Genomic DNA, 72,089 nt, shown 5'->3' with positions numbered 1-72,089 from the left:
TCCCACTCAGCAAATATCATATTTTAATATCATTTCTTCATGTTTGTTTCACTTCTCAAACCCACTGTGAGAAGCCACAAGAAAGGTCTTTATTCTCTGTAACCCAAATGCCAATCTATCATAGTAGACCAACAGAGAGGCTTAATGCGTGTTTGTTAAACACTCTTTTACAATGGCAGCAGCATCTCAACAATTCTTCTCTATACTCTTCCAAACTGGGGATACTGTGAAATAAATTTTAGCATCTCTCCTTTTAGGCCTGCTGGTCTTCTTCCTTAAAAACGTTTCATGAATTGGAAACAAAATCAAAAGTAAACAAATGGTACCACATCAAACTAACAAGCTTTTGCACAGTCAACAAAGCGAAAAGGCAGCCTACTGAAAGGGAGAAGATATTTGCAAATGATATATCCAATAAGGGGTTAATATCCAAAATACACACAAAAAACTCATACACTCAACATCAAAAAAAACCCAAAAAAAAGGGCAGAGTACCTGAACAGACATTTTTCCAAAGGAGACATACGGATGCCCAAAAGGCACATGAAAAGATGCTCAACATCACTCAGCGTCAAGGAAATGCAAATCAAAATCACAGTGAGATATCACCTCACATCTGTCAGAATGACGCTCGTCAAAAAGACCACAGATAACAAGTGCTGGCGAGGGTGCGGAGAAAAGGGAATACTGTGCACTGTTGGTGCGAATGGAAATCGGTGCAGCCTCTATGGAAAACGTATGGAGATTCCTCTAGAAATTGAAAACAGAACTACCATACAATTCAGCAATTTCACCCCTGAGTATTTATCTGAAGAAAATGAAAACACTAGTTACAAGAGATATATGCACCCCAAAGTTCACTTCGGCATTATTTACAACTGCCACGATATGGATGCAATCAAAGTGCTCATCAGTAGATGAATGGGTAAAGAAGATGTGCTATATATGCACAAGGGATTACCACTCGTCCATAAAGAAGACAAAAATCTTGTTATTTGTGACAACACGGATGGACCTAGAGGGTATTATGGTAAGTGAAATAAATCAGACAGAGAAAGACAAATACTGTATGATTTCACTTAGATGTGGAATCTAAATAAAAAGAAAACAAATGAACAAACAAAACAGAGATAGGTATTGATGCAGAAAACAACAGGTGGTTACCAGAGAGGGGTGGGAGAGGAGAGAAATAGGGGAGGGAGATTAAGAGGTAGGAACTTCCAGTTGCAAAGAGTCATGCGCATGAAATGTACATTGTGGGGAATATAGTAAGTAGCTATGAAATGTTTTGTATGGTGACATATTGTACCTGGACTTATCGTTGGTGATCATTTTGAAATGTACAGAAATATCGAATCACTATGTTGGGTAACAGGAACTAACAACAACAAATAGAGTTTCATGATTTCTCTCAAAAAGGCAGTATGAATGTTAATAGATGTCCCTGATGGCATTTGAAAGCCTCCACAGTATTCCAAAAAAGAAAAAGGTATTTTCACTCCAAAATATCTCTTGACAGGTGACTTCTGTTACACAACCATGGCCATCCTTACTACACCTAGTTCCTGCTCAAAGAGCATTGCAGGGTCAAGACAGGGGTAACGCAGACGTCCAATGTGCCTGTGTCCTTTGTGGCCAGTTCACTGATACTGGGCAAGGATTACATACTCCAATTGTCTTATTACTGTCACATTGAAAGTTATTTTTTAAAACACATTCACACTTTGTGTAACTGTGCCCTTGCAGACCATCTGGAAAATAAGGGGGAAAAATTTCAGCTGTGTATAACCTCTGAACATAGGGGAAACCCTTGTTAACAGCTTGTTTTTTTCCCCTCTAGGTTTTTTAATATACATATGAAGGCAAAGTTGTCTGTTTGTTTTAACTTGGGCTTATTTTTAATTCTTTTTAAGACTTCATTTGCCTTATGTGTATCAGGTAAGGTTTCGTTTTTGCTTTTTTCTTTTTCATGTCTAGGAATAAGATGATGATTTTCAGCCTCTGGGCTGGGAAGTCATGAAACCCACAGTCTCCCAAGGTTCCAATCCAGAGAACAGTCTTGGGGATTACTAGTCGAGGCAAACTCACTGCTCTTGGGGGAAGACCATTTCCCTGGATGGCTTTCATTGCTACTGATATCTCCAATGGGGAGCAGGATAAATTAGATACACTCCCGATATACATTTACTTCCGTTAATGGTAAAGTCTACCAAGTCAAGATTCGGGACAAAGCTGGGGCTGTGAATTCTTTAAAATCAAGAGAGAGTGAGAGAGGGCAGACAGCAGAAGCAAGAACAACTACAATCCTGCAGCCTGTGGAACAAAAACCACATTCACAGAAAGATGGACAAAATGAAAAGGCAGAGGGCTATGTACCAGATGAAGGAATAAGAGAAAACCCCAGAAAAACAACTAAATGAAGTGGAGATAGGCAACCTTCCAGAAAAAGAATTCAGAATAATGATAGTGAAGATGATCCAGGACCTCAGAAAAAGAACGGAGGCAAAGATGGAGAAGATGCAAGAAATGCTTAACAAAGACCAAGAAGAATTAAAGAACAAACACCTAGAAGGATTAAAGAACAAACAAACAGACAGATGAACAATACAATAACTGAAATGAAAAACACACTAGAAGGAATCAATAGCAGAATAACTGAGGCAGAAGAATGGATAAGTGACCTGGAAGACAGAATGGTGGAATTCACTGTCACAGAACAGAATAAAGAAAAAAGAATGAAAAGAAATGAAGACAGCCTAAGAGACCTCTGGGACAACATTAAATGCAACAACATTCACATTATAGGGGTCCCAGAAGGAGAGGAAAGAGAGATAGGACCCGAGAAAATATTTGAAGAGATTATAGTCGAAAACTTCCCTAACAAGGGAACGAAAATAGCCACCAAAGTCCATGAAGAGCAGAGAGTCCCAGGCAGGAGAAACCTAAGGAGAAACACACTGAGACACATAATAACCAAACTGACAAAACCTAAAGACAAAGAAAACTTACCGAAAGCAACAAGGGAAAAACAACAGATAACATACATGGGAACTCCCATAAGGTTAACAGCTGATTTCTCAGCAGAAACTCTACAAGCCAGGAGGGAGAGGCACGATATATTTAAAGTGATGAAAGGGAAGAACCTGCAACCAAGATTACTCTACCCAGTGAGGATCTCATTCAGATTCGATGGAGACATCAAAAACTTTACAGACAAGTAAAAGCAAAGAGAATTCAGCACCACCAAACCAGCTCTACAACAAATGTTAAAGGAACTTCTCTAAGTGGGAAACACAAGAGAAGAAAAGGACCTATAAAAACAAACCCAAAACAATTAAGAAAATGGTAATAGGAACATACATATCTATAATTACCTTAAATGAGAATGGATTAAATGCTCCAACCAAAAGACACAGACTGGCTGAATGGATACAAAAACAAGACCCATATATATGCTGTCTACAAGAGACCCACTTCAGACCTAGGGACACATACAGACTGAAAGTGAGGGGATGGAAAAAGATATTCCATGCAAATGGAAATCCAAAGAAAGCTGGAGTAGCAATACTCATATCAGACAAAATAGACTTTAAAATAAAGAATGTTACAAGAGACAAGGAAGGACACTACATAATGATCAAGGGATCAATCCAAGAAGATATAACAATTATAAATATATATGCACCCAACATAGGAGCACCTCAATACATAAGGCAACTGTTAACAGCTATAAAAGAGGAAGTCGACAGTAACACAATCATAGTAGGGGACTTTAACACCTCACTTACACCAATGGACAGATCATCCAAACAGAAAATTAATAAGGAAACACAAGTTTTAAATGACACAACAGACCAGATAAACTTAGTTGATATTTATAGGACATACGATCCAAAAACAGCAGATTACACTTTCTTCCCAAGTGCGCACAGAACATTCTCCAGGACAGATCACATCTTGGGTCACAAATCAAGCCTCAGTAAATTAAAAAAAACTGAAATCATATCAAGCATCTTTTCTGACCACAACGCTATGAGATTAGAAATCAATTACAGGGGGAAAAAACCATGAAAAACAAAAACACATGGAGGCTAAACAATATGTTACTAAATAACCAAGAGATCACTGAAGAAACCAAAAAATACCTAGAGACAAATTACAATGAAAACACGATGATCCAAAACCTATGCAGCAAAAGCAGTTCTAAGAGGGAAGTTTATAGCAATATAAGCCCACCTCAAGAAACAAGAAAAATCTCAAGTAAACAATCTAACCTTACACCTAAAGGAACTAGAGAAAGAAGAACAAACAAAACCCAAAGTTAGTAGAAAGAAAGAAAGCATAAAGATCAGAGCAGAAATAAATGAAATAGAAACAAAGAAAACAATAGCAAAGATCAGTAAAACTAAAAGTTGGTTCTTTGAGAATAAAAACTAAATTGATAAACCTTTAGCCAGACTCATCAAGAAAAAGAGGGAGAGGAATCAAATCAATAAAATTAGAAATGAAAAAGAAGTTACAAGAGATACCGCAGAAATACAAAGCATCCTAAGAGACTACTACAAGCAACTCTATGCCAATAAAATGGACAACCTGGAAGAAATGGACAAAATATTAGAAAGGTATAACCTTCCAAGACTGAACGAGGAAGAAATAGAAAATATGAACAGACCAATCACAAGCACTGAAATAGAAACTGTGATTAAAAAGCTTCCAACAAACAAAAGCCCAGGACCAGATGGCTTCACAGGCGAATTCTATCAAACATTTAGAGAAGAGCTAACACCTATCCTTCTCAAACTCTTCCAAAAAATTGCAGAGGAACACTCCCAAACTCATTCTATGAGGCCACCATCACCCTGATACCAAAACCAGACAAAGGTACTACAAAAAAAGAAAATTATAGACCAATATCAGTGATGAATATAGATGCAAAAATCCTCAACAAAATACTAGCAAACAGAATCCAACAGCACATTAAAAGGATCATATACCATGATCAAGTGGAGTTTATTCCAGGAATGCAAGGATTCTTCAATATATGCAAATCAATCAGTGTGATACACCGTATTAACAAATTGAAGGAGAAAAACCATATGGTCATCTAAACAGATGCAGAGAAAGCTTTTGACAAAATTCAAGACCCATTTATGATAAAAACCCTCCAGAAAATAGGCATAGAGGGAACTTTCCTCAACATAATAAAGGCCACATATGACAAACCCACAGCCAACATCGTCCTCAATGGTGAAAAACTGAAAGCATTTCCACTAAGATCAGGAACAAGACAAGGTTGCCCACTCTCACCACTCTTATTCAACATAGTTTTGGAAGTTTTAGCCACAGCAATCAGAGAAGAAAAGGAAATAAAAGGAATCCAAATCAGAAAAGAAGAAGTAAAGCTGTCACTGTTTGCAGATGACATGATACTATACATAGAGAATCCTAAATATGCTACCAGAAAACTACTAGAGCTAATCAATGAATTTGGTAAAGTTGCAGGATACAAAATTAATGCACAGAAATCTCTGGCATTCCTATACACTAATGATGAAAAATCTGAAAGTGAAATCAAGAAAACACTCCCATTTACCACTGTAACAAAAAGAATAAAATATATAGGAATAAACCTACCTAAGGAGACAAAAGACCTGTATGCAGAAAATTGTAAGACACTGATGAAAGAAATTAAAGATGATACAAATAGGTGGAGAGATACACCATATTCTTGGATTGGAATAATCAATATTGTGAAAATGACTATACTACCCACAGCAATCTACAGATTCAGGGCAATCCCTACCAAATTACCAATGGCATTTTTTACAGAACTAGAACAAAAAATCTTAAAATTTGTATGGAGACACCAAAGACCTCAAGTAGCCAAGCAATCTTGAGAAAGAAAAATAGGAAGTAATCAGGCTCCCAGACTTCAGACTATACTACAAAGCTACAGTAATCAAGACAATATGTTACTGGCACAAAAACAGAAATATAGGTCAATGGAACAGGATAGAAAGCCCAGAGATAAACCCACACACCTATGGTCAACTAATCTATGACAAAAGAGGCAGGGATATACACTGGAGAAAAGACAGTCTCTTCAGTAAGTGGTGCTTGGAAAACTGGACAGCTACATGCAAAAGAAAGAAATTAGAACACTCCCTAACACCATACACAAAAATAAACTCAAAATGGAGAACACTCTTTGACATAAATCACAGGAAGATCTTTTTCGATCCACCTCCTAGAGTAATGGAAATAAAAATAAACAAATGGGACCTAATGAAACTTCAAAGCTTTTGCACAGCAAAGGAAATGCTGAACAAGATGAAAAGACAACCCTCAGAATGGGAGAAAATATCTGCAAATGAAGCAACTGCCAAAGGATTAATCTCCAAGATATACAAGCAGCTCATGCAGCTCAGTATCAAAAAACCAAACAACGCAACCCAAAAATGGGCAGAAGACCTAAACAGACATTTCTCCAAAGAAGATATACAGATTGACAACAAACACATGAAAGGATGCTCAGCATCACTGATCATTAGAGAATGCAAATTAAAACTACAATGACGTATCACCTCCCACCGGTCAGAATGGCCATCATCAAAAAATCTACAAACAACAAATGCTGGAGAGGGTGTGGAGAAAAGGGAACCCTCTTGTACTGTTGGTGGGAATGTAAATTGATACAGCCACTATGGAGAACAGTATGGAGCGTCCTTAAAAAAGTAAAAATAGAATTACCATATAACACAGCAGTGCCACTACTGGGCATATACCCAGAGAAAACCATAACTCAAAAAGACACATGCACCCCAATGTTCATTGCAGCACTATTTACAACAGCCAGGTCATGGAAGCAACCTAAAGGCCCATCGACAGACGAATGGATAAAGAAGATGTGGTACGTATATACAGTGGAATATTAGCCATAAAAAGGAACAAAATTGGGTCATTTGTAGAGACGTGGATGGATCTAGAGACTGTCAGACAGAGTGAAGTAAGTCAGAAAGAGAAAAACAAATATCGTATATTAACGCGTATATGTGGAACCTAGAAAAATGGTACAGATGAACTGGTTTGCAGGGCAGAAATAGACACAGATATAGAAAACAAACGTATGGACACCGAGGGGGAAAAGTGGCGGTGGGGGCGGTGGGTGATGAACTGGGAGATTGGGATTGACATGTATACACTTATGTGTATAAAATGGATGATTAAGGGCTTCCCTGGTGGCGCAGTGGTTGAGAGTCCGCCTGCCGATGCAGGGGATGAGGGTTCGTGCCCCGGTCCGGGAAGATCCCACATGCCGCGGAGCGGCTGGGCCCGTGAACCACGGCCGCTGAGCCTGCGCGTCCGGAGCCTGTGCTCCGCAACGGGAGAGGCCACAATAGTAAGAGGCCCGCGTACTGCAAAAAAAAAAAAAAAAAAAAGGATGATTAATAAGAACCTGCTGTATAAAAAAATAAATAAAATTCTAAAGTTCAAAAAAAAAAGAGTGAGTGGAGCGTGAGAATTTGTCCCCTTGGGAGTAAAAAACACCTGATAATCAAAATTTGGGCACCATACTCTGGACAAAACTAGCCTTGTCAGTTCTCTCATGTAAGCAGTGAGACGATTTCTTCAAAGGACAGATGACCCTCAGACGTAAGTGAGTCTCGTCCTCAAGGACATCAGTGCTCCCAATGGATCAACCTGGCTCTCTCCTATGTTATTAAAACATGAATTATTTTTTCTCAGGTTGTTCACTTGGCTATGCGCAGAGAGGTTTTCACTTTCTCCAAGGAATGTTCTCACTGACACAAATTCAAGCCCTTCAAGATCTTCTTGTCAACTCCTGAGTACAGACATGGCTGAGGTGAGCATTGGTGCTGATGTCGAATAATTAGCTGGTTTCCAATAGGGCTGGGTGTAAACAGTTTATATTGCACTAGGAAGGAGAATTAAGCCAAGTAGAAAAAAATCAGGAAAAGATGGTTCCCGTGTGTGAGAAAGGTCTTGAAGCCTCCTAACAATGCCTAGAAGTACATGCTGGGTTGAAACTCAGCCATTATAGCGGAAGATGGAAAGACAGACAGATGAGCAAAATGGGAGGAAATTAGCATTGACTCTGTGTCTGCAACCAAGGCACTGTGCTAGGGTTCGTATGGCCGCAATTAGCCTTCTGCCCTTCTACATTATGGAGGGAAGAAATAGAAAATATCACTTTACAGCTTGAGGTGTGAAGCCATAAAGGGCTGGGTTTGACTCTACCTTTGGCTGCACGTGTGGCCTTGGGCAATGATCTATATGATCTGTGTTTCTTTTATCTATAAAGCAGACATTCTATCAGTACTTACGGCTCACAGAGCTTTTATGAAGATTACTGACATCTGCCAAGCAAAGCACTTAGTATAATGATTAGGATTCACAGGCGATGTGTGTAAATTGTAATCATTACGATTTTCCCCACTGTAGAGAAGAAGACTTCAGTCTCAGATTAACTGATTTTTTTTTTCTTTTCCATTATGGTTTATTACAGGATATTGAATACAGTTCCCTGCGCTATACAGTAGGAGTTTGTTGTTTATCCATCCTATATATAATAGTTTGCATCTGCTAATCCCAAACTCCCAGTCCATCCCTCCGCCAACCCCCTCTCCTACCTTGGCAGCCACAAGTCTGTTCTCTATGTCTGTGAGTCTGTTTCTGTTTCACAGATAGGTTCATCTGTGTCATATTTTAGATTTCACGTATAAGTGATATCATATGGTATTTGCCTTTCTCTTTATGACTTACTTCACTTAGTAGGGGAATCCCTAGGTTCACGTATGTTGTTGCAAATGGCATTATTTCATTCATTTTTTATGTGTAATATTCTGTTGTATATATATACCACCTCTTCTTTATCCATTCACCTGTCAATGGGCATTTAGGTTGCTTCCATGTCTTGGCTATTGAAATTAGTGCTGCTATGAACACAGGGGTGCATGTATCTTCTCAAATTATAGTTTTATCCAGAGAGATTAACTGATCTGATCTGGACACACCTCATGTCCTTGATCTTATGTGCTCACAAAATTTAAGCTTCATTATTGAAGCCATACCACGCAGTAACTCTGTAGCCTATGTCTCCTAAGTCTTACTTACAGATGCTGTTCTGAAGCAGTAGCCTTCCTGTCTTACTCTCACTGTTTTATACCATTAGAGAAGCTTTACATTCAGGGGAAGCATTTACCTATGGAAGGCACTCCACTGTCCCAAGCTGCTGCGATCTTTCTGTTCTGCTTTAGTCATTCAGACGTTCACGGTACCTTCCAGCTCCGTATCTTCTGCAAAGCTGATTAGCATGCCTTCTGCAGCCTCATGGCTCATGAAGTGTTGGAGCTCCACGGGGCATCCCTAGAGACCAACTTTCCTCTGGTGCAGCACCAAGTCTTACCACCTTATTTTACAAGTGAGTAAACAGGTCTAGAGACATTAGACGTCTATTTTGTGCTGCATGGCTAGTGAGTGGGTGAACCAGCACTTTCCTTTAGAAGGAAAAGAGAAAGAGATTTTATTTTTAATAAAGGAGTAAAAGCACCAAGTCAGCATTCCTTTCTTGGGAATAACATCTAATAGAAGAAAGCATCAAGTACTCAGGGTGTGAGTAGGCACCATGGCAGGACAGATACAAAGATGCACAGGTAATGAGCTCCTTGCCCTCAGAGAGGTTATCACACAGTCTGGAGAAAGGGTAAATGTTTGGTTTTGATGCTTCTTAACAAGCCAAGATTATTATCTTTAATAATTAAAGTGCAAAGAGTTGCAAGAGGGAGAGAATGTCCCTTCCAATGCCTGCTGTCTACTGGCCTCTTCCCAGAAGCCCAGCCCTCCCCTGGCTCTTTACAGACAGGGCATGTCAGATGATCTTTGCGAGAAAGACATTTCAGGTGTAGAATGAATGGGCACAGTCCATTGTAGACATGTGAATTTTATTTACTGGGGTTACACAGCCACGTGTTCATGAGCTCTAATCCTAACCCTCAGCCTGCAGAAAGGCAACTTGGGGGCAAAAGTGCTAAAATCTCTACTGAGCGACGAAGTGGTGCCTTTTAGGAGGGGCTCTGTGACTCGATAATCAAATGTGTGTGGTGGGCACACATGGGAGGCATGCCATTCCCCAGGACCTCACAGGACCCACAACTCTGCTAATTCAAAAGTAACTTTTGTTCTTAAATAATAACTTTATAATAATATTGATAATAATAAATAATCCATAGGAAAGGAATCTATCTATTTTTCTCAGAGCATAAATCTGCAACCATGACATCACTGTTTTTTTCCCTAATTCTGTTTTGTTTTGTTTTAAAATTATCTCTTATATTAGGCAATATGTTTGCACCTCTAGTAATACCATGGCACATCATTAATGGCTTATCAAATTCCAATTCCAAGCCAGGCTTACTAATTTTATGGACGTATTTTCTAGTTCTAAAATAAATACTACTGCAGAAATGACACAGTTATTTCATATAATAAAGACCATTTTACTTTAACAGTCGCTGCTGTTATAACTTAAGTATCATATCACTTGCAGAATATTTGATGCACAGAAGCCAAAGGAGGATACACAGAATTCCAACAAAGGAGAATAAGTTCTTTCTATTTCAATGGCTCAAGGGGTGCACCCAGGGGATAAGAACATTTAACATGGTTTAAACTTTCTGTAGGTTGACAGCTTTGAAGTTTGGGGATTACGTTAAAAAAATTAGGGATATATCTTATTTCAAATTTGGGGCATAGAGTTTTTATAAATATTTTGGGTTAAGCTCATTTTGAAAATGTACTGGGTTGGCCCAAAAGTTCATTTGTGTTTTTCCATAGGATGTTGTGGGAAAACCCGAACGAACTTCTGGGCCAACCCATTATCATTCAAATCTTCATTGACAGCAATCCCACTGTCATGAAAATTTCGGTTGAAAGCGATTTTACAAATGCAAGCACCCAGAGTGATTTACAGAAAAACAGAAAATGCCAGGTGGCCCCTGGTTGCCACCTTGCGTGTGTGTGTCCTGGGGGGATGGGGGTAGTGGTCACTATGTCCTTCAAAGTCCAAACCAGGGAGGCTGAAGACCTCGGCCACCCACTCATTTAAGCCCCTAAATGGCATGCCCCTCTTTGTAGTGGGCTCCTTCTAGACTCTTCTTCCCAAGCTACTTTCTGTTGTGGGTGGGTCAGTCTGACCTCACTGCCCCCAAACATTCCCTATTTGATTACGACTCTGTGCCTAGGGTGCCCTTTTGACCTCCCTAATGTCTCCCATTGTTTAAGACCCCAGGATTAAGCCCCACTTTTACTCTGAGACTTACTACCCCAGTTTACAAACAATAATATCCACTCCAACCTCTTGACACTGGAGGATATTCCTTCTCACCAGTATTCCAGCCTTCCTGGCATACTTAATAGATAAGCAAATTAATAAATTTCCCTAATACATCAAGGTACCTATATTTGGTTCTGGGCAAAGCTGGCCAATACAGGATCACAGAGCCCACTGTTAAATCTTCAAGTATACGGGGAGGCACTGATGTCACCTTGACAGCATAAGATCAGTGAGGTTGGGAATATTTTTATACCACAGAAATCGGTAAGAGCTACAAATCATCCCACCCTCAAAAAAAAAAAATAGTGCTGGTTGATAAATATATAGCAACATGCTATCATTTACAGATGACATGTTAAAGAACTCTGCAGTCTGACTGCCCAAGTTTGAACCCTACTTGACCACTTACCAGCTAAGAGACTATATACAAGTTATTAAATATCTCTAAGTTCCAGTGTCATTATTTATCAAATGGACATATCAAAAGAATCAGCATTGCAGTGGAGTAGTGAAACAAAAATCAAACATACATGCCACGTGGTTGACAGGGTGCCTAGTACAGTGTATCTCCTTCAGTAAGTGTCAACTGTTATCACTGTTGTCATTATTATTATTATTTTTCAGCACGTAGCAAGAGAGGAACAGACTTAAAACTAGAGTCAGCATTAATTAAATATATTTTAGTCAGTTTTGATTAATGTATATTTAAAAAGAAAATTCATGGAGCTGTCCAGTTTTCCCAGCACCACTAATGGAAGAGGCTCTCTTTGCACCACTGTATATTCTGGCCTCCTCTGTCATACAGTAGGTGACCATAGGTGCATGGGTTTATCTCTGGGCTTTCTATCCTGTTCTATTGATCTATGTTTCTGTTTTTGTGCCAGTACAATACTGTCTTGATTACTGTAGCTTTGTAGTATAGTCTGAAGTCAAGGACCCTGATTCTTCCAGCTCTGTTTTTTTTCTTTTGTTTGTCTGTTTGTTTTCTCAAGATTGTTTTTGCTATTTGAGGTCTTTTGTGTTTCCATACAAATTGTACAATTTTTTGTTTTAGTTCTGTGAAAAATGCCATTGGTAATTTGATAGGGATCATATTGAATCTGTGGATTACTCTGGGTAGTATAGTCATTTTCACAAGATTGATTCTTCCAATCCAAGAACATGGTATATCTCTCCATCTGTGTCATCTTTGATTTCTTTCATCAGTATCTTACAGTTTCCTGCATACAGGTCTTTTGCCCTCTTTAGGTAGGTTTATTCCTAGGTATTTTATTCTTTTTGTTGCAGTGGTAAGTGGGATTGTTTCCTTAATTTCTCTTTCTGATCTATCGTTGTTAGTGTACAGGAATGCAAGAGATTTCTGTGTATTAATTTTGTATCCTGCAACTTCACTAAATTCACTGACTAGCTCTAGTAGTTTTCTGGTGGCATCTTTAAGATTTTCTATGTGTAGTATCATGTCATCTACAGTGACAGTGACAGTATTACTTCTTTGCCAATTTGCAATGAAATTAGAACACTCCCTAACACCATACACAAGAATAAACTCAAAATGGATTAAAGACCTAAACGTAAGGCCAGACACTACAAGACTCTTAGAGGAAAACATAGGCAGAACACTCTTGGACATAAATTGCAGCAAGATCTTTTTTGACCCACTTCCTAGAATGAGAATAAAAACACAAATAAACAAACAGGACCTAATTAAATTTAAAAGCTTTTGCACAGCAAAGGAAACCATAAACAAGACGAAAAGACAACCCTAAGAATGGGAGAAAATATTTGCAAACGAACCAACTGATGAAGGATTAATCTGTGAAATATACAAACAGCTTATGCAACTCTATATCAAAAAAACAAACAACCCGGGACTTCCCTGGTGGTCCAGTGGTTAAGACTTCACCTTTCAATGCAGGGGACGTGTTTTCCATCCCTGGCCGGGGAACTAAGATTCCACATGCTACGGGACAACTAAGCCCACACGCTGCAACTGCAGAGCCTGTGCACTCTAGAGCCTGTGTGCCCCAACTACAGAGCCCCTGCACTGCAACTACTGAGCCCATGTGCTCTGGAGCCCATGTGCCACAACTAGAGGGCCCGTGCACTGCAACGAAAGAACCCGCATGCTACAACAAAGATCTTGTGTGCCACAATTAAGACCTGATGCAGGGGCTTCCCTGGTGGCGCAGTGGTTGAGAATCTACCTGCTAATGCAGGACACATGGGTTCGAGCCCTGGTCTGGGAAGATCCCACATGCCGTGGAGCAACTAGGCCCGTGAGCCACAACTACTGAGCCTGCGCGTCAGGAGCCTGTGCTCTGCAACAAGAGAGGCTGCGACAGTGAGCGGCCCGCGCACTGCGATGAAGAGTGGCCCCTGCTTGCCGCAAGTGGAGAAAGCCCTCGCACAGAAACAAAGACCCAACACAGCCAAAAATAAATAAATAAATAAATAGCCAAGCATTTGAAGCCCTTTAAAAAAAATAGAAAAAAAAAAAAAAAAAGACCTGATGCTGCCAAATAAATAAATTAAAATAAATAAATATTTAAAGAAAAAACAATTAAAAAATGGGTGGAAGACCTAAATAGACACTTCTTCAACGAAGGCATACAGATGGCCAACAAACACATGAAAAGATGCTCAACATCACTAATTATTAAAGAAATGCAAATCAAAACTACAATGAGGTATCACTTCACACTGGTCAGAATGGCCATCATCACAAAATCTACAAACAAGAAATGCTGGAGAGAGTGTGGAGAAGAGGGAATCCTCTTGTACCATTGGTGGGAATGTAAACTGATACAGCCACTATGGAGAACAGTATGGAGGTTCCTTAAAAAACTAAAAATAGAACTACCATGTGACCCAGCAATCCCACTACTGGTCATATGCCCAAAGAAAACCGTATTTCAAAAAAACACGTGCACCCCAATGCTCACTGCAGCACTATTTACAATAGCCAGGACATAGAAGCAACCTAAATGCCCATCGACAGATGAATGGATAAAGAAGATGTAGTGCATATATACAATGGAATATTACTCAGCCATAAAAAAGAACGAAATTGGGTCGTTTGTAGAGACGTGGATGGACCTAGAGTCTGTCATACAGAGTGAAGTTAAGTCAGAAAGAGGGAAACAAATATCATATATTAACGCATATATGTGGAATCTGAAAAAATTGGTACAGACGATCTTATTTACAAAGCAGAAATACAGACACAGACATAGAGAACAAACGTATGGATACCAAGGGGGAAGTGGGGGTGTGCGATGAACTGGGAGATTGGTATTGACATATATACACTACTGATACTATGTATAAAATAGATAACTAATGAGAATCTACTGTATAGCACCAGCAACTCTACTCAGTGCTCTGTGGTGACCTAAACGGGAAGGAAATCCAAAAAAGAGGGGATATATGTATATGTATAGCCGATTCACTGTGCTGTACAGTAGAAACTAACACAACATTGTAAAGCAACTATACGCCAATAAAAATTAAAAATACATAAATAAATAAAAAGAAAATTCAGCAACTATATCAAATCAATAAAATCCCAAAATACTTTTCATGAGTAGAAGCTGGGCTTGCTATACCACAAAAGGATGGGAAATAATATTTGAAACTTAGATCTGGCTCTCAGTGCCATAATCCACTAGCTGTATGACACTTGGCAAGGTTAGTGAGTTAATCTGTGTGACTCAGCTTCCTCATCTGTAAAAATGAGGATCAAAGTACTTACTCATAGCATTATTGGGAGCATTATGTAGAAAAAGTAGCCTACACAGTTCCTGGCTGGCTGTGGGTACCTGGCCATGGTTAATTTCCTTCTCTCCTCATTTCTCTGGTAGGAAAATGAAGAAAGTCTACACATCAGGTGAGCTTTGTGAACTGTTAACGAAGCTCTGCCCTTCATTATTTGTCCGTAGGTCCTGATTTCAACTAGAGTTGTTTTTCAGGATCAAGAGGTAAAATCTGCAATGAATATGATCATTATTATTAATGACTAAGATCTCAGGGAGGGAGATTGACGTTACCAATAAAAGAAAATTGGAAAGTCCAGAAAGTGAGTTGGCTTGGGGGAAATGATGATGAATTTGGTTCCAGACATAAATTTGAGCAAAGAGGGCCCTCTAGTCCAGGCAACTGCAAACATAGGGAGGGAATCTAGGAGAAGAATGAGGGTTGAAAATGTAGATTTCCCAGGGCATCGTCAAAAAATGGTTAATACCAGGCGGGTGGAAGAAGTCGGGAGATGAAATGCCCAAGGAGAATTACAGAGGACAGGAAACTGGCTGCAGGAGCACACTCCCCCTTGGAAAGGAGCGGGTCGGAGAGGAGAAACTGCTCAGAAAAGCAAAATCAAAGGCAGATAAGGAAAACCGAGAGAGCCCCTTCATGGGAAAAGCGGGCCCAGCCGAGTTCTGTGCATATAAGGCTGTCTGCATGCCCACAGGTCTACTGATGTAAAATATCTCGGGATGGGGCTCCAGTGCCTAAAATTTTAAAGCAGGAGTTGCCAAGCTTTTCCTATAAAGGGTCAAATATTCAGTAAACATTTCTGCCACAACTCAACTCTGCAGTTGTAATGCAAAAGTAGCCATTAAAACATATGTAAACGAATGGTTGTGGTCACGTTCCAATAAAACTTTACTTACAAAAATAGGCAGCCCTCTGGATTTGACCAGGGGCTCTAGTTTTGTCAATCCCTGTTTAAAAGGATTGTGAGAGCCACTGAAATAGAGAAATGCTATCGGGTTGACCAGAAAGTTCGTTTGGGTTTTTCCAATTATAGAAAAACCCGAACGAACTTTTTTGGCCAACCCAGTAAGAGGTCAGGGACCACCTATGTTTGATTCTTTCCATCTCCCCAAGCACCTAACAAGGCACCTGGCACAACTCAACGTGTACTTTTAAGTCGAGGGTTTACTGATGTGGAGAAGTGTTCTGAAGCACATTTATACTCCAGTATTTATAAAGGACCAGTAAATAGCTTTCTAACAAAACCCAAGACACACATGCATTTTCACTGGCTCCAAAGCCTCCAGCTAAAATACTGTAGATGAGAGGGTACAATTATAGATCCAGCCAGCAGAGATTTCTGTAGGGACAAGGCAAATATTCTGGAAACCCAACAAAAACACCAAGCAGGCAAAAGTCCATTTCAAGATGCTTTATGGGGTCCTGGAGACCAAAACACATTAAAATCCCAGAGATATCACAGGCACAGGGCTGTCTACAAGCCCCAAATTTTGAAGTCAGAGATTTCTTCTGATTTAGAAACCTTTGCAGCTGCCCTCTCCCCAGCCACTCATAGCTCCTCAGAAGACACCACTTCCACCATATTTCAGCAAGACCCACAGTGCTATTAACCACTCGGCAAGAACCAAACTCTTCCAAGAGATCTAATTTGGTTAATATGCGCAGCTCATGTTGTAGTAACCTAATAAAAATTTTTAATAAAACACGCAATGGACTCCAGAGGTAACGTGTTGTTTTCATAGGAGATGATCTTGGTCTGTGGTGGATCTCACTCTTCTCCCTCCTGAGGCAGAGAATATCTTTGGGTAACCTGACTCATGTTGAACATGGGGGAGTTTTGCTTTAGCCCTTAGGCTGGACAACTGATATTCCTGTCTTTATATAGATTCTGACAGTTGGAAAGACCTCTAGCTACTGATTTCTTTAAGCTCATAACAATGAAGTTGCACGTGTTTTGTAATTTGCAAGCCCCTGGTCCTCACTTTCAGTTTTCTTGCTAGTAAACTCTCAGCTTGAAAAGACTCCATTTCAAGAGTCAATGTGCACGTCCTTTGCCAGGATTTGCTGGCTGGAGGCTGAGTTTTCTGCTGGATCTGAGAATTCACTGCTATATCATCCTTATGTGCAATTCTTGCTCATCTGGACAAGGCAAGGGGTCCCCAATCTTTGTGCCCCCATCTGACAAGCTCAGACAACAATAGATGTTGAGAATTTGTACCCTGAGTCTCTCTCTGGCTCACTTTCACTTCCCTGTTAAGCTCAGCTGGCTGGGCAACAGGCAGCCTCTGGGCTCTATAAGTTATCCAAGGACTGTATCTCACTCACCCCCATACCCCAGGATTTGGCACTCAAAATGCGGATTGAACCACCACTGAGACTGGAGTGTCAGCCCAAGTCTCCTCTCCTCCAGGCCCACTCAGCTGCCTCTAAGTTCTACTCTAGTTAGTACTTCCAAGAGGAAGGCATCTCCAATTCAAATAGGAAAGAAAAACAGCTCTTAATATTGTCGGGAAACTAAAGTGTCACATAAGCAGACAAACCCTCCAAATTAGAAGTCCTGAAAAATCTCCAAGATTAGGCCAAGTTTCTTTCACTTAGAACCTTAAGATTCTCTTCTCTATCCCAACAATAAGTCATCTCAGCTACCTGCCCAGGGTCTCACACAGTAGTTTACTGAATGAAAGAAATTTGTTAAATGGATGGATGGATACATGGATGGACAGACAAACAGGACAGGAAAAAAAGAGAAAAAATTAAGGAGGTAGCCCATTCTCCTAAGTTCTCTTGTCTTGGAGAGCCCCCCTGTACATCAGCATACTAAGGGCTCTCTATTAAACTGAGATGTGGTTCATGTGGTATGTTTTAGAAACTGCTGCTTTCCGGATTTTCTTCTATGTTCATGGCAACTTTCTCTCCATTATGCTACCAAGAAAGAGATGAGGAGAAAAAAAGTTGGTGCAAAGAGCACATCATAAAAATAAACACAAAAGGGCTTCCCTGGTGGCGCAGTGGTTGAGAGTCTGCCTACCGTTGCAGGGGACACACGGGTTCGTGTCCACATGCCGTGGAGCGGCTGTGCCCGTGAGCCATGGCCGCTGAGCCTGCGTGTCCGGAGCCTGTGCTCCACAATGGGAGAGGCCACAACAGCGAGAGGCCCGCGTACCGCAAAAAAAAAAAAACACACAAAACCTTTTTTGTTTATCAAAGCAACATGCATAGGACATCAATATACAGTCATGTGATCAGAAAGAGGCAATAACTGGCCCCAAACTGTGGACTCAGACCCTAGAGTGCGGGCTGAAATCAAGTTCCCATTCAGACTCTGTTTCTTCAGAATTTCAGGGCCAGCTTATTGGTCCTGGGGTGCTTGTTAGTCCTGGCAACGCTTACATCTGGTTCTGACGTTGTGCTCTTGTTTTGTCTTTCAAGCAAACCAAGTACTAATTGGTTTTCCAAATGCTAATCAATAAAGAACTTTATTCTTCCTCAACAATTCAAGCCAAGTACAGTGTGAAAACTGCAGGCCCACTGCCTCCGTGCCACTGAAGAGAAATCAATGTCAGGCCCTTTCCAAAATGAGCTGCTGTTTGCATTCCCTCATAAGCAATAGTTTACCCTTTCTCAAAAGTCTACATTTGCATAACTACCTCTCCAACCTCCCAAGTTAGGGACCGGAGTCTCATGGCTCTCAAGATACTTTTAACCTACTGAAGCAGTGTCACGTCCTTGCTACAAATCATTCTTACTCAAAAGCAAAATCAATGCACTTGATCCGTAAGAAACCCATGAATAAGTTGAAGACCTGAAATAAGAATGAGATTGTGGGATACTAGGGAGACAGTTCTAGACATGCGTATAGACAGGTATCTGTGGAACACGGTGATTAAAGGCCAGTATCTCCATAGAGAATATTCAGTGACCTACGTTGACGACATGTCTTGTATACGTTAGTCAAAGCAGCAGTGATTCAGCTTGTGAAGTGTGTCTGCACGTGTGTGTGTCTGACAGTATGTATAGCTTTGAGGAGCTAGGACAACCATTCCCAGATATTTAAAGTACTGTCCTGTGGAAGACAGTGCTTGGAATAATTCACTTTCCTACTCCTAAAACTTTGATGAGCCGAGTTTGCAGGGAAAAGTACCTAGACTCTTTTCTATCCTGATATTGACAGTTGTAAGTTAAATTCATATTTTCGATTTCAATCCTCTTCTTTGACTGCCTCTTTAGTCTACAATCCTGAAAAAACAGCGTACTTAGTTCATACTTAGTTAACTTCCTTCCCCTGGAATGCATACATTTATTTTTCTCTCACATTCATGTCAGCTTTTTGTTTCATTTTCCCAGGAGTCTCTCTTAAATATAAATTAATTCAAAAGCAGTATTTCCAGGCATATCAACCATACAACAGATTGCTTTACCAAGGCCAAATTAAGGCAGGATGTTGCCTCCTACTTGAGCGTATACTCAAACTATGAAATGGCAAATATGTATTCATTTTAGGCAGATATGCCTAAATTGACGTGTATGTAGATAAACACTACTGCTCAGAAACAAAAAGCAGTTACCCCTGACGCTCGTCAGATTGATCTGCTGATTTCAACCTAAGTGAAGGTCAAGAAAATGCTCTGAATGTTACCATCTTTATCACTTCCTTATATTAAAAACACTGACATGGGGCTTCCCTGGTGGCGCACTGGTTGAGAGTCCGCCTGCCAACGCAGGGGACGTGGGATCGTGCCCCGGTCCGACGGGAGAGGCCACGGCAGTGAGAGGCCCGCGTACCACAAAAACAAAAACAAAACAAAAAAAACCCCACTGACATGAATAACAGTAATTTAACACTAAAGAAGCACCAACAACTCTCACACAGCTCAAGACTCTCCAAAGTCTGCTCCTACCCAGTTTCACCCTAATCCCCACAACTCTTCTTTACATTTTTACCTCGTGCTGTACCACATTTGATTCTAGTAAAAGTGCACTACAGAGTGCCCCATCACCCCTGCCCTGTGTTTCTTTCAGGGTAGGGCTGATTCATATCCAAACTAATGTAAGATCCATGAGAAGAGGGACTTGCTGTTTCTTCCCTGCAGTGCTTCTAGCACGTGTAACAATGCCCAGCACATAGTAGACGCTTAATAAACACAATAAATATCTGTGGGCTGGACAACTGCCTGTAACCGTCACAACAGAGTGGATACTCAACGAGTATTAGAAAAGATCTCTATGAGCGCATACTGAACCACGCTTCCACGTGTGGGCTAAGACAGTGGGCACCAGAGCTGTAGCACAGCAACATCCATGTGGCGCCATTATCATGGTATTAGATGTCGATTTGAGATGGGCATGAAATGGTTACAGTAAATTACACTACCAGACAGGATGAAAATTAGCATGTCCCATGTTTCCTGGTGCTCCCAAGTTTGTCCAGTGAGGGGGGGAACACACTTGTAACTCAGTTACAAATTTTGTGGGCAAAATTGTTCCCTATTATTACCCTGAATCAGGTAGATTTACCTATCCTGTACTGGGCAGAGCTGGACAACCAAAGGCCACCCCTCAGGGTGGGCATTCATTTTGTTGACGATGCATATATTAGTCAGAAGGATATGGCTCACATGTTCCTTTCTAATGCGTGGAAATGAATTCACCATCTTTGCCAAGATCATAGGAATCACCTTTGGGAAACTGCAAGTATAAAATGATTAGACATTCAACCAATTCCTTGAGGATATACTAGAGAATTACATTTAATAGTGAAAGGAAAAAGGACCAAGGATTCGTATCATAAGCTTGGACTCCAGGTTATGGGAAATGGGAAGCAAAATGGTCAACACCATACTTTTGAAAGAAAAAGGAAAAGGTGGTGCATGTGTGGAAAATGCATTGAAGGAGGAGTAGATGGAAGACAAGAGGACTGTCAGTGGATGAAGAGTGATGTGGATGTAAAATGGTCAGGATTGAAATGGGGGACGGGGGGCTCGAGGGAGGTTTATTTTGTCTCCCTTCTCACGGAGCCATTTGTCGGTCACGGTTCGTACACACACCACTCGTGTTGTCCCTTTATTCTGAGATCACACATCATTCACCCTGCTGCTCTCCGCTCTCCAAACCCACGCTAATTAATCCTTTCCAGAAGGCTGGGATGTGGCCTCAGCCTGCGTCTCCACAGAGCACTCCAGAAGCTACTTTCATTCTGTCACATTAGCAATGTAATGTAAATAGTAATATGTAATGTAATAGTAATGTAAATTTCAGCTCCCTGCTTCCACCCAGGTGTGCCTTCTTTCTGAAATGACAGCTTCGACTCACATATCCAACTCTCAGTTTCTTATAAAAATTGGGTAGGCTAATAGCTACCCTATACCTGTTAAAGTCTTCAATGAGTTAAAGGATGTGATGTCCCCAGTGCCATGTCAACCACACAGCAGGCATTCAAAAAATAGCCGTGAGGGTTTCCCTGGTGGCGCACTGGTTGAGAGTCCACCTGCCGATGCAGGGGACACGGGTTCGTGCCCCGGTCCGGGAAGATCCCACGTGCCACGGAGCGGCTGGGCCCGTGGGCCATGGCCGCTGAGCCTGCGCGGCCGGAGCCTGTGCTCCGCAACGGGAGAGGCCACAGCAGTGAGAGGATCGCGTACCGCTAAAAAAAATATAAAAACAAAACCAAAAAAAATAGCCGTGATCCTCATTATTAATGAAGCCTGCTGGACATGGGAAGTCTATACACGTTGGTGCCTTGACCGCCTCTCCTCTATTCTTCACCTGACCTTTCTTCTTCTCTCTTCAAGGTCCAGTTCAATTTGCCTTCCTCTATCAAGCCACACCCCCAAACAGGATCATGATGGATCTGTTTATATGCATGTGTCCTGGACCAGCCGGGGAGTCACTGAGAGTTTGGCTGCATGACTTATCTCTGTATCCCAGCTCGCTTGCACATAGTAAATACTCAGTAAACTGCTTAACTAATGAGAGCCTAGATGTGGGTGGTAAGTGAATTCTCAGCACACGATCTAGGAACTGTAGCCATGCTTTATGAGTAAGGATGAAGTCCTCGGAAAACAAGGGCAAATATTATGAGCAAGTGGGCCCTCCATTTCCACTGCTGGAAAATAAGAAGAGAAGCCTCTAGAGGTGTTGAGAGGATTGTACAAGATATCGCGTGCACCGTGCTTACCACTAAACACGGCAAACTGAGCATTCCAGGAGCAGCAGCTACCTGGGCACGATTACAAGTTGTGTTCGGGTGCTGCCACCATCACAGGGGCCAACCTAACATGCCTTTCTTACTGAATACAGATGAGCAACCCCTATTCTTTGAGGGCTGGGCAAGCATTCTGAAAGCTTCAGGAAGACCCGACAGAGGCACTGTTCTGTCCGGTCATCCTTCACAATAGAGCCACCTGTCCAGGAGGCTGCTAAGAGGACCTATGCCTGAAAGGTATAGAAATGCAGATCCTGCGAAGCAAGGTTCTTCTCACAAATTTCCTTTTCTCCATGTTCCAATCAGCATGCACATTTTTTTTTAAATTTACTTTTGGCTGCGTTGGGTCTCTGTTGTTGCACGCAGGCTTTCTCTAGTTGTGGTGAGCGGGGGCTACTCTTCGTTGCGATGCGTGGGCTTCTCGCTGCGGTGGTTTCTCTTGTTGTGGAGCATGGGCTCTAGGTGCCCGGGCTTCAGTAGTTGCAGCACACGAGCTCAGTAGTTGCGGCACACAGGCCCTAGAGTGAAGGCTTCAGTAGTTGCTGCGTGTGGCCTCAGTAGTTGTGGCGCACAGGCTTAGCTGCTCCACGGCATGTGGGATCTTCCTGGACCGCGGACTGAACCCATGTCGCCTGCATTGGCAGTCGGATTCTTAACCACTCCTCCACCAGGGAAGCCCCCGCATGCACATTTTTAAAAGTAAAGCAAAACCACCGCATTTCAAGGTTGTCGGACTTTTTGTTGGTTTATTTGCTTGCTTGCATATTTGTTTACTTAAAGGTACAATACCGATGACAGTTACCTTGAGAGGACCATGTAAAGCAGCCCAAGACTGCAAAGAATTCAGCCAATCAGGAAAGGAATTAGACCGTGGCCTAAGAAAGTGGAAAGGAAAGAAGGAAGGAAGGAAGGAAGGAAGGGAGGGAGGGAGGGAGGGAAGGAGGGAGGGAGGAGGGAGGGAGGAAGCAAACGTGGTGAACACTGGTGCCCAGGTGTTTCCAAAGCCTATTTGTAAAGCAATGTAATCCAGCCCCGTATTTCCTAAACTGTAGCCCTAGAGAAAATTTAAGTTGCTACCATATCCCCAGGCCACCTTTACTTCTTAATGTTTTTCTTTGAATCAACTCACTTTCTTTTAAAATTTCTATTTTAAAAAAGTAACTTTACATACCTATTGCAAATATAAAAGCAGTATCAATTCTCATACACAGACAGTAACTGTGAAAATAAATTCAATGGAAACAAAGCTATGCTATTAAATCTAGCAGAATTTAATGAGGCTCACTGTCTCGGTCACACAAACATTAGCAAGTGTTCAGCAGAGGTACGGTCTGACACTGAACTAAAACCATCTCCTCGGAGTCTGTAAGGCTGAAAGGGAATTGAAGAGGGAGTGACTGTTTCAGCACAGGGCCCTCTGAACCCGTCTCAAGGACCACCATTAGAAGCCCCGTACTTTGGCAAATGTTGGTGCAGCAGAAAGAAGAGGCAAAGAAACCAGACAGCTACCCCAGCTCCACCATTACTAATTCTCAGTTCCACCTCACAAAGGAACGTACTTCCCCTGGAGACCTCAGGCCTCCATTTGTTAAATAAAGGCTGTAGAGTTAATATACTGTTTCCCATTAAGCACAGGTAAAAACCTGTTGTATTCACCATGCTTCAGTTCTCCAAGGTGGATAAAGTAAGTAGAAATGCAACACAGTCCTGGAAATTTTAGCTCCCATATGAGTTCGACATGAACATCATTAATAATAGAAGATACAGTGCCGTCTTCCTTCTGTTTTAACTGCTCTGTCCCAGTAAGCAGCAGTGGACCCACCCACCAGGCTTTAAAAAGGAACAATCCAACACTGGACATGAGATGGCAGTGAGGACTCTGTGTCATCCGATCACCTGTGCTTGAGAATAAGCGACAACAAGCATGACCCTGATTATTACAGATACTGCGCTAGTCTGTGAGGGGAGTCCTCATTCATACTTTACCAGTAAGAATTCAATTCAGGTTTAAAATCCCGAAGGCAGTGCCCAAGGAAATGCATTTGGTAGACATTAGACCTCAACAATACAAGGTAATAGGTGATGTTCATTTAGTCCTATGTCACAAGGGCCCAGATTTTAATTAAAAAATGGTGTTTTCAACAGGTTTAGTGCACAATTTCTCCCTGATTACAAATGGAAGCAAAAACCAGGGGCCTCAAATCAGTCTGGAAGATTTCTGTAAGGCACAAAGGAAATGCTTGCCACCAAGGTAAGACGGTCATAAACGTGTGGATAACACTCCTCCCCTCCCACCCCCCGCCACGAGGCGGGTCCAGTCTCGAGGTGAGGTAAAGGCAGGTCTGGGACAGGATACAGAGCAGGGGTCTACTTATTCAGCTGAAAGGGTGGATCTACGGCTCTGTTTTCTATCACGTTCAGCTTTCACTTTTATCAAGCATTCTGGGAACTAAAATGGGTGAATGATGTTTATAAAAGAAGATGAAACGCACACTTAGTCTTTGGTATAAATCAAAAGGTAAAGCACACAATGGCACCGGCCTCCTGGAAGAGAAGTAGGAAATAGACTTCTGCCCTCTTAACACAGGACGGACCGACTCCAAATGAAATCATCTTTCTCTTTCTATTTTCTATTCCCAGAACCCTTTTCAGTGTGTCACATGTCCACAAACTTCTGTGCACAGGTAGAAAGGAACTAGCAACTCTGAGAGGTAGGCAGGGAAGTTTCTGTAACTCTAAAGATGAGGAAGGAGGAAATCCTAGCGGATACACTGTGTTTAGCAGCTTCTGCTTCCTTTCCTCTTGAGGCTTACATCCCTCTACCCTCTTCCCCCTCGCCAGCCCCAGCTGCCAGACAGTAAAATCCTAATGGTGCCAAAACAGCGCTTCCCACATCCAGCTCACAATCACTAAACCTTCCCTGATTGGTCAAAGAACTGCACATGTGACCTCCTGAGCTAGCTAATCATATTTCTGCCCCCTCCAATGACAGCGATTGGCTCAAGGTCTGGACAGCAGAGCCAACAGAGTTTTTCCATAGGTTTAATATGTAAATATTTGAGGAGAATATGTGTTTATATTGGTCAGCTTAGGTTCAGTCATGGTGCTGTAACAAACCCCTAAAATTCAAGGGCTTTCAACAGCCAAGTTTTCTTTCTTGCTCCAAATATGATACCGACACAGTAAAGAAGTATACATTTCCCAAAGACAGAAGTACTACAAATCATATAGCCAAACTTGCTATCAATGGGTCAGGAAATGTATATTACTCCCACAGTAAATATGCTGAATATGTGACATCTGCTGGGACTAATAAGCTACAAGTATGTAAACACAGAACTATTAACAGCCATGTTACTTATTGGAAGAGAAACTGTGTATCAAGTAAGATTTTAATGGCGCAGTCAATCACAAAATACTCTATCCACCCATCCCCCAGGGAAAGCATGTGATCCAGGTATAGCCAATTAGGGTGGGCCATCCCCTTGGCTAAGTGACTGAAACTGATGGTCACAGAACAAGCAGGGCCAATCGGAGTGCTTCCCTAAGGTTGGCTTACAGATAACAGAGAAGACGATCCCTTTCCTATAGGATTTCTTGGCTAGAAGATGTGACTTTCAGGAGGTTGGATGCCACCTAATCTGTCATATCAGGAAAGTCTATCATTAGAGTGAAGCCAAATAGGAACAAATAAAAGTGAACAGAAAGAGGAAGAGAGAGAGAGAGGCAGAGACAAAGAGATATGAATCCACGCCTGGAATATCTTCAATCCCAGTTCCAGTCTCCAAAGCTTGCTTACTTTTAGTTACTAAATGTCCTCCTTGGATCCTGTGACTTATCTTTCCCAAGTTAATAAATTCTTATTCTCTGTTTTTTTCTGGTGGGGGGAGGGGAGGGGAGGGGAGGGGAGGGGAGGGGAGGGGAGGGGAGGGGAGGGGAGGGGAGGGGAGGGGAGGGGAGGGGGTTGTTTGTTGAGTTGAGAGAGTTGCGGCTAATATAAAAAGTTAGGTTTAGGAGAGGCTAAATAGCTGATCAGGTACACACTCTATGACCTGACATACAATGTCCCTCTTGAACTGGTCCTACTGCCTTTCCAGACTAATCTCCTGACCCCCTAGCCCACTTCACACCACCCAGTGGCAGTGCTGGCTTTTGCCCGAACACTCCCTACTTCTTCTCAACACTGGACATTTGTGTATACGTTTCGAATCCCTCGAGTCACCTCTGTTTCCTGGGAGAGTGTTCTGGAGAAAGGAAATAGCACATACAAAAGCTGCCTTTGCCTAACTCTTATTCAACCTTGGCATCTGGGTTTCAGCTCAGATTTAACTTCCAACAGGACCAGGAAGTCGACCCTGGCACCCCAAGACGGCACAAGCTTTTCCTCCTGCAAGCTCCCATGCTATCATTCTTACCCCATATTTTAACACCTGTCACACTGATCGCAATTATTTATTTACTTACTTTCTCTACCAGTAAACAAGGCTGTGTTGCGTTCATCTGTATATATCTAATAACGGTGTCTGACAAAAGAGTTCAAAATGTGTCGAATAAATGAATGTCTGATATCACTAGATAGAAAATGACATATCTGCCTCTAGAACCCGTGACTTCTAAGAACTGAGTACTTTCCCTAATACCTCTCCATATCACTGTATTTACAAATATCTCCAAAGTATATCAAGTACCGTAAAGTTTAACATTGATGAATCGCTTCCTTTCCTATGGACCAGTTCTTTGGTTTTCAAAAGAGAACCTGAAGTTGGGTGATGGGCCAAAAATAGGTAAACGTCATGATAAAGCTCCTCGCCTAGGGCAGGTAGGCTCCTGCAGCTCCCACTCTCGTCCCTTGATGGCAGGATTTCCTGTCAATAGAAAACTACATTCCCAAGATGCCCAGGCTCGGAGGTGTGTAGGTGACCTAGGTTCAGCCAGACTGACACACAGCTCCGTGACACTAGAAGCTAATTATGAGCAGTGTGGGAAGGTGGCAGCATGCAGAATGAGTGGACCTTGTGCCAGGCATGGTGGGGAAGGTGTATGGTTCTTCTGGGCACAGCTCACAAGGGACGCCCCAACATCAGTGGTACCAAGTGACATGAAGGGCAAGTGTGGGGTTTCATTGAGAACGTTCCATGCTATGGTTGGGCACTTCTCCCGGCCACATGATCTTGGTCATGTAGCCCTAAGCCTACTTTCTGGTCCTCCTAGAAATTCTGTAAGCTACCTAATGCTCTGTGATTATTTTCCTTCTGATTAACCAGCACGAGTAGATTCTGTTATCTGCAAGAACCTTGATCTTACTAATCACTTCTCATGAAAGAGCCTTAACTTGACTACCCACAGAATTTATCTGTGAGGTTATGTAATCTGCCCTGAGTAACAGCACTTCCAGAGATGAGAAAGTCAGGGTTTGGGGAACTGCACCAAGCCACACGAACTCGTGTCAAGTAAAGACTATTTTAACAAGGTGCTAGGTTGAAGGTTCCCATTATAGGTTATGCATCATCAAGAAACAGATTTATAGGATGTATTATTTCTATTATATTTTCCTAATGGAAAGGTCTTTTTTCCCCCCTAAATTACTACAGAGTATGCTTCCTGGTATATTTGTTTTCGAAATCAGCATTAGTGAGTAAAATAAACAGAGGGGGAGATTTATACTATGAGGGGCAAAGTATTAAATTACATCTGAATTAACAAGACTGGGTAGAGAATGTCAACATTCTTTTTTTTTTTTTTTTTTTTTTTTTATGCGTTACGCGGGCCTCTCACTGTTGTGGCCTCTCCCGCTGCGGAGGACAGGCTCCGGACGCGCAGGCTCAGCGGCCATGGCTCACGGGCCCAGCCGCTCCGCGGCATGCGGGATCCTCCCAGACCGGGGCACGAACCCGTGTCCCCTGCATCGGCAGGCGGACTCTCAACCACTGCGCCACCAGGGAAGCCCTGTCAACATTCTTGATTCACAGCTCGAAGGCATTCACCTCACTTCTCAAAGAACGTGGGTAAATGCATATTTATGTCTCTTTGAGGATTCTAGATTATTTAAATTTTTCTAATTTGGGGCTTCCTTTGACTTCTGAACATATGCTACTTATTTCAGGACCTTGACGGCAGCCCTTTGTTTACGAATTGATGCCTTAACTAGCAGTCTTTCCACACGTTCAAATAAATATAGGCACTTCCACGCTCACTTCAGCGTTATGCTTCGATGAACTGCAGCTACATCCTTTCTTAATTTTTATTGCACCATTTCATCAGGAGCTTTTTGTTTTGTTTTGTTTTTATTTTTAAGAAAAGCTTAATTGTTTTAACGTCAGTTGATTACTTTTCATCCGACTTTAAATGAGAAGAACTCCAAATGAAGGACTAATGAAGGAAGTGAGCTGGCTGGTTAGCTGTTTGGAAGCAAATAATGAAATTAATGTAAATGATGAATATCTGGGATTTCTAGGCTCTCTTGTGTCTTTTTGTTTAGTTTAGTTTTGTTTTGTCGAACTGCACAGCTTGTGGGATCTTAGTTCTCAGACTATGGATGGAACCCAGGCCCTCAGCAGTGAAAAATGCCAAGTCCTAACCACTGGACCGCCAGGGAACTCCCAGGTTCTCTTTTATCTTACTGCATGGCTTTATATACACAGTAAGCCCATGCTCTTTTTTCACTTTGCAATGTGTCCACAGGTGTGACATGAGGAATTATAAAAGGTGAAGCACCTTAGAGATTATTTAGACTGACCTGATACTTTGCACAGATTAGAATCTCAAATACCAGAGAAGGGGGAAATGTCATCTAACTAAAGACACATGATGGGCAGGTAGCACTTTCTGGGCTCTGTGCAATGACTTCCAAAGATAAACACTCAACTTTCCCCACTGCTCCATCCTGGAAATCTGCATTTTCTTTTCCTTCCAGAGCTCCTACCATCACCTCTTCTCTTTATACCTGCCCTTCCTGTCTTCTCCACAATTTTGCTAAGGAGAATAACGAAGCCAAGGACCCCACCCTTCGCGGGACTGGGGAATCACTGACAAAAAGCTTTGCTCAGGTTTTGGGACTGATTCTTCCCAAGAAGGCAGATATTTTAATCTGGTTTTTTTTTTTTTTTTTTTTTTTTTTTTTCTCTGCTACATTCTCAGAACCTAGAAGTGGGCCTGTTACTTAACAAATACTGAATGAAGGACTGAATTATTGAATAAAGGAATAAATCAGTGAGTAAATGGATGACTAAATTCACGAAGCAGAGACAGACAGACTAGGGTAGGAACAAAGGATCCACAAAGGAAGTCTTCCAGGCACCAAGCCTATCCACCTCTAATAGAAGGGAAATGGCCAGTGGCCAGACCAGGGCTGACCAGAGAACAGACACAGAGGTCGGCAAAGTAGGTTGTGAATGGGGGCTAATTTCCCCAAATAGCTGATTACAAGCTTTCCTTTTCTGATTACAAATTTTCTCCCTTTGCAATGAAAACAATCTGAATTACTCATATGATTTACCTCCTCAGAAGGCACTGATAAATTCTAGAAGGCAAAGGGTGACCCAAACATATTCCTGGTCTAGAGGAACTTCCCATCTGGGGATAAGACGAGATCCAGAAAAAGAATATCTGTACTGATGTAATAAGTACTGTGTCTTCAGTCCATTTGGGATAAGCAAGGAATAACTGCAGACAGCCATAAATGCAGAATGTGATGGGGGGAGGGGAGGGGACAAAAATCAAAGAAGGGTCTGAGGAAAAGGAGTAATATCCAATGTGGATCTTGAGAGATGAGTAGAAGCTTTTTTTGTTTGTTTGTTTTGCGGTACGTGGGCCTCTCGCTGTTGTGGCCTCTCCCGTTGCGGAGCACAGGCTCCGGACGCGCAGGCTCAGCGGCCACGGCTCACAGGCCCAGCCGCTCCGCGGCATGTGGGATCTTCCCGGACCAGGGCACGAACCCGTGTCCCCTGCATCAGCAGGTGGACTCTCAACCACTGCGCCACCAGGGAAGCCCGAGTAGAAGTTTTTAAGACGGACAAGAAGAGAGAAATAAATGGTGGTAGGGGGGTAATATTCCAGGCAAAGGAAGCTACCTGATCCAAGTCCCAGACACATGCTCCACACATCTGCCCCTGACTCTGGAGCTCTGTCAGTTCTTCTCACCCAGCCTCCAACTCATCAAGTGACACCATGATGCAGCTAGTTGCCCAAAGCCAAGACACGGAGTCTGTCACTGTCACCCCTTTCTTTGTCAGTCTTTCTCCATCATTACGTCAGGTCAGTTTTAGCTTCTAACTCATCACATCCCCTGTCTCCATCTCTATCACCATCCTGGTCCTTGCGACCCTAATCCTCAAGTGGTTTTCCACAGTGGTTTCTTTACTGTTTTCCTTCATCCACCCAGGCCTTCTTCCAATTCATACTGGAGTGAAAGGATCATTTTTCCTTTTTTTTTTTTTTTTAAAAAAACAACTGATCAAGGTATTTCCCTACTTCAACTTGTTCAATGGTGTTATGGACTGAACTGTGTCCCTCTCAGATTCATAGAAATTCAGTGGCGAATACACGTTAACCTTCCACGTGACCGTGTCTGGAGATACGATCTTTAAGGAGTTAGTTAAGGTTAAATGAAGTCATAAAGCTGGGGTCCTAATCCAATATGACCAGTGTCCATATAATAAGAGGAACTGACACCAGGAGAGTGTAGACACAGAGCAAAGGCCATGTGAGGACACAGCAAGAATGCACCCATCTCTAGAGCAAGAAGAGAGGCCTCCAGGGAAACTAGCCCTAATGGCACCCTGATCTTGGACTTCCAGCCTCTAGCACTGTGAGAAAATAAATTGCTGTTGTTTAAGCCACCTAGTCTGTGACATTCTGCTATGGCAGCCTGACCTGACTAGTACGAACAGTCTTCCATGATTCTTTTGCTAATATCAGGACCAAAATGCCAATAATGTCCCATTTGAGAAATTCCGTAGTAGAACAAACTAATTATATACATTTTGTATATGTCTTATACATAGATAAATACCCAACACACACTTACACATTTACAAGAAGAGACATTATGAACTGTTTATAGTAGCACTGCTCAGAAGGGAAAAAGCTAGAACTAGGGTAGATGCCCATCTTTGGTAGAATAGATTGCGGTACATTCACCGAGTGGAATATTATACATCAGTCAAAACAAATTAACTAAAATGGTATAAAACCAACTGAATGAATTTTAGCAACGTATTATTAGGTGGAAAAAAACTTAATTATAATTTTTGTCAAGTTAAAACCAATTAGAAGTATGCTTTCTACTTCTAAAAATGTATAAAAGTATACTTAATAGAGAGATGTAGAGAGGCAGTGAAATTATTAAAAAATAAAGCAAAGGATTGATGAGCACAAGATTCAGGATGGTGGTTTTTCAACTGGGAAATACCAACGGGGGCACGGTGGTGTGGAAAGTCATGTGGTTAATGTTGGTTAAGGTGATAGACTTGCTTGGGGTGGTGGGTTTGTAGGTGCTGAGTACATTATTAAACCACTAAACAAATAAATAAATAAATGAACACCAGGCTGTTCTTAGACTAATGATAAGAGCATGCTGTGAATCACCAATTAAGGTTAAATCAATTCCATGCAACTGAGGACCAATTTTAAAGCAGAAAAATGTCCCCCTGTAGACTGGTGCTTCTCACAGAATGCCCTGAGAGGCTGCCTTGCTATAAGGAAGAGGCCTGCTTGTATATGTTTTAAATTGCTCCACCACCTATGATGTCATTCGAAAAGGAACATCTGCTTCTAACATAAAATAAATGAAAAGTTTGAAAACACTACTGTAAGTGAGAAGTCAGTGAGTGTTTTAAAAGGGAGGCTGTAAAATGAGATCTGTGACATGAAAAATCACATAGTATCTCAAGGAGGCTACACTCAGTGATGTCCACGGTTCAAAGAGGGCAGTACTTGACTGCAAGGGAATGACTCACAAATGGTATAAATCCAGAAACCAGTGACAGGAAGGGAAGGGGAAGAAGATACTTTCAGGTACCTCCACCACAGCCAATCACAGCACGGGAGTAAAAAGACACTGAAAGAGACAGATATTCACATGGAATTGAATCCACAGTTAGAGGCCGACATCCAAAGGAGTTAGAGGCCCGCTGGTCTGCCGCCTTTCTTTTCTTTCAAAGGTCACTAGGACCGAGGTCTGTGAAAGCAAGGTGGACACAGTGAGGAAGATGGTGACCCAGGAGGTTACGGAGATGGGTCCCAAGAAGGGAGAAGTAACAGCAGCTGGGTTTCTCACTGTTGGGGAAGGGAGTTACACATCCAGAAAGAGAGAACACTGGAAAGACACTCTAGTGTTCCATTGGAATTGGAGTATAATAACTCATGGCTTGAGACAGAGAAACAGAGGGTTGTCAATGTGGGTATTCACACACGTATACCTATATTTCTTAGCTCTTTCCACAATGAGAGCCTCAAAGTCCTAACGTGCAAGACTGTCTCCAAAACAACTGCCTCAAATTCTTGAAAAGGTTTTAAGAATTGATGGAGACTAAAAGAACATGAGAACTATATGCAGGATGTGACCCTGTATTGAATTACTTGGCTATAAAGGACACCATCGAGATCTCTGGCAATGGAATCTTTGGAACAGACGTTAGTGATGTAGCAACGCCGAGCTCCTGATTTTAATGGCTACTCTTATGATTATTCTATAAAGAAGGAAAATGTCTTCGTTTGGAAGAAATCTGTGCCGAAGTATTCAGGCATACCGGAGTGTTACCTGTGTAGCTTATTCTCAGATGGTTCAAAAGAAAAATATTCCTAGTTTCCCGTTACTGTCTTAGATTGAAAGTACGTTAAATGATTAAAAAATTCACACACCCTATTATTCTTGTAGAAACAAATTACATTGAACTTGAAAGGGAAAAATGGTTAAGAAACAGAATTGTGGTATTCGGGGGTTCAAGAACACGATGGTTATAACGCAGATGAACGTTGCAGGAGAAAAAACAGGTTATTCGGGAAGCTTCTTCAGGCAATTCAATAAATTGAATAGGAAGGAGATTTTCATTGGAAGCCTGGTGTCTTCTCTCTTGCTTTAAGGTGTTGGGGGGGAAATGGTCATTGAACTGCCTTGGATTTGTTTATATAAAACAATACAAGTATCAGTAGCAACTTATGGAAAATGCCAAAATCGAGGACTGGATATGCTTGCTGAGGGGTCTTGGAGCCACAAGCATCTTAGGCTAATAGTCAAAGACACCAAGATCATTTATCAGTTACTTGGGAAGAGTTCAACTGGAGGCTTTGACAGTAATGGCAAAACAGACCACCGACGGTTATTTTCATGTCTACCTAATAGTTCTTTCTTCATAGCATTTCCCTAAAGAGGACCCATTAAGAATGCTGAGAGTTATTCCTTCTTTCTGTAATCCACTTCCTAGGGGCAGATCATTCCCATAACATTGAAGAGGAAGAAAGATGAGATTATGTGCCCACCCCTTCCTTCCCCATGAACAATCACAAAATTCTGGAAATGCTTATCCCCTTACAAATTACACTGAAAGACAAACGTAACTCCTATTTATAAAAAGTCTACTTTGGGCTAGATGCATTCTATAAATCTTCTTGTTGAGTACTTTCAACAGTGATGAAAAGTTGTTATCATCCTCTTCCTTGTTAAAATGAAGAAATGGAGGCTCAGAGAGGTTAAGGAACTTATCCAGAGCCACACGGAGTAGAAATAGGAGTGAAGATCTATACAGCTGGTCTTATCTTGAACCTCATTAATCCTCAGGTATAAGCCTTGCAACCTAGATATCACTGTCCCCATATTATAGATAAGAAAACTAGTTTAAATCCATGCCTAGTTTAAAGTCCTGTGTTCTTTTCACCTATGTAAACTTTTTCCTTTAGTAATATCCGAGGTTTCTAAATATCGCCTTCATTATACGCTTCATCACCATAATTGTAGCTACAGCGTGAATATTTGAAAAGGAATTTGTAGTTTACAAATGTGCACTTAATTTCCATCTTCTCAACAGCCAAAAAGATATATTTTTTTCTCCCCAGTTGTATAGATGTGGCCACTGAGCTTCAGAGTAGTTAAAGGAAGAGCCCGAACCACACAGTAACACTCATGACTGGAATCTGGACCAGAAGCAGCCCATGATTTTAGGCAGGAAAAAAAATAACAGTTTCATTTATTATCACAGGAGGTCTTATAACTTAGTCCCACTGGAAGAGGCAAAAGACCAGAAGGGAAACTGAAGCTACTCAGTGACTGACCAGCGTCTCTGACTAGGACTCTGTTGGTCCCTTCATCCTGCCTCTGGAGCCTGCGAAGCAGTGAGCCTGCTTGCAAAGGATCAGAAGTGAAAGAAAGACAGAAAACCACTTCTGGATCTCCTCCCATGGACTCCCCCTCCCTCGCCATACTCTGTTGGAGAGGACTGGAAAACACTCGGCACGGACGGCCAGCTGCTTGCACAAGAACAGCTCTCTGTGCAAACACGCCTGGCAAATGCCCCGCGGCTGGCTCATGCACCCAGGACCATCTGCTGAGAGGATAGTGAGCTAGTTCCCTTGAGGCAAAGAAGCTAAAAATGAGCTTGCAAAGTCTTTGTCGAACTGAATCCAGTAACTTGTTGCCCAATCTTCCAAAGCGAAGAATAATGAATTATATTTTGCTACGTCGGTCTTCAGAAATTTCAGAACCTTCAGCTGAGAGTTTGGACTCTGATAAGCCCATTTGATTTCTGACTGCTAGTGGGTTAACAGGCTCTATAAGCTCTGTGAAAGCTGGGGCACCTTCTTTCCTATGGATCACATGCCCAGGGTAGTGTTCAGCACACAGCACCTGCTTGATAAACATGGGGTAGATGAGTGAATAGAATACGGTTCCTTAGTACAGCAGAAGGCGGTATCCCTCTGAATGACCAACACTTTGCCTATTTCAGACTCAATTCCTTAACGTCAAAAGAGAACGGGAGAGAACTGGTAACAACGCGAAGATTGCTCTCAGTTTATCACGTTCTCCTTCTCACTTTAGAGAATGCACCTTCTCTACGTGTGGACTTTGGCTGGGAATAAAGATGACTACCAGGTGTCCAAATTGTTTTTCTATTTTGGAGAATCCCAAGAGAGTGGAAGATGGGAGGTGGGACATGAGACGGAGGGGCCAGCACACAGTAAAGACCCAAGTTAGAGAAGCCAGTTAGATGTTCATGAAAAGGACTTTCAGTATTAAAGGGGCAACACACACACCCAGCCACAACTAAGATATGTTCAAGGTTATGGCAGTTGGAGGCTCAAAACTCTTGTGATGCCACAGCCATCGGGGTCCACTGGGAGACGAAGACCAGTGGAGAAGACGCCAGCAACAGTATTTAAAGTGGATTAATGAAGACCGTTCACTTAGAGGGATCACGTGCACACCTGGTTTTCAAGTACATCTTGGCTCTGTCCTGCTTGGCAAACCTCCCCTTCCTACTGATTCCATGCACTGTGCCACAGCCTTCTAAGAGACCCCATTGCAGGGTCATTCAATCAAAGTTGGTTTCATTCATTTGCAGACAAGAATATATTTTCATAGGGGAAATACTGCCAACAGGCAATTAGAGCTGCCTGGTTTCCTAAAAGGGAATATGTGCTTTGGAGAGGAAGCAAGGAAAACGAAAGCCTTTGGTGCTTCAGAAAGCTTCAGCTCGCAGCCTGGTAGCATGAGAAGGAATGAGGCGTGGAGGCAGAAGTATTTCCAACTGATGAGCTCTGATGACTTTGACACGGTGTCCAGAGATATCACTCATTTATCCTTTCATCGGCAACAATTAATTGAGCACCTACTCTGGGTTACAAGCTATGCTAGATGCCAAAGATGTGATAACAGTGAGTCCCCTCAGCCTTCACAGGTTAAAAATGTGGGTCCTGAGATCCGGCTGCCTGCACGTGAATACTGGTACTATCACTTCCAGCTGCGAGATCCTAGGCAGTTGACTTAACCTCTCTGCGACTGTTTCATCTGTATGGTAGTATTAACAGCACCTGCCACATCCAGTTGTTGCATTAGTTATTGATACTACCTACCCCATACAGTTATTGTGTTAACTTACTTAATCCTTACGTGTAATGCTCTTAGAACAGTCCTTCATATGAAAGAAGCATCCAATAAACATTAGGAGCGATCGCTTTTGTTAATTTTATCATTAGTAGTGTTTGGTGAAAGCCGGATACAGACAAGGCAACAGACAAACATGATACATTTGAAAAGTGCTGTATAACCGATTCACTTTGTTACACAGCAGAAACTAACACACCACTGTAAAGCAATTATACTCCAATAAAGATGTAAAAAAAAAAGAAAAAAGAAAAGTGCTGTGAACAAGGATATGCAGAAAAATGCTGAAAAGGTGCACATTGAAAAGAAAACCCTAGAAAAGCCATTCCAAAGCAAGCAAGGCCTAAGCTAAGACCTGAAGGGGGTTTGGGAACCAGCTAGTATGAGTGGGAATGGGCAAGGCAGGAGGCAACAGAATATGCAAAGAGCCAGAGGATCAAGAGGACACAGCGGGTGGAAGGAAATGCACTACATTCAGGATGGGTCATGGTGAGCAGGGTGACAGGGCAGGGAGAGGGAACAGGGAGTGACGGAGCTGGAAAGGTAAGCAGGAGATGAAGCATGCAGAGTCGTGTTAAAGACCAACGGCCAGCCACTGAAGAGGTTTAAGCAGAGGAGAGTTATGATCAGAATTACCCTTTAGCACAAATACAATGGACATGGTCTGAAGAATGGTCCGGAATCCCATGGGGAGAGCACTTAGACCAGTGCCTCCATAATGAATGGAGTTGACATGGTGTGTGTGATGGTGTGGATATTGGGGGTTTTGGTGATGGGAAGTGATAGGCGTTTAACAACGTACATACGTAGGAGCAGAGTCAAGAGAACTCAGCAATCTATTCAAAGTATGAAGAGAACAGGAAAGGGGGAAATCTCAGATGAGACCCCAGATTCCCCCATAGACCATAAGGTGGAAAACGGTGCCACTCAATGGAATATGAAACCAGAGGAAGGAGTAGATTCCAGGTGAAGGAAAAGGGGTGGTAAATTTATTCGGGGGCAAATTGACTTCCAGATGCCTTGGGGACACCTAGATGGATATCACCGGTAGGCTCTGTGGGTGTCAGGGTGAGGAGAGAAGTCTGAGCTGGTGATTTAGAAAGGAACGCCAATGGCAGACAGAGAACAGAAGGCATTATTGAAGTGGAAGTGTGAGGATTGAGAAGATATCCTAGAATGGAATCCAGAAAAAAAACCATCACTTAAGGGTTTGGTCAAAAGCTGTGAAAAAGGGTGGGAAGGAACAGGCAGAGGATTAGGAGGAAGCCATGAAAAAGCAACACCATGGAATCCATAAAGAAGAGATTGCAGAAAGGTGTCATCAACACTACAGAATGCTGTAGATAGCTCAAGCCAGATTAGAAATGGAAACTGTCAATTGATAGAGTGGTACCCAATTAGAAGCCCAGTTTCAGTGATGATACAGAAGACCAGTTTCAGTGGTTTTAGGATGCAAGATCTAGATTAGTAACAGGTTGAGGAGAAATAAATACAAGATGAGGAAGTAAGATAAAAAATACCGACAATACTTTCAAGCATTTTGCCTGTAAAGAAGAGGACAGATACAATAGTAGTTGAAGGAGGGATTGGAATGGAAGAAAGACGGAAGAGACCTGATTTGTGATCATTTCTCTGACAATTTTTTCTTTGACTTCAACAAAGAGTATACTTCTGCCAAGTCCAGCCATTGTTCAAAGATGTTGTCTAAGCTATGTTCAAACATAGTATAAAGGCCACAGAGAGAAAACAAGGCTACCTCCGGCCCAGAATAATAATCTGCGATACATCGTGACCTTGCAGACCCAAGAGTTTTACACGTATGTATATCCTTACATCTGTTTAAGGTCCTTAGGCATTTATTTTATTAATTCTAGTACAGATGATCTATGGGGACAGCCATCTACAAGTTTCCTTAGTTTATATGTGTTTTAGATTTTTGTCATCATTTTGACAATGGGATGCCATAGTACCTGATTATAAAATACATTTAATTTTGATACTGTTTATAACACTTGACAGGTTAATTATTTTTCTCCATGATTTTCACATTAGAATTCTGTTTGTTTCATTGGAGCACCTGTGTGTGTATGTTTCAATATTTTGAAGCCAGATGCTTTTATTTTACAATTTGATGAATTCCAGGTTCTGGGGTTTATAATGTAGATGTAATAATAGTAATAATATAATTTAAAATATTTTCCACTTCAAATACACCAATGATGCTTTTAGGAGAAATTAAATGAGTAGAATCAGTTCACACTTATTAGGAAAAGGAGATTTCTAAGCAACAAATGATCAAAAAAAAAAAAACAGGTTGAGACTTCACCATCTGTAAATTTACTTAAAAATTAACAATTTTCGGCAAATTTATCAAGGTAAACAGCTAGATCAATTACCCATTTTTCTGGAAATGATAGCAGATGACATCCAATTGTACCTGATAAACAAATTTAACATCAGACACTGAAAATTTGAGAAGCTCTCTCTGTTAGCCCAATTGATACTAGTTCAGAAGGCCCAGTGTTGGGCTAGTGAAGTATCCTGGAGGTCACTGTACAGATAGGCTGGATCTCATGGCCCTTGGAAGTTTCCTCTATAAATTCAGTGAGGGGGTCACATGCTAGCTCAACCACCTCTTTCTCTCAGGGCTTTAAAAAGCTTGAATGCACTTATTTTAGTTAATGAAAATGTTCAAACACTCTTGCAAACAGCAAATAAATTTTCAAAAAGAAATGTCTTAATTGACAAAGTTAGTTGAATAAAAAGTTAATTGTAGAATCTAGGTAAACCGTATATAGATGTTCACCATAAAATTCTTTCTGCTGTAGTAGATGCCTAAAAATTTTCAAGATAAAATGCTAACAAAAGTAGGAGGTTTGAAAGGGTTAAATAAGACAGTTACAATATGAAGGTAATCAATACAAAATTAAAATATATAGGTGAAATCTCAAATTAGCAGAGAACAAAAAGTATTCATCAATCTTACAAACGCAAAGATAGGAAAACTAAAGAAAATGTAAAAAAAGAAGAGATAATAGACTTAAAAGCATACAGAGGAAATAAGACAGTATATCACAATAGTGTTAAATGGCTGCATCTTTTACTAAAGATGGAATAACAGCTAGCTATGTGACACCTCTAATAAATACAACCGACACAAAGGGTAAGGAAAAGTTTTAAAAGTAAAGGAAGAAGCAAAGAAAGTAAAAAGAAATACCTTCAATAATTCTACAAAAAACGAATTATTTAAATATGTAACCTTCCTTTGAACCCAAACCAAGAGGGAATGATTCGATTTTGCCTTTACAGATGTTTCACTTTCACTTTTTTTCTTCTTTAAGCAAGTGAGGAGTCAAGTTGAGTAGGATACCAAGCAGTAACTTAGAAGGCTAAAGTTAAAAGTGTTGATTTGCACTCAAGTGGATTTCATGGGCTTTGGTGTATTTTCCTCCAGAGCTGGGTTTCCTTTCTCTGCATCTTTTACTCCAAAGTGTCGGGTCGTTAAGTCTCAAAGGGAACAAACATACCTGATTTTCATTTCTTAAAGAACTTCTGACTCTTTTGGCTTAGGATGTTACGAGCTTACGTAGCTATAGCACAGTGATTTACCAAGTGCTCAGTTCTCACAGCAACTGAGAATATCGGGGTAATCTCAAGTTATCAGACACTGAAACCACCAGAGGGAAAGCGGGAAACCCAGCCAAGCAGCTCTTTTGCCTACACGATATCACACACACAACTTCGTAAGAACGTCCGGTACCACCGGCACTCTCACCAATCCCCTCAACAAAACAAGCACCTCACAGGTCCCCAGTATTGTAAGCGCCGTGTGGGATCAGATGAGTTAACACCTAACCCTGTAAACAGAAAATAACCGAATATGAGCAGTGAGTGTCCGCTACATGTTTCACTCTAGAATAGGTGGGGCTGTTGCATGGCAGAATATAGCTCAGATGCAAGGATAAAGGCAGTATACATCTGCTCATAAATCTCGATGACTTACTAGGGGTGAGAAAACAACAGCACTAATCCATTTTTATTAGATATCATGGGTTACTCTTAAAGAAAGAGACAACAGTCCAACTATTTATTTACGTAAGACAAGATGACTTCTTAAGAGTTGTCAGGAGTGAAGGAGTATTTAGGTCCTAGTAATTATTTTCTGTGCCATCAACAAAACACAGAACATTTATGATGTATTTATTTTATAACAGACGCTATGCTGGGTGATTTAGGAAGATTGTTTCTTTCGGTCTTCATGACCCCTCCCCTGAGAGTACGTCCCATTACTATCTCTTCACCGATGAGGAAATTCAACCTCTGAGCATCTCAAGAACTGGCTTCTTCTTCTTTTTTTTTTTTTTTGGGTGATCCTAGCAAGTATTAGAGCCAGGACTTGGGGCTAAGTTCTAAGTCTGATGATTATTTTCCCACAAGCTATACAGACTCTCTAAAAATGTCAGATGAGGGAAGTCACATATGAAGCTGAGAAAAAATACATATCACAATAGGGAGTTTGGCAGATATTAAACTCTTCCCTTGTGAATCCTAAAACTATTAAATAATTTCTGGAAAAAAAAATCTCTGTAAAATACGGCATACTACGTAAAGTTCAGGACCTTGAAATTAATGTTGAGAATACGCTGGGTGCAATACCTCTTCACAGCAATTTTTTAAAAGCCTCTCTGTTATTACTATGTAATAATAATACCACATTATTCATCAGTGCTTTTATATTATTTTTTTCCTATATGTTAGGTTTCTCGCCTATGTGATACCTTTTCCCCCAACAGTTACAATTCCCCGGACTCCCTAAAGATGGAGAGGTGGTAGATTACACAACAGCAAATAATCGTGAATGCCAGGACTTTTTTCCCCGCTCATTTTAAGTTACCTCCAATCCCCTTGATAATTTAAGACAATAAAGGAAGCTTGGGTCTTATTTCAAAGTTACATCAAACCAATCATTTCAAAATGGCAACTCAATTTTGTGATTTGGCAATTAATTCCGATTTAAAAGGGTAAACAAAACCTAAATGAACTTAAAGTTCATGGCCATAATTATGAAGATCAATACCATACAAACTTAAAGTTCATGGCCATAATTATGAAGATCAATACCATACATGTGGAAAATTCTGAAAAGTTATTACAAGCACTTTATCCAGAAACTGTTTATCTGGCAAACCCAGTCTACTCTGGAAGTAGCCAAGAAGATAGAAACAAAAACATTTGAGCAGCCAAGAGAGACTGCTCTAAGTCACAAGCACACATGCCTACAGAGGCGAGGCGGATGCTACAACTTAATCAGAGGACTGGTGGGGACCAGTCCATATCAAGGAGGAAACAGCCACTCAGCTCCAGTGGATTTTCGCCTTGTAGGAATATGGGATCAAGGTCATAGGATCCACCAAGCTTCAAACAGAAGAAGGGTTTCCAGACGTTTTATGTGAAATTTCCTCATATTTAAAATATTGTGAGGGCCAGAAAAAAAAAAAAATCCCCACCATCCAAACTGGAGCCAAGATAAACCATTCGATGACTCAACTCTTGGCTACTTTTTACTACTGTAAAAATTAATAAACAGAAACCTCAATTAAATTAGAGTCAGGAGGCCAGAAGGAGCCCTCTCATGCCCTACAAGGAGAGCAGAGACGAACAGGAAGGAGCAGGACTCCCCTTTCCTTCCTGGCAAGAGCTCCACCAATGAGAGCCGGTCACAATTCAGCCAATGAAAAGCCATGGACTCCGGGTTTACTATCCTCATGCCTCTATAAACGAGTTCTCCTCTGCATTTTTGCTAGGGAATTGCGGGCGGATGACCATGGCTGCAGACCCTGAACTGAAATTGTTTGATTATCCTGAATAAACCCATTTTTGCCGGAGCAATAACTGGCGGTCTATTTCAGGTCAGAACTACCCTACATAAGCTCTGAAGCCTGGACAGTATAAATGACTCACTCAAAATCAGACATTTAGAAAGAGACAGAACTTAAAATAGAACCCAGCATCCCTCATGCTCTCTATATTTATGTCCTAACCCTCAAAAGACACAATGGATGGGATTCTCTTGGTGGCTGTCCCTTCAGTACATCACGTCAAGCCCACAACTAAGCCATAATCTGGAAAATAAATTAAAGACAAGTAGGAAACAGACAGCACTCTGCACTGTAGCTCCCTCTGCCCGTTAGTCAGTCACGGCTGCAGTATTAGTCCCTTTGAAATAGCAATTTCTACTCTTGGGCAGGCTGTTAGCAATACTACAGGCGATTCTACCTAGACGTATTCACCATTAAGTGAATTGAGAACCAGGCTTGGGAGAAGAATCGCTGTTCGTCGTCACCGAAACCCTACATAATACTAATAAACTTAGCTTTTTTGCCTTATGTCATACAGATGGCATTTTTCATCTCAAAGTGTTTTTCAAAATTACTTTACAATACCAATTCTTACCTGCAATCTCTTCTCATTACAAGTCAATGAAAATCCATGCCTCTTGTACCCTGTATTGCTCAAGGCACTCAGAAAGCCACAGATTTAGCGAAGAACATCTCATACTCTGAAATTCTCCAAAGGAGATTTTTCGGGTTCTTCACATACGTTGAGTCTTCTTCTCCCATCCCAGGCTTTGGTCTCAACCCAAGCAAACCCACAGACTGGCAGACTCAATATGTTCTTTCTATTTTCCAAGTACATTAAAATTAATTCAAAATTAGTAAGAAAAATAAAGTCTGTCCTTCTATCATCCAAAACCATCTCTTTTAATCCCCACCGTTTTAAAAACTCTGATGTAAATAACGCTTTTTACAAAATTTAATGTTGCCACAGTTTCCTGATTCCTGATAATAATGTTACCTTCATCCTGTTACTTTGCTCCATATCACAGCCCAGACCCAGATAGTACAGGTCTCCTTTCACAGTACTGCAGATTATTCAAACGGCCTTCTCTCACAATTCATTCAAAACAAAATCGAAAGATGTCATCTAAAAAGAAACACGTTTGGTCTTTGTTCACAGTACCTGGCACAGAGCACCTAAAACCCTTGGGATTTATTGGGCGGCAGGTATGTTGTTATTTACAACAAGCCCTCTTGGACCATATGCTCATGAGATAACTCACAGCCAGGCCCCTAGGTAGCCTCAGACTGGGGACTGGCAACAGACAGACCAAACGGGATTAAAGAGCGGGAACTTTTTAGCCCCATCTCTCAATCTCTGGGGAGGGGAGAGGGACTGGAGATGGCGTTCAATCACGTGACCAATGATTTCATCAATCATGCCTATGTGATGAAACCTCAAAAAAAAACTCTGAAACTCTGAGGCTCAGAGAACTTCCAGGAGGGCAAACACATTGCTATGCTGAGCGGGTGCATACCCGGAAAGGGCATGGAAGCTTCAACTCCCATACCTGTCCTCTACATCTCTTCTAGTAGACTGTTCCTGAGTTGTATCCTTTACGATAAAACTACAGTCATAGTACAGCTCTTTCCCGGGTTCTGTCAGTTGTTCTAACAAATTATCGAGTCACAGAAACTCCCAAATTTGCAGCTGGCTCAGCAAAAGTATAGGTGGCTTGGGGATATCTAGGCCTTAGGGCTAGCATTTGAAGTAAGGGCAGTCTTGTAGGACTGAACCCTTAATCTGTGTGGTCTGTGCCAACTCTGAGTACTTGGTGTTGGAACTGAATAGAGATATAAGGCACCCGGTGGGTGTGAGAGAATTGCTTTTGGGATGGTGCAAAAGAGAATTTCTTCTGAGTCTTTTTCGTATGTTGATAACTGGACTGGGTATGAACTCCAGTTTTTATACCTCCTCTTGTGATTTCTAGATTTCTCATGTAGAGCTAAAAGAGAGGCTGCCCGCACCTCCCCCTCAAGGTACTCAGGCTGTGTCTGAGGAGATCCAATGCAATCACTGGATATGGTGAAACTAAAGTAAAACCTTAGAAGCAACCTTGATTGATCTACTAGGAACTTTTCTTATTTGGGTCATCCCTGGTATTGGCAAAATCCTTCCAGTTGTATATTGATAAAGATGTGCTTGCTTCCAAGGTGTCGTATAGGGCTGTGAGTCATCCAGAGACCCAGAGAGTTCCAAAGCAGCATGCATGTGGGACCGCATCCCTGAGTTCCAGCACTGGTTCTACATCTTAGAATTTAAACGACCTCGTCGAGGTCATACAGCTAAGGTATCTCCACTTCTGCATTCACATACTAAGGAAGTCACAGCAAGTTTGCAAATGTGTTCTAGGAAACACCTGTGTTACACTTGACGGCAGTTTACATGGCCCCGGATCTGAGGACTCAGATCTGAGTTTGGGACCCGGAATCTACGTTATTAACAAGCACTCCAGGCAATTCTGATACCCTGTAATAAATGGCAACTTCAATGCGTAACCCCTTGTATTCCATTATATCAATTTATTGCATCAGTTCTATCATATCATTTCTCTAAGTGAGAAAAAGGTTATCATTTTGGTGAGGGCACTAACAATGCAAGCATCATATGCTCCAGTATTAATAAGTATTAGGCTAGTTAGATAAAATCAACTCTTCCTGCAATGTGTCAAACTAGACAATTCTCTCTGATGATACCCCCAAATTCCTTGTACAATTTAATCTTTGTAGTAGCTCCTTTTTATGTGCGTTTTTCAGATAATGGTATTATCTCTCCATTTAACTGGTCTATACACCAAGCCAGCTGCAATCTCCTTGACTGATGCAATAATTTCAGGCAATGAGCAAATACGCTTAAAGCAGTTAATGCTATGATGCATTATTTTTTAACCATTATGGAAGTACTCCTCAGAGTAAAAAGGAATTTAACTGGTTCTGATGTAGTTAAAAATGCAAATGCTTCTGAACCTAAAGATTAGCACTGACTACTCAAATCCGTCTCCTTCAGTGGGCATCCACTGTCACAAACTTTCAGATTCTTGCTTCTCCTTTTACCTCTCCTCCCCTCCCTTTTTTCCTCCCTTTCATGTTGTATCTGGGTTATTATCTGAGGCACTTAGCTGAAGTCACTGGCTTCCTTATTTTTATTTTAAGGTAATCATCCCCTACGCAGATGTCTTTACATTTAAATATCTATACTTTTCAAAGCTTCTTAAACTGGCACGTTGGGAAAACACAGAATGACTTAGGTCATCTGCTACATCTACATTCCTGCTTCCTTCATTTAAGGGGCTATTAAATTGAAGCCTCAGTGTACAGACTGAAGTCATTTGTCATGAGTAAGGTAATTTAAGGTAACTCCATCATGGCTATGAAAATCAAAGGTTCACCAAAAATACTGTAATGGTTAACTTAAAATCAAGACTGTGTTGGATGGTGAAGGTCAGATTTTATCTTTATTATCACAAAAAGATCCCAAGGGAACCCAAGAGTCCTCAAGCTTTGATTCATTTTTATGTACAAGAATATCTTCCTACATGCTAGCTGCACAGAACAGACTCTCAAAATGTGGATCCTAACTACTTGGGAGGGAGTAAGTAGGAGGGAGGCATATATAGCTTTAAGAATATGATCAGAACTGCAGACCCTCTTCACCCCCCACCATAAAAAGGACATATACACACTGGGCTGGAAACCTTCCTACACAGGCTCTCAGTCAGTATTACTCAAACTGTGGGCCATCAACAGTGCTGGTCTGTGAGTTGCTTGTTACTACTCTACAGCAAGTACTGAAATTGAGAATAAAGCACCCCAAAACTTCATAGAGATTTGACAGAACAATTTTATACTTCTTGAATATAATAACATAAAAAGCGAGATTGTACCTCAGGACACAAGAAAAATTTCAAATAAAACAACCTAACCGGGCTTCGCCGGTGGCGCAGTGGTTAAGAATCTGCCTGCCAATGTAGGGGACATGGGTTTCAGCCCTGGCCTGGGGAGATCTCACATGCCACGGAGCAACTAAGCCCGTGCGCCACAACTACTGAGCCTGTGTGCCACAAATTCTGAAGCCCACATGGCTAGAGCCCATGCTCCACAACAAGAGAAGCCACCACAATGAGAAGCCCGCACACTGCAACGGAGAGTACTTCCCGCTCGCCACAACTAGAGAAAGCCTGCACGCAGCAATGAAGACCCAACACAGCCAAAAAAAAATAAATTAAAAAAAAACCCAACAACATAACCTTACATCTAAAGGAACTAGAAAAAGAAAACCTAAAGTTAGTAGAAGGAAATAAATAATAAAGACCAGAGTAGAAATAGATGAAATAGAGACTAAGAAAAACAACAGAAAAGATCAATGAAACTAAGAATTGGTTCTTCGAAAAGATAAACAAAATTGATAAACCAATAGCCACACTCATGAAAAGAAAAAAGAGACAGGGCCCAAATCAATAAAATCAGAAATGAAAAAGGAGTTACAACCAACACCACAGAAATATTAAAACAAAAGATCATAAGAGACGGCTACGAACAACTCTATGCCAATAAAATGGACAACCTGGAAGAAATGGACACATTCTTAGAGAGCTATAACCCTCCAAGACTGAACCTGGAAGAAATGGACACATTCCTAGAGAGGTATCACCTTCCAAGACTGAACCTGGAAGAAATGGACACATTCCTAGAGAGGTATCACCTTCCAAGACTGAACCTGGAAGAAATGGACACATTCTTAGAGAGCTATAACCTTCCAAGACTGAACCTGGAAGAAATGGACACATTCTTAGAGAGCTATAACCCTCCAAGACTGAACCAGGAAGAAATGGACACATTCCTAGAGACGTATAACCTTCCAAGACTGAACCTGGAAGAAATGGACACATTCCTAGAGAGGTATCACCTTCCAAGACTGAACCTGGAAGAAATGGACACATTCCTAGAGAGGTATCACCTTCCAAGACTGAACCTGGAAGAAATGGACACATTCCTAGAGAGGTATCACCTTCCAAGACTGAACCTGGAAGAAATGGACACATTCCTAGAGAGGGATAACCTTCCAAGACTGAACCTGGAAGAAATGGACACATTCCTAGAGAGGGATAACCTTCCAAGACTGAACCTGGAAGAAATGGACACATTCCTAGAGAGGTATAACCTTCCAAGACTGAACCTGGAAGAAATGGACACATTCCTAGAGAGGTATCACCTTCCAAGACTGAACCTGGAAGAAATGGACACATTCCTAGAGAGGTATAACCTTCCAAGACTGAACCTGGAAGAAATGGACACATTCCTAGAGAGGTATCACCTTCCAAGACTGAACCTGGAAGAAATGGACACACTCTTAGAGAGGTATAACCTTCCAAGACTGAACCTGGAAGAAATGGACACATTCCTAGAGAGGTATCACCTTCCAAGACTGAACCTGGAAGAAATGGACACATTCCTAGAGAGGTATCACCTTCCAAGACTGAACCTGAAAGAAATGGACACATTCCTAGAGAGGTATAACCTTCCAAGACTGAACCTGGAAGAAATGGACACATTCCTAGAGAGGTATAACCTTCCAAGACTGAACCTGGAAGAAATGGACACATTCCTAGAGAGGTATCACCTTCCAAGACTGAACCTGGAAGAAATGGACACATTCTTAGAGAGGTATCACCTTCCAAGACTGAACCTGGAAGAAATGGACACACTCTTAGAGAGGTATCACCTTCCAAGACTGAACCTGGAAGAAATGGACACACTCTTAGAGAGGTATCACCTTCCAAGACTGAACCTGGAAGAAATGGACACATTCTTAGAGAGGTATCACCTTCCAAGACTGAACCTGGAAGAAATGGACACATTCCTAGAGAGGTATAACCTTCCAAGACTGAACCTGGAAGAAATGGACACATTCTTAGAGAGGTATAACCTTCCAAGACTGAACCTGGAAGAAATGGACACACTCTTACAGAGGTATCACCTTCCAAGACTGAACCTGGAAGAAATGGACACATTCTTAGAGAGGTATAACCTTCCAAGACTGAACCTGGAAGAAATGGACACACTCTTAGAGAGGTATCAGCTTCCAAGACTGAACCTGGAAGAAATGGACACATTCTTAGAGAGGTATAACCTTCCAAGACTGAACCTGGAAGAAATGGACACATTCTTAGAGAGCTATAACCCTCCAAGACTGAACCAGGAAGAAATGGACACATTCCTAGAGACGTATAACCTTCCAAGACTGAACCTGGAAGTAATGGACACATTCCTAGAGAGGTATCACCTTCCAAGACTGAACCTGGAAGAAATGGACACATTCCTAGAGAGGTATCACCTTCCAAGACTGAACCTGGAAGAAATGGACACATTCCTAGAGAGGTATCACCTTCCAAGACTGAACCTGGAAGAAATGGACACATTCCTAGAGAGGGATAACCTTCCAAGACTGAACCTGGAAGAAATGGACACATTCTTAGAGAGGTATAACCTTCCAAGACTGAACCTGGAAGAAATGGACACATTCCTAGAGAGGTATAACCTTCCAAGACTGAACCTGGAAGAAATGGACACATTCTTAGAGAGGTATAACCTTCCAAGACTGAACCTGGAAGAAATGGACACACACTTAGAGAGGTATCACCTTCCAAGACTGAACCTGGAAGAAATGGACACACTCCTAGAGAGGTATAACCTTCCAAGACTGAACCTGGAAGAAATGGACACATTCCTAGAGAGGTATCACCTTCCAAGACTGAACCTGGAAGAAATGGACACATTCCTAGAGAGGTATAACCTTCCAAGACTGAACCTGGAAGAGATGGACACATTCCTAGAGAGGTATCACCTTCCAAGACTGAACCTGGAAGAAACGGACACACTCTTAGAGAGGTATAACCTTCCAAGACTGAACCTGGAAGAAATGGACACATTCCTAGAGAGGTATCACCTTCCAAGACTGAACCTGGAAGAAATGGACACATTCTTAGAGAGGTATAACCTTCCAAGACTGAACCTGGAAGAAATGGACACACTCTTAGAGAGGTATCAGCTTCCAAGACTGAACCTGGAAGAAATGGACACATTCTTAGAGAGGTATAACCTTCCAAGACTGAACCTGGAAGAAATGGACACATTCCTAGAGAGGTATAACCTTCCAAGACTGAACCTGGAAGAAATGGACACATTCCTAGAGAGGTATCACCTTCCAAGACTGAACCTGGAAGAAATGGACACATTCCTAGAGAGGTATAACCTTCCAAGACTGAACCTGGAAGAAATGGACACACTCTTAGAGAGGTATAACCTTCCAAGACTGAACCTGGAAGAAATGGACACATTCCTAGAGAGGTATCACCTTCCAAGACTGAACCTGGAAGAAATGGACACATTCCTAGAGAGGTATCACCTTCCAAGACTGAACCTGGAAGAAATGGACACATTCTTAGAGAGGTATCACCTTCCAAGACTGAACCTGGAAGAAATGGACACATTCCTAGAGAGGTATCACCTTCCAAGACTGAACCTGGAAGAAATGGACACACTCTTAGAGAGGTATAACCTTCCAAGACTGAACCTGGAAGAAATGGACACATTCCTAGAGAGGTATCACCTTCCAAGACTGAACCTGGAAGAAATGGACACATTCCTAGAGAGGTATCACCTTCCAAGACTGAACCTGGAAGAAATGGACACATTCCTAGAGAGGTATCACCTTCTAAGACTGAACCTGGAAGAAATGGACACATTCCTAGAGAGGTATAACCTTCCAAGACTGAACCTGGAAGAAATGGACACACTCCTAGAGAGGTATAACCTTCCAAGACTGAACCTGCAAGAAATGGACACACTCTTAGAGAGGTATAACCTTCCAAGACTGAACCTGGAAGAAATGGACACATTCTTAGAGAGGTATAACCTTCCAAGACTGAACCTGGAAGAAATGGACACACTCTTAGAGAGGTATCACCTTCCAAGACTGAACCTGGGAGAAACGGACACATTCTTAGAGAGGTATAGCCTTCCAAGAATGAACCTGGGAGAAACGGACACACTCTTAGAGAGGTATAACCTTCCAAGACTGAACCTGGAAGAAACGGACACACTCTTAGAGAGGTATCACCTTCCAAGACTGAACCTGGAAGAAACGGACACGCTCTTAGAGAGGTATAACCTTCCAAGACTGAACCTGGAAGAAATGGACACACTCTTAGAGCGGTATCACCTTCCGAGACTGAACCTGGAAGAAACGGACACACTCTTAGAGAGTTATAACCTTCCGAGACTGAACCTGGAAGAAACGGACACACTCTTAGAGAGGTATAACCTTCCGAGACTGAACCTGGAAGTAATGGACACACTCCTAGAGAGGTATAACCTTCCGAGACTGAACCTGGAAGAAATGGACACACTCTTAGAGAGGTATAACCTTCCGAGACTGAACCTGGAAGAAATGGACACACTCTTAGAGAGGTATAACCTTCCGAGACTGAACCTGGAAGAAATGGACACACTCCTAGAGAGGTATCACCTTCCGAGACTGAACCTGGAAGAAATGGACACACTCCTAGAGAGGTATAACCTTCCAAGACTGAACCTGGAAGAAATGGACACATTCTTAGAGAGGCACAATTTCTGAAGACTGAACCGGGAAGAAATGGAAAATACGAACAGACCAACTACCCGCAATGAAATTGAATCAGTAACTTAAAAACTCCCAACAAACAAAAGTCCAGGACCAGATGGCCTCACAGGTGAATTGTACCAAATATTAGAAGAGTTAACACCTATTCTTCTCAAACTATTCAAACTTCTCAAAAAACTGCAGAGGAAGGAAGGCATCTGCACTCATTCTAAGAGGCAAGCACCACCCCGATACAAAAACCAGACAAAGACATCACACAAAAAAGAAAATTACAAGCCAATACCACTGATGAACATACATGCAGAAATCCTCCAAACTGAATTCAACAACACATTAAAAATATCATACACCATGATCAAGTGGATTGATCCCAGGGACGCAAGGATTTTTCAATGTCTTCAAATCAATCAATGTGGTACACCACATTAACAAATGGAAGAATAAAAATCATATGATCAACTCAATAGACAGGAAAAATCTGCATCTGTTGAGACAAAATTCAACATCATGATTAAAAAAAATAACTCTCCAGAAAGTGGTTATTAAGGGAACATACCTCAACATAATAAAGGCCACGTACGACAAACCCACAGCTAATATCAGTCAATGGTGAAAAGTAAAAGCATTTCCTCTAAGGTCAGGAACACGACAAGGATGCCCACTCTCACCGCTTTTATTCAATACAGTTTTGGAAGTCCTAGCCACAGCAATAAGAGGGTAAAAAGACATAAAAGGAATCTGAACTGGAAAGGAAGAAGTAAGAAAGATTGTCACTGTTTGCAGATGACATGATAATATACAGAGAAAACCCTAAAGACACCACTATAAAACTACTAGAGCTCATCGATGAATTCGGTAAAGTTGCAGGATACAAAATTAATACACAGAAATCTATTGCATTTCTATACACCAACAATAAACTATCAGAAAGAGAAATTAAGGAAACAATCCTATTTACCATCACATCATAAAGAATTAAATACCTAGAATAAACCCACCCAAGGAGAAGAAAGACCTGTATTCAGAAAACTATGAGATACTGATGAAAGAAACTGAAGATGACACAAAAAGGTGGAAAGATATACCACGTTCTTGGATTGGAAGAATTTACATTGCTAAAACGACCATACTACCCAAGGCAATGTACAGGTTCAAAGCAACCCTTACCGAAATACCACGGGCATTTTTCACAGAAGTAGAACAAATAATTTTAAAATTCGTATGGAGACACACAAAAAACTGCAAATAGCCAAAACAATCTTGAGAAAGAACAGAGTTAGAGGAATCAAGCTCCCTGACTTCAAACTATATTGTAAAGCTACAGTAATCAAAACGGTAAAATACTGGCACAGAAACAGACACCTAGATCAATGGAACAAAAAAGAGAGCCCAGAAATAAACCCACAGATTTATGGTCAATTAATCTATAAAAAAGGAGGTAAGGATACAACAAAATGGCAAAAAGGCAGTCTCTTCAATAATTGGTACTGGGAAAACTGGACAGCTACGCATAAAAGAATGAAAATTAAAACATTTTCTTACACCATACACAGAAATAAACTCAAAATAGATTAAAGACCTAAATGTAAGATTGGAAACCGTAAAACTCCTTGAAGGAAACATAGGCAGAACACTCTTTGACATAAATCACTGCAGTATTTTTTTGGAACTGTCACCTAAAGCAAAGGAAAAAAAAGTAAAAATAAACAAATGGGACCTAATTACACTTAAAAGCTTTTGCAGGGCAAAGGAAATCATCAACAAAACAAAAAGACAACCTACTGAACGGGAGAAAATATTTGCTAATCGTATGACCGATAAGGGGTTAACATCCAAAATATACAAACAGCTCATACGACTCAACATTTTTAAAAAAACAACCCAATTAAAAAATGGGCAGGAGACCTGACGAGACATTTTTCCAAAGAAGACATACAGATGACCAACAGGAACATGAAAAGCTGCTCAACACTGTCAGTTGCTGGAGAAATGCAAATTAAAACTGTAATGAGATATCACCTCCTACCTATCAGAATAGATATCATCGAAAAGACTGCAAGTATCAAATGTTGGTGAGAATGTGGAGAAACGGGAACCCTCGTACACTGTTGGTAAGAATGTAAATTGGTGCAGCCACTGTGGAAAGCAGTAAGAAGGTTTCTGAAAAAACTAAAAATCGAAGTACCTACCATGTGACCCAGCAATTCCTGGGTATATATCCCAAAGAAATGAAAACACCAACTCAAAAAGACACATGTACCCCAATGCTCATAGCAACATTATTTACAACTGCCAAGATATGGAAGCCCTAAGTGTCCATCAACTGATGATGGATAAAGAAGATGTTGTATATGTATGTGTGTATATATATACATATATATGTGTATACACACACACACACACACACACACACACACACACACAATGGAATACTACTCAGCCATAATAAAGAATAAAATTTTGCCACCTGCAACACCATGGATAGACTCAGAGTGTATTATGCTAAGTGAAATAAGTCAGACAGAGAAAAACAAATGCTATATGAGATCACTTCTATGTAGAATTTTAAAAATAAAACAAACTAGCGAATATAACAAAAAGGAAACTGACTCACAGATACAGAGAACAAACTAGTGTGTAGAGGGAGGGGGGAAGGGCAAGATAAGGGTAAGGAATTAAGAGGTGCTAACCATTATGCATAAAATAAAGAAGCTACAAGGATATATTGTACAACACAGGGAATATAGCCAATATTTTATAATAACTATAAATGGAGGAAAACCTTTAAAAATTGTGAAGCACTGTGTCGTATACCAGTAACTTACATAATATTTTACATCAACTATATCTCAATTTTAAAAAGAGAACTTGTATTTTGTATATTTGTAATTTCATTCTTTATTTTTACTGTATTTTAAAAGTGTGTTAGTCTAATCCGCAATGGATTAGAAATTTTAAGAACACAACTGGCCCATCACCACAGACAATCTGAGAAGCACTGCTCTCCATGGCAGCCTGCACTCACCTCCCCTGAGAAGTCTCAAAAGATGACAGAACTCCTAAGACATGACAAGCCCATCTGTACAAATTCTAAGAGCCTATGCATCTCATACCTGAGCTAATGTGTATCCCATAACCCATATAAGAGATGCAGCTGCAGAGAAATGGCAGGCAACCTCGTACCACGTGTGCCAAAAGTTAGTCAAGAGCCAGAATTCCCAATCTCCAGGATGCAAGAAGGGATCAAATAGCAGGAAACACAGGGCAGAGGTGGACGAGGCTAATGTTATAGAGTCCAAACGTGAGCTTCAGGTCCTTGAACTCAGCAAGTGCTAGGAACCATGACCTGGGTGACAGATTCACACCTCTGGGGGATGCACTAGGCCCTCTCATGAAATACGTGCAATGCACCCAAAGGGAGAAGCCTCCTGTGTTGTAACACCTGCATCAGAGGCCATCGGTGGTGAGTGCTGCGTAGGACAGGAAATGTGGGTTACACAGACTGTGGGTGACTCTGTGAGCACATCAACATCCCCTGCCGGCCACTTCTCTAAAGGGAAACAAATCCACTGTGGGAACTGGGCACCCCGAGTGTCGGAGCTCCTGATAACAAACACAGATATGCATCTAGTCCAGGACCCTCGGGGGCTCTCTGAAATGAGTCCACAGACCTCTTCCTAGCCCCCTTATTCATGGGGTCGGGGGCTATCAGAATTCACAGGGAGGGGTGTAGGGTAGTCCCCTCCAGCAAACTGTCCACAATGAAGTGAGTATTCATGCGCTGAGGGAACACCCAATGCCCACTCCCAGAGCCTTTGCAAATCTGTCAGCAAAATGCAGCTCTGTCGATGAAAACTAATGTATCCTTTAGACGTGTTGCAAAAAAACAAAGTTCAGGATGACCCTTGATTATATTCTTCCAGGTATAATGTGCAAATACTCAAACAAGCCACGTACTGAGAAACAGGAGAATGAGTTTCCATGATGCCCCAGCCCTCCATCTACCCACCGCCACTCCCCTCCAACACACACACACACCACACACACACACACTATCACTAGCTCCCAGTAGGACTCAAGGCTCAAGGCAAGGGTGACTTCCTTACTCTGGATCAATAGAGCTTGCCCAAGGCCACACAGAGACCTGTCACATTCCTCAGAGGACAACCCAGGTCTTCCAACATCAAGCCCTTGAAGAAAGAGACATACTTCCCATGTCTCTGATCTATTTTTAAAGTAAACAAATTCTGCACTTACTAACTCCAATTGAAGGCAGGAAATGTCTTTAATGATTTACACCAAGCAAAGGCATTCCACATCTTAGATGTTGTGAGAAACCCAGTGAAATGTCAGCTTCGAACACATTTTTTTTCTTAGAATATTAGAACTCAGTACTGCAACTGAGGTATGTGTCTGAATAAACAGGCAAAGTGGTTAATAATAATTACATATCCATGAAAACAAACACACACAGTTTGGTGAAAGAAAAACAATGCATCTTACCAAGTTTCTCACTGAAAACTGGAATTTTCAAAGCAGTTTCTAGTCCAAGGATTGTTCAAGAAGGTATATGTCCGGTAAACAGGCAAGGGAAGCGGTTGGCGCTACCTGAATGGATCCATTGGCCTAAAAAAGCCAAATCCTTGTAACTTATCCAGAACCATGAATCTCCGAGAGAACTGTTGCTGGGTGGGAATTGTATCAGTGGCAGAGCTAAAACAGTCTCTAATGCTTGAGTATCCTTAGTGTTTTCCCCACTCTTTTCTCCCCCAAGGGAAATTCAGTCTTTGCTTTCTATCTTTGCCATGGGATTTTGTATATCAAGACCTTTTTTTTTTTTTTTAACATTTTTATTGGAATAAAATTGCTTTACCATGGTGTGTTAGTTTCTGCTTTATAACAAAGTGAATCAGTTATACATATACATACATCCCCATATCTCTTCCCTCTTGCATCTCCCTGCCTCCCACCCTCCCTATCCCACCCCTCCAGGTGGTCACAAAGCACTGAGCTGATCTCCCCGTGCTATGCTGACTTTAATGACCATGAGACCAATCCGTGATAGGAAAAACCACAAAGGCCTGATGATCTTGTGAGACTGACGTTGGGAATGGAAAGAACCACGGAGTTTGCGGAAGCAAGAGGAAGGACTGAGTGAGGAGAGGCAGGATACAAGACCAACTAGGCTTAAGTCCAGTGACGTTGGAAGAAACTGATGGTCGTGCAAGTGATTGGCGGGGGGTAGGGAAGGGCAGCTCCCGTTGGGAGAGATATACTTAAAGAAACGTAAAGAGTGACTATGAAGTTCTGTTGTGACTATGGTCCAACACTTGGAAATCTGCTTTGATCATTACCTGACAGTTGGAAACAAGGTGAGGGGCAGGGAACAGTGGCATTCTGAATCAATGGCACGCCAAGGCACTGCCTAACAAGCCCACCCGGGATTATTTAGTTCTCTGGAAGGCTGTACTTGTGTTTGCCATTGCTGTTTACCATTCGGTTGGAGCTCAGACACTGTAAAGTTACATGTTAACTTGTAGATTTATGTCCAGTATAAAAGATACCCCCAAACATTAAGGTTTTATTGCCCTATAGGACATTAACCAGTTTTTGTATCTAACCTGGCAAACTTGGGCTAACATTTTGAAATTCATATAAATGCCCAAGCTCTCAATTGCCCTTGTAATCGTCTCATCTGTTTCCTTATGAATGAGTTAAATAAAGCTGACACATGTGTACATTACACGTGTATCAAAGTTACATGTTTAACCTGTGAAAATGATACTTTGACAAGAAATAAGGACGTAAAACTCCTTTGGCCACGATCATTACCATTTGCTTTTGTATTAAAGCCTCAACTTTCTTTTTCATTATTTTTTCAGTTGCTAAACTCTTTCTTTGAACAACAACAAAAAGCCATCTGAGTTGCCTGGGAGTTTTAAGTCTTTTACATTTTTCCCGGAGGGGGAGCTGCATTTAGGGATGTCCTGAGGCCTGGAGGTCAGTGTAACCTCTGGGCAAGGCTCCTTGGCGTCTGCCCATTTCTGGATGCTCTCTTGGTTCCAAAGGCTTTTGGATAGCCCTCGTGACTACCACCTCTTGACTAGGTGGTAAGAATATGCTAATGCTTCCTCAGTTTTCCCTCTTCTTCCACAAAGAAGGAAATAAAATCACCACTGATGACCAAGCTGAGCCTCTTGAGGCTGACCACAAGAGGCAGAACTGTTTTCCAACTAGAGAAGAAATTCATCGGACCAGAGTAAGGACCGGCAGAGAAAGTCCTCACGAACACACAGAAAACCAAAGTATCCCACACATCGCTCAACCCTGCCAATATGTAAATCCCTTAGCAGCTTGCAAATGATTTCATTTTCACATTTGGGAGAGGAGAATAAAGAGGAAAAACATTTCCACTGCCATCACTGACAGAAAGCGTATTTAGACGCCGATATCAGCACAAACACATGTGGATCTGTACTCATTCTCCAGCCATTTGAAGTGTTTATATCTGTTGAATATGTATTATTAAATTAATGCTGATTGGAGTTAGGAGGCAATTTTAGGTGGAAATGTATGTCTTTGTGCTGCAGGTAAAGCTGAGTGTGGGAAGCAAATTACCTGGCAAATTGAACTTGCTGCACTCCAAATACCCATTCCTGGTGAATACTTGATTTCCTGATTATCTGCTTGGTTTCCTTCTCAGAGCTGACAGGCTCCTTCCAGAGCTGCCTTCTGGGGAGAGAAATCAGCGTGCGGGGTGGAAGAGACACGGGGCACGTGACTTGGGTCCTGACGAAGGGCCAGGGTCCCCGAGGGTTCCTTTAATAAATAAATAAATCATGGATTGAGACGGAGGGGCCCAGCCACTCATGGGTTCCTTTTGAGTTTAAGTAAAGCCAGAGTTGAGTTTTTAATTAAATGAAGTCAAGGCCATGAGAAGTACATTCGATGAAGGGATATGGATTCAAATCAACTTGGTGGGGAAAAGAGAGAGAGTGAGTCAGGTATGGGGTGTGGGAGGGAGGTGAGAGCTTAAATAATCACAGTTGCTACACACCTTAAATAGGGAGAAACGGGGAGACTTCCCTGGCAGTCCAGTGGTTGAGACTGCGTACTCCTCTCAATGCAGGGGGCACGGGTTCAAACCCCGGTTGGGGAACTAAGATCCCGCATGCCACACAGTGTGGCCAAAAATAAAATAAAATAATAGGGAGAGACTGGTAGATTTCGCCCTACAGGACAGATTCCTACAAACGGCTGGAGTTTTGTGGGTGCGACTGCTCCAAACTCCCCACTCTCTCCTCTTCCTGTGTCTTCCCCCAACACAGGAGGGCATGGCAGCCAGGCTGTGCTTCCCAAAGGGCTGTTCTCTGGCTCCACCTCCACCAATAGCAGTGGGGACCACGGAAGCTTTGGGGGATGGGGGGAGGGTGGAAGGTGTAGAGACACAGAGTCAAGGAGCCCCAGCCACTGAGTTAAGCTGCACAGGAGAAAAGTTCTCTGCACTGAGGTTCTGGGCCCCATAAATGCAGCCTCTGACACAAGAGTATCAGACGCCGGAGACGGTCAACCCTACGGCCACTCCCCACCACGGCACTGTACCTGACCAGTAGTGAAAAGAATAACCTGATGCATCTATTTGCAGTGGAATTCACCATATTCTTCCCCATCGGCCATCACTTTGGTGGCTGGATAGGCTTAGCCCCAGTAAAATAAGATACTGACAGGATGGCTATTTCAAGGAAGTCCTAGCCAATTATCTAGATAATTGTAGCAAATTAAAATACGATAGGATTTTCTAGCTATACGTTTCTGGTAGGTTTTCTACTTTTACTTGGATTCTTGGGGGGGGGGATTCTACATTTTGCCTAATGTGGCTCTGTGGTCTGACCACGTTTGGGGAAGGAATAGGCCAAGTCTCATTTCTATAAAGACTAGCTTTGGCTCTATTAACGAAACAGAATGACATGATACAAATGACAATAACTAAGATCTTCTGAATGCCTACAATGTGGCAGGTGCTCTTTTAAATGTTTTACACAAATAACCCCCAATTAAATCTCACAGCTCTATGAGGTAGCCTGTATTCTCCTCTCCATTCCATAGATGAGGAAACTGAGGCATGGAGAGGTAAAGGAACCTACCCAAGATCACAGAGCCGGCGTCTTAGTCTATATCAGGCAATCCTAAAACCTCAGTGACTTAACATACTAGACATGTATTTCTTCCTCCAATAAAGTACAATTCAAATACTTCAAAATCAAGTAAGCCCCGTCCCTGTGGGGAGGCTCTTTTTCAAGCAATGACTCAGGAATCCAGGAACCAAAAGGCTTCAACACATGGCCCAGGGGAGCATCACAGAGGGACCAAAGTGTGGAGAAAGCAAATCCTATTCTTAGAGGCCTCCTAGGTCAGGATGTGACATGCATCATTGCATCTCACATTTTATTTCCCAGCACGAATCACATGGTTCCACCGAGATGCAAAGGAGCTCATGTAATACCTGGCTGGACAACCACCTCCCAGCAACAACTCTCACCATTCTGAGCAGAGGCCGTCAGCTCTAGTGACCAGGCAGCCTCTCTGCCACAGCTAGTACACAGCCGAGCTGAGATTTGAAATTCAGCTCTTTAAACCCTCTGCTGGGTCAAATTTTGTGTTAAGGACTAGCACGTTTTTGTGGTTTTTTTTGCGGTACGCAGGCCCCTCACTGCTGTGGCTTCTCCCATTGCGGAGCACAGGCTCCGGACGCGCAGGCTCAGTGGCCATGGCTCACGGGCCCAGCCGCTCTGCGGCATATGGGATCTTCCCGGACCGGGGCACGAACCCGTGTCCCCTGCATCGGCAGGCGGACTTTCAACCACTGTGCCACCAGGGAAGCCCTGTTTTTTTTTTTTTAAGATACAAAAGTATATTTCTACAAGAAGACTTCTAAGGAAAAATATCGTGCATTATAGGGGCGAAATCATGTAAACAATTAAAGTCAGCCAAGGGAAACAAAGGAAACAAAAAGAGTGATGCTCACGCTAGCTAAGGGCCGCTGCTGTTCAGCTTCAAGGCCAGGGAGAGAGAGAGTTGGGGATTATGTAACTCTACCTAAGGACAAATGCAAATCTAGTACAGTTCACCTATTATTATTATTATTATTATTATTATTATTATTTTGGTGAGAGAGAAATACGAAATGTGAAATGTTATGAGAAAACTCCAGATTTCCAAATATTAGTTGTGGCAGGCATTCCATTTCCAGAATAATTAGCATTTGAAAGAGAGATGATTTCATAGGAACAGGCCTAAGGGATTGCACTGACATCCTGAAGTATCTGGTGACGGGCGGAGGGGAGATTCTCTCAGAGCCATGGACTGACCTGCAGCTCCTAAAAATGGCTGAACCACAGTGTTCTTTGGGTCTGCCTAGCTGTCCAACCTAACCTCCTCCAGACACTCCTCTTAAAAACCCCCTTCTGGCCGCTAATCCTGACGCTTAGCCAAATTTTGCTTCTCAACATTCTTCTCTCTCTTTTCTTCTCTTCCCTCTTCTGCATCCGCTGGATGTTTCTTCCACTCTTTCTGGCCTCAAATATCATTCTAACGATGACTTGCAAAAGTATGTCTTAATTCTCTCTCTCCTCTAAGCTATAGGATGACCTTTCCAGGAAACCATCTAAACCATCTAAACCAAATCCTTCGCCCAGAACACTGACTATCCAATCTCACTTCACATGTTGATTTCCTCATTTGGGTCACTTACACTAGTGCCTTCTCAAACGATGGTGTGTGTGCTCATGGGGTGGAGCCAGTTCATATTTGGAATTCCCCCTGCCATTTCAGACGGACAGCACTGGGAGCTAATTCTCCATCAGTATTTTCACATCTCTGTTTGGTCTGAGCTTTCTGAGAACTAGAAAACTTGGGTAGAGGATGATTTAATAGCAAACACACCTCAAAAGCTGAAGATACGATATTGTTCTGTAGAGCTTTGGAGACTTCTCTATCCTAGAGCCACTGGCTTACATTTCACAGGCTACGGAAGATACAGATCTCTTTCCCCTTGCCTCCCTGGAGAATATTTATTAATATTCCAGAGTAAAGGTTTCTCTCCCTCTGGAGGGAAGATGGGCTGACATGCCAAGCGTCCTCTATAAGCTCCAAGTCTCATAATTTCTGGGTTCCTCTCCTGCTCATACTGTGTCACCCCAAGAGGACTGGGGCTCAGGAAACTGATGCAAAAATACTCTGATCCAGAGACCCCATGTTTTCTATAAGAATATCATATGCATATAAGTATAGCAGGTACATGTATGAAACGCAATAAAATTACACGCTAAGAGAGTACATCTTAAAAGTTCTCATCACGAGAAAAAAATGTAACTATGTGTGGTGATGGATGTTAACTAGGCTTATTGTGATAATCATTTTGCCATATGTACATGTACCAAATCATTATGTCGTATACCTGAAACTAATATAATGTTATATGCCAACTATATCTCAGAAAAAAAAAATCATGCAAGGACACCTCAGAAGTACAATGGTCCAGGATGTGGGGTGAGATTGCCCAGGTGTGCATCCTGGTTTTGCCTTTTACCAACTCTGTGTACTCCCCAGCAACTTAAACTCTGTGGCTTGGTTTCTTCATCTGTGATGTAGAGACCAAGATATAACAAGCTCACGTGTGTGTTGTAAAGAGTCAAGAAGTTGACACAGGTGGAGAACTCAGAATACTGCTCACCTCTGCTAATCTATTATAACAACCTCACGTGTGTGTTGTAAAGAGTCAAGAAGTTGACACAGGTGGAGAACTCAGAATACTGCCCACCTCTGCTAATCTATTATAACAAGCTCACGTGTGTGTTGTAAAGCGTCAAGAAGTTGACACAGGTGGAGAACTCAGAATACTGCTCACCTCTGCTAAGTGCTCAACAGAACCTAACCGTTACTGTCATCAGGCAGGCTGTGGGTTTGATCTCCAAGGCTCTCTCCTTTCTCATAAGGGTCATCCCAGCCCCTTCCAGCGGATCCAGGACAAAGTCCAGAAGGGTTGGACCCACAGCCGATCAGGGAACGGGACTTGCATCCTCACGCAGGGACTCAACTGTACTGGATCCAGGTGATCAGACGCAAATGTGGTGATAAGATCCCATACACCACCTTTACGAAAGCATCCTCCACCGCCAGTTCTGGATAGATCTGACTGAGTCTTTTCCTCAAAGGCGAACTGAACTAACTTCCAACATTTTCCTCCCATTTACCCAGCTCAACTATGAGTGTCCATAATGCCTCTTTGGATTATTTATCTTAAAAATCGTGGGACCATTTGGTACCTATGAAGACAAGGCTTAAAGGCAAAAACTACTTAAATGAGACCCAAGCAACGGTATTACTACAAGTAACTACTTCTAGATGGAATAAACAAACAAACTGAATTTAGTGGGGGGGGGGGGGGGGATACGGCTTGAGACAGCCTTGAGGTCCTCTTCCTAAAAAACAACTGAATGATATGCAAAAGCAAACGCATAAAACATATAAGCCAAGATTTTATTATTACATAAAGTCACTCTGTCATCTTGCCACCAAAGCTCCTAATCCTTACTTGCAGTTTCTACGCTCAGTGTGACATGCATCAGTGCCAACAGTCTGGGGACTGACGCTGATCCCTGGATTTTCCTTTGAGTGGCACTCACTTATACCACCCACTAGATGGTTCAGGTTAAACTTCAGCATTAACCTATTTACAACTCCTTAATGGAGGTTATATGGGGAGAACTTGGAATAATGCCCAACACGTAAGTAAGGCTTCTGTGGATGTTAACTATTATTGCCATCCAGTTCCACCCTCTCCGTCACGCTGACTTCATAATTAACTCTCAAGTCTCATTAAATTCACCATTTAATTTATTTTCTGTACTGGTCCCTCCCTCTCCATACCCACAGCCATGACTTCGGTTCCATTTAGACAGACCCTCATTACCATGTAGCTATAGTATTGCAATAGCATTAATCAGAAACAAAGGCAGCTCCAGAATAAGAAGCTTGCGTGATTGGATGGTCAGTGATTCCACTGGTAAGATGAAGAATGCACTTAGAGAGTCTGCTGGGAAAGAAAAAGGCTAGCTTGTCTAGGGGGGGCACAGGTGAAGCAGCGCATATCTGGAGGCCCACTAGATGGCTGACCCACACTCTCCATGAGACCATGTCCCCAAAGTACAAGTTATCGTGTTCCGTTTTCTGCAAATTCCAATGTCCTTCATTTGTAAGAGACAGGGCAAGAAAAGAGGGAAGAAAAAAGCATTCATGCCTTCCTGCGTGCCTTCTCAGAGAGGCTACGGGCAGGAGCAGCACGGGAAGGGGAAGCAGGGAAAGGGAGCGAACAAGTCACACCCCAGGAAGGATGCACAGGGTAGGGTTGACCCCCCCCCCCCACTTTGAAAGTACAATGACGTATCCACCGGGAGTGGACACAGTGTTTTAATAAATATATGTCTCTGTCTGACTCACACTGTGTAACTCCTGGAATCATTTCCAATGATTTTTCCAGGAATCAATCTAGAGAGGACTGTTGTAGTAGAAGCTTCCGGTGGCAGAACTACTAGGCCATGGTGCTCAGTCCTAGAACTTAAGTTACATGACACTCCTGATCTACACATGGGAACTGGAAAGCCTGAGTCGTGGAAGAGCACGCTTTGGTGGCTGTATCTACTGAGAGTTTTGGCAACACACTAAGAAGGCACCAGAGGACACTTGGATTCAAATGTCTATTACAGGCAACTAGAAATTCAGCTTAGGAGAGAGTTCAGCCTTGGAGAGAAGAAAGTACACACAGAGAAATGACGTTAGGAGATCATCAGGTTAAAAAGTATTAAAAAAAAAAAAAACAAAAAACACAATCAAGGGCAGATCCTAGTAGAAGCCTTGTATTTAAGAGCCAGAGGAGGAATATTTTGAGAGGAAGAAGGAAATCCAGAAAAATAAGCCAAAAAACCCCAGTAACGTATCAGAGAAGCTCTTGGTGGAAAATACTTTAAGAAGGAAGGGATGTTTCACAATGTCACCTGTAAGAGAAAAATAGGAGCAGAGAGTTACCGCATTTAATTACCAGGAGGGTATCAGGGACCTTCAAGAAAGCAGGTGGAATAGACAAGAAAAGTCAAGGAGTAAACAGGTGGTGAGAAAGACGTTTCTAAAGTGAGAGGATAATTTTAAGACCGCAGTGACAAGAGAGAAATAATTACTCATTATTTTATCTAATTTACTTTCATTATCCCCAATTAACCTCCCTTCAAACCTTCATTATCCCCATTCTTCCTTTTATTATTATGAATGCAATATCTTGCTATCTGTTGTCATAATAAGTCAATACCTCAAACACAGTAGTTTTTAAAAAGGCAATTTTCCAGGTAGATGAGGCCAAAAGGTAGCCATTGGTCACAGTTACCTGGATGAGACAAAGGAAAGCATTCAGTGACTTGAATTATTGAAGACGTCCCCTCAACCTTCCACTTGCTATTAGCGAAGCCTGGGGTCAAGGGCAGAGGGGGAGAAGAGGATACGTGGCATCAGTATCCTTCCCTGCTGCCATAATTGGGACAAAGGCTTTTATCAAGAGAACGTAAAGCCTCTGGAGACTATGCTATTAAAGGCTCCAAACACAAATGAGAGCTAAACTTTAAAGGTGGAAAGACGATGGAAACATAATTACCTGCATCAGCCACTGAGTCCCTAATTACGCAGCACGCATGAGATAAGACATCTCGCACAGCAGGTACAGTCCCCTGAACTACTGGGTTCAGTGCCAAGCCAGCAAGCCAAGCCCTCCGCGGCTGTTAGCCCATTACATTACTAGACAGTATTAATACCCAACATAGGATGGAACTTGGATCCACACCAATTAACCTCCCTTCAAACCTCCATTTCTTGAAAAACAAGAATTTTAGCAGCTTAAGCTACATGTTAGAGGAGAGCCTGAAATCCCATGTATGAGAGGTATTGATTTTTTACTCAAAGAGGTTAGATGCATGATTATGGTTTGAAAAGTCTTATCCTTAGAAAGCAGCCTGAACGCCTTTGCCTACTCTTCCCTGCCTCCTACTGGCCCTTCTGTCTGGACAGATGGTCACCACCTCCTACTCACCCCAAGCCATGCCCAGCTCCACTGCACGGAGCCCCTTTCCAGTTTTAGCATCTCCATGTAAATGTCACCTCCTTAATAAGACCTTCCAAACCACCATGTAAACACAACCTCCACTTCCTCTGACTCCTGTTAATTCCCTTCAAAGCAACTGCATAAGGTATTTAAAGTTTTCTCTTTGTTTCTGGACCCCCTCTGCCCATTCACATATATCCCACAAACGCATGAGCCATGGGTCAGAAGTCCAAAAATGAGTCTTATGTGGCTAAAATCAAGGGGTCAGCAGGGTTGTGTTCCTTTCGGAAGCTCTAGGGGAGAATCTGTTCCTTGCTTTTTCCAGCTTCTGGAGACTGCCTTCATTCCTCGGCTTGTAGCCTCCTTCCAGCAACAAGGTAACTTCAACTTCTCCACCTCTGATCCTCCTGCCTCCCTCTTAGAAAGACCCTTGTGATTACCGGGCCCACCTCGATAGTCCAGGTGACTCTCCACAGCATTTCAAGATCCTTAATTTAACTGCATCTGCTACATCCCTTCTGCCATGAAAGGTGATGTATTCATAGGTCTGGGGCTTAGAACCTGAACATCTTTGATGGGTCATTATTCTGTCTACCACAGAGGAGGAAAGAGCAAGGAGGAGAAGGGGAGGGAGGGGAGGAAAGGAGGGATGATTCTTTCCTCCTAATCCCAGGCCACCACCTAGAACCGGGATCCTCAAAGAAACTTCCCATTGCAACACTGTCTACTCCCGTATCTCCCGGTCACTCGTCTTCAACTACATTTTTGTGAGTTCAGATTGAGGTTAACAACATACCATGACCAGTCCAAAACTGTATTCATTCTTATTCATTAAATATACCATATTTAGCCGTTAAAGACTTAAAGAATGATGGATTCCGTCCAGTGCATTCCATGGCCAAATGAGCAACTATCATCCATTCCAAATCAAGATAAAGCCAGAATGTTAGCAGTCTCTGGGAAATAGATCAACATGGCAATAACGGGCAATCACTCCATGTTTCTGAAGATGGGTGGCATCTATTTTTTCATAAATGTGACCAGCTCAATTCCTTTCGACAGCCCTTCAAGAGGGTTGCTTATTATTTGTTCAACTCAGTCAAAATGGCCAACCCAGAAATGGTTCAACAAGTTGGTACCAGTTCAAGGAACACCAAATAGTTATTCTTATTGCTTTTGCTGCCCACCCCCCCATGAATTTTCCTGGCTGCTTTCATATTATGTAAAAGGAGTAATCAAAAGCAAAACGTTTATTAGATCCCATAAACAGGACTGATTAAAAAATGGGCACCAACTCCTCAGAAATCAAGTGGTCTCCAACGATATCTGGCATAAGTACTCAGAGTAAGCATTAAGTATTATGATAATCACCCCTACGATTCTTATCTTGAAAACGTCCAATGTATAGCTCATTAACTGCTAATTTGCTAAATGCAAATGTGGATTTCTTTTAAGGTTAAATTATCTTGATAATGTTTTTTTCTGAGGCCAAGAAGCTCCCCAAAGCCTCACGCTGGCTTTCAAAGCAGGATGTAGTCTATACTCCGAAATCTCAGTAAAACTCTCTCCCGCCTCTCCAGACCCTAGACTCTGTAGTTGACAGAGTGTTTCATTATATTGCCGGCAGTTCTTGACAAGAGGTGGGGAAAAAGGAGAAGGAAGACATTTGAGGAAATCACTGCAACGAGAAACGTCCCCTTGAGTTGAGTTTCAGCGAGCTTCTACTCAGCCTTCGGCCGGAAAATGGCCAGTGGAAGTAAGACGGCATTTACGAAAAATACTGACCCCGTGCATGAACAAACCACCTTTCATTAATATTTGATTTTTCTGTCCCCATATTGATTGTCATGACATGGCTGTCGCCCAGCTGAGTCCCACAGCCTCTACTGCAGGCAACTTCCTTACAGCATTACTTTCCTGAAAGGGCTGGATGTTACAGAAGCCTTGTCAAACTGCGCACATGTCAACAGCGTTTGGTAGTGACTCTTCAATAATTAATTTACTAGGCTGAACTGTCGGTACGACTTGAAAAGTTCCTGTTCGCTGCCCTTGCTTCTTGGGGCCGACAGCCCAGGAGTACCAGGATCGGACCATGTATAACACAAGTACCAGCTTATGTGGTCTGATATAATCAACTCGACATGTGTCCTGAAGGAAGTGAGTCCAGAATCACAGAACACTAGAGCTGGGAGGAACCATTATCCATTGATCATTGTATGAATGACCCACTAATTCTTTAACTCACGGCTTTTACAGAATTTGTGGAATCCATATTTATAAAGCACAACTAGAAAATTTTGTTAGCTGGGGCATTTAAAACAACACATTTCTATACTGTTCTTCACTGTGTGAGGAGGAACCAACACAACAGAGCAGAACTAAAAGGATAAAGACATGCGAAGGACAGCCCGGCTTCAAATTTGCTCTGATTCACAGCAAGTCTGCGTAAGACTGAGAGTAAGCAGGCTTATTTTAAGTAGTCACTCAGGGAAGTAGTTCTGATTGTATAATACTTCCAGTCATGGCACTTTTAAAACATGACTGCAAATTCTTTTAACACTCTTCCCATTGAGAGATGGACTCTAAGTCCTCTCTCCTTGAATGTGGGCAGACTTGTCATCACTTTAATAAAGTACACTAGGACGGACACCATGTGACTCCCAGTGCTAGGTCTGCAGCTTCTACCTTGGCCACTGGCACACTAACTATTGGAGACTTGAGCTATTAAGTGAGAAGTCCAACTACCCACGTTCAGCCATGCTGGGGGGAAGCCCAAGCCACCCGAGGAGGCCACATGTAGGCACCATGGCTAACAGTCCCACCAGTGTCAGATATGTGAATGAGAAAACTTGTAGATGGTTCTGAACACAAGCCATTGAGTCTGCCCAGTTGAGTCTCAGACAGTGTGGAACAAAGATCCACCATCCCTACTGCAATCTGTTCAAGTTCTTGACCTGCACCAGTTGTGAGCATAATTAAACGGTTGATTCATGCCACTAAATATTAGAGTGATTCGTTACGCAGAAATAGGTAGGTTATTTATCTCATCCCAATTTAAAGTTTCACACGATGAAGGAGGTTGTTGTCGATTCCTCTCTAGGACAGAGTACCTTTCATTTCCCTTGTGGTACACTGAATATATCCATCATCTCAAGGAAAAACGGTGGATACGGTGGGGTGGGGAGAGACGAGGAAGCAAGAAGACAGTTTGCACTCACTCAGAAACAGAAGAATGAGTTACAGATGCTCGCGAGAATCGTTGAAAGAGAACTGAGGGTACCTTTGGGGAGGTACAAAATGTGTCATGTTACAACTGTACAAAATTAGGAAAGCATCTCAAAGGACTATTATTACCTGCCAGCAATTTCAGAAACTCTACCTGGGTTTTTTATGTTGAGATGAAATCCGTTTCTTGTATCAACTTTTCATCAGAAATCCAGAAGTCCCTTTCAGTTTAGTACTGACATAGGTTATGTGTACCTGAATCACTACACAATCCCAAGTGGCCCCATAAAATATTACCTGTAAGTCACAAAGCCTTGGTGACAGTTCGTAAAGACTCGCCGCCCGCCTGCCAAGTTTCCTCCGCAAAGCACAGGAATCTTCAAGGATCACAAACTCTGTGCAGAGAAATCATATAATTTGGGTCATATCACTGGCCTGCTGAAAAGTCTTCAGAGGTATCTCAGTGTCTAATTACTACAGTTTAATTCTTGTATCTTGTCCTTACTGACATTTCCTAATCTTCCTCAAACTTAACTATCCATACATAGTCTGTTCTTCTGTTTAAACTGACTTCAAAAAATATCTGCCCTACTATGTGTCGGCACCATTCTCAGAACTACACAGGTTAGTAATACTAAAAAAGTTCCCAACCCTGATCAAACCACCATTCTGGTGGGAGGAAGTCAGGATCCTCAGAAAATAAAATACTGCACAACCTTGGTCAGTGCCATGGAGAAAATGAGGTGGTGGCATGAAGTAACTGGCTAGGGTGACCATGGAAAATTATAAATGGAGCTTTTCAAATTTGAATATTAAGAAACTTTTCAAGGATTCAGCAAAGTACAGAGAGCACTTGCCATATATGCTTCTAATATGTTTTTGATTAAATATTTTAAAGTAATTTACAGACACATTTCATCCTTCCAGAACTTCAGTAATCTTGGAAAAGTAAGGGTGTTTTCTTACAGAAACACAACACCATGAACATACTGAACACAACAGATATTTTCTTCATGTCAAATTTCCAAACCATATTAATCCAGCTGTCCCCCAAAACTGGTTTGTTCAAAACAAGATTCAAATACGGTCCAATCGTTACAATAGCTTATATCTTTCTTAATCTATAAAAATCCTGCCACTCCTTTCTCCCTCTTTTTTTCCTACATGATGTTAACTAGTTCTGGATTTGCCTGAAGGTTTTTTATGCTGGCATTTAATCTGTTCTTTCTCCTGTATTTCCTATAAACTGGAAGTTTGGTGTAAAGCCTTGAGTAGATTCAAGGTAGACATTTTTGGAAAAAAGACTTGATTGGCGATGCTGTGCATTTCTTACTACAATACGTAATGTCAAAAAGAACATAACATCCTGATGCACCCCTTAAACCTTCCAGGTTAAGGTGGTGATGGCTTGATCCTGCCTTTGTAGAATGACATATCCTGACTTGCTACCAGCAGGTAGTACAGGACACGGAGACAGCAGGGCACAACAGGCCTATCTAATTCCTTACCAATCGCTCATTGATGAAATCGTTTGATGATCCTTGACTGACTCAACTATTTCACTAGGTAATTCAAAAGGTCATTTTTTAAAATTCTTTTATTTCTCTTATGTTTATTACCCGAGAAGGCTTTTGTTAAAAAAAAGAGAATAGAGCTTTCATTCAATCACTGACATGTAGCTTGCAGAGGAAAGGCAGAGTAAGTACCTCTTTGTTTAAAACTCAAAGAGATTTTTTTAAATTGCTGTCATTATTTGGCTTTACTGTGGATTTCTCTTTTTTTGAGAATGATTATGGACTTGTGTAATTTTATATATTAATAATGCTATAAAAAATTTAAATTATTCTTACTGTTATTTGAGCTATAACAACTGTGGACAGTAGGAGCCCCTTAAACTAGCTCTGTGTCTTTTTTAAAGACCATGTTAATCTTTAAATATTTTCTGTTCTCTAGTACATCTAGGACATCCCAGGAACACCCAGGGCATTCACTGCCCCAGACCTGAAATCAGTCATTTATCCAAAGAACCCTAAATTCCTTTAATGATAAATGGTAAGTAGAGAATAAAATAGAAATGCCAGGAGGGCTCACTGGTCCTGAAAGTTATTGCCTCCAGACTTTTTCAATGTAGAGACAGCAAAATTATCTTTAAAAAGTTATGAGTTCATACTGAGACTTCCAAGTCAAATTAAGCCCTAAAAGATTTACTTAACATTTTTAAAATTTTATAATTGTACTTCTTTTCTCTTGCATTGGAAACCATGGTTTCTAATTATAATAGCATTATCATTTACTTTAACATGTAATTTAAATATTACGGTTTCAAGACGGCAAAACCAACATTATTCCTAAAAATAAGACTATTCTATGCTGTTGAAAATTGTCGTGCACTTTTTCATCTTTAGCATATATCTCCCAAAACGCTAAATCAAAAAGATATATGCACCCCTGTGTTCAGTGCATCTTTATTTACAATAGCCAAGACACGGAAGCAACCTATGCCCATTGATGGATAAATGGATAGAGAAGATGTGAGATTTTATATATATATATATATATATATATATATATATAAAATAAACTAATGGAACATTATTCAGCCATAAAAAAAGAGGGAAACTTTACCATTTGAGAAAACATGGATGGACTTGGAGGGCACTATGCTAAGTGAAATAAGTCAGACAAATACCATGATCTCACTTGTACTTGGAATCAGAAAAACAAAACGAGATAAAAAACATACAAAAGCAAGTTCACAGATAACGGAGAACAGACGGGTGGTTGACAGGGGCAGGGTGTGGGGCGTAGGTGAAAATGGGTTAAGGGGGCCAAAAGGTACAAAATTCCAGTTATAAAATAAGTTAAGTCATGGGGATATAATGTATAGCATGGTGACCAGAATTAATAATACCGTATTTCACATTGGAAAGTCACTAACAGAGTAAATCTTAGAAGTCCTCATCACGAGAAAAAATCTGTAACTCTGTGTGGTGATGGATGTTAACTAGTGTTATTGTGTGATCGTTTCACAATATATACAAATAGCCAATCACTGTGCTATACAACTGAAACTAATACACTGTTATAAGTCAATTATAACTCAATTAAAAATAACAACTAAGTAAAAAATAAATAAAAGTAGAAAACATTTCATGAAGGATACAGCCACTACTCTATCAAAAATCACTTGAAATAATTCTATCTTCGTGGATATGTTATCCATTTTAGACTCATTTAGACTCATTTGCTCGTATGTTCTAGTCTGTTTGCAAGTTTAGAGACACTAAAAAATATCCCCTTAATGATGTGTAGTCAAATTAATTTATTCAAAAGTCATCTAAGAAGAAACCATTTTATCAGTGTGGCTTTGATACAGTTAGCTGTCATTGCTTCCATTTTCTAATCAACATTGACGAGACAATTCAAAAACAATAAAACGAACCCATATGAAGTTTATCCATTTGACAGGATTTTAACGAACTCTCCAGAAACCATCACAATTAAATTACAGCATAATTCTATTACCCCAAGGTTATCCATACTCCGTTAACAGGTACACTCCCTTCATTCCTGTCCTCTGATTTGCTGTGAAGTTCCACAGATTTGTTTTTGGTGTGCTTTGGGGTTACTTTTTTGGAAATTTATGTAAATAAAATTATACAATATTGTCTATCTTAATTAATGAATGGTATCCCATTATATGTGTGTGTATATGTGTGTGTGTGTGTGTGTGTGTGTGTGTGGGTGGGTGTCTAGATTGCAA

This window comes from Phocoena sinus, chromosome 11 (genome assembly GCF_008692025.1).
Source record: "Phocoena sinus isolate mPhoSin1 chromosome 11, mPhoSin1.pri, whole genome shotgun sequence".
NCBI lineage: Eukaryota > Metazoa > Chordata > Mammalia > Artiodactyla > Phocoenidae > Phocoena > Phocoena sinus.
This window is presented reverse-complemented; position numbering follows the sequence as displayed.